This window comes from Myotis yumanensis, unplaced genomic scaffold, assembly GCF_028538775.1.
Source record: "Myotis yumanensis isolate MYYU_CA2020_CCGP unplaced genomic scaffold, mMyoYum1.0.hap1 SCAF_3, whole genome shotgun sequence".
NCBI lineage: Eukaryota > Metazoa > Chordata > Mammalia > Chiroptera > Vespertilionidae > Myotis > Myotis yumanensis.
In genome coordinates this window covers 192,706,186-192,768,340 of record NW_027223754.1, presented here as the reverse complement: position 1 = coordinate 192,768,340, position 62,155 = coordinate 192,706,186, and the positions used below count along the sequence as shown (strand labels likewise).

The 62,155-nt window shown below is 38.5% G+C and overlaps 1 protein-coding gene across 1 annotated transcript; it reads right to left on the bottom strand.

Annotated features, from left to right (window-relative positions):
• Nucleotides 1-2,470: 2,470 nt before the first annotated feature.
• Nucleotides 2,471-28,274, bottom strand: CD163 (CD163 molecule). Its single transcript, XM_070410735.1, has 17 exons — nt 28,128-28,274; nt 26,909-26,995; nt 25,420-25,740; nt 22,059-22,379; nt 15,658-15,978; nt 14,596-14,916; nt 12,309-12,623; nt 11,897-12,211; nt 11,435-11,527; nt 11,038-11,352; nt 9,312-9,632; nt 8,309-8,617; nt 7,702-7,734; nt 7,400-7,507; nt 6,106-6,198; nt 5,142-5,194; nt 2,471-2,676 (listed from the first exon to the last, which is right to left on the bottom strand). The coding sequence occupies exons 1-16, from the start codon at nt 28,171-28,173 to the stop codon at nt 5,172-5,174; spliced, it is 3,342 nt and encodes a 1,113-aa protein (XP_070266836.1). The 5' UTR covers nt 28,174-28,274; the 3' UTR covers nt 2,471-2,676; nt 5,142-5,171.
• Between the last annotated feature and the right edge of the window lie 33,881 nt (nt 28,275-62,155).

Below are 62,155 nucleotides of genomic sequence, written 5' to 3'. Positions count from 1 at the left end.
TACAGGTTGCTCTTATGCACCTTGAAAACCATTCACTTCTTGGCTACTACCAGAGAAATTTTCCATCTCACCCCCCTTTTCCCACTGTCCATGTGGCTCTCCCCAGCTTTCTGTTTTCAAGGTCGAAATCATTGCCTTTAGGCTGTCTTTAATGAATAGAGTTGTTCAACTGGTTATCTTAGCTTTGTTTAAAATCTTGGGAGTGATCATAGTAGGTATAGTATCTAGATTTGGGGTTTAACAGTATAAGGTGAATGAGGCAGGAATTTAAATTCCCAAAGTTGGGCTTCCTGTTTGTATGTTGAAAACTGCACCTCCTCCCCCGCAACCTCCACTTCCTCAGGGAACTCGGGTAGTCAGACCCTTGGTCTGAGGATTGCAGACTCAGGTTCATAGAGGACAGAAGGCCCAGGCCCTGTCAAAGTATGTATCAGAGGCAGGGCTAAAGGACCCTATGAATCCATCTCAGCCCCTGCCATCAGGCTTTGGAATTGCTGGGTTTGGTACTGGATGTGACCTACACTGACTTCCTGCAGAGGACTCAGGGCAGTTAAGCCTTGATCTGAGGAGTCTGGCCTTGGGTCAACAGAGGGAGCATCAGTGGGAAAGCCAGGGAGGGTTGGGGGACAGGAGGGAGGGGAGTAAGAGATCAACTGAAGGACTTGTATGCACTCATATAACCATAACTAATGGACATAAGACACTGGGGGGTAAGGGAGGGCAGGGGCTTGTCAAGGGCGGGGGGGAAAAAAGGACACTTATGTAATACCCTTTGTAATACTTTAAGCGAAAAAAAAAACAAAAACAAAAACAAAACAGAGGGAGCATCCCAGGACCTGCCAGGGCTCAAGGTGAGGAACATGAGGGTGGAGGAAGGGACCCTGGACTCTAGAACAGAATCATCCCACCCAGGGCAGGATGAAGACAATAGGCGATTTCTGCATCCCGGTCTCAGAGACTCAGGGGCTTTGGTATAGGGAGCAGGACCTCAGATACACAGAGGACCATCCCAAGTCCTGCCGGAGTCAACATTAGGATGTAGTGACCCTGGATCACATAAAAGAGGGGACCCCACAGAAGCCCACCCTTGCTGTCAGCCCTAGGAGTCCCCAGGGCCGGATGACCACATGCAGTGTTTCCTGACTTCCACAAACGGGTCTGAGAGATCCTGGGGACATGGTATCAGGAAAAGGGCCTCTGGTCGACAGAGGGGAGGGCCCAGGTCCTGCTGGGAGTCATCCATGGAGGCAGCGGCGAGGTCGTTAAGCCTCTGTCCAGCCCGGGCTGGAGGCTAACGACCTCACCGCCCCTGTCACCCCCCCCCCCACTCCCCCCCCCCCCCCCCCCCCCACACATTCGGTCGTCCCTCTGGTCATTTTGGACATGAGGGACCCTGGCTCATATATATATTTGCACACATATGTATATAGTTCCCAACATTGGGCACATAGTACCTGGCATATAATTGAGTATTTAATGTACATACAATACTTGACAAATAGTAAGTGCTCAATAGATTTTGTGGAATTGACAAGAGGTATTAAAGAAATGGAAAGTCAGACAGATATGTTTCTACAAAATAGTTGCTTTGAAGCCCAAAATGCCAGGAAAGGCTGTATGCAATATCTGAATACCAAGAAAGAATTAAAAATCAATTTGCATCTAACACTGATGCAAATTGAACAAGTTAATAGACTCTAAGCTTAGTGTTGAATTACTATAAGTCTTATTACTATAACTCTTATTTGAGTTACTATAACTCTTACTTAGGTTTATATGAAATGTGGATAAGTGATTTTTAGTAAAATATAAACTTTCATTATAATCTATATATATAAAGCTTAAGTGACTGAACGACTGAATGACTGGTTGCTATGATGTGCACTGATCACCAGGGGGCAGACGCTCAATGCAAGAGCTGCCCCTTGGTGGTCAGTGCGCTCCCACAGCCAACCTCCGCTGGCCGGTCAACCTCTCATGGTACCTCCTCCCGGCCAGCCCGAGGGACCCCACCCATGCACGAATTCGTGCACTGGGCCTCTAGTAGTTATATAGAAAAGACATAATTTATGCATTTATTTCAGCTTCTGTTTTACCATCCAAAGGAATTGAGTAAGTGAGCTATTGAATCTTTTTTTTCCTTACCAGTTGTTGCTGTGCATTTTTTGTCCATGACCAGAATTACAGTGACAAAAAGCAATTTAAGAACCAATGAGAATCATGCCTTGCAGAGGTAACCATATATTATTAACAAACCCTTCAATAATCACTAACTTTCCCTTTCTAAAAATTTTTTGTTTTGATTTAATAATAATAAGAAAGTTATTATTTAACCCAAACTATAAAAATATGTATTATATAAAAATAAAAACATTATCAAATAAAAAGACATCACATTATATTTATGAAACTCTAAAAAAGTCAGAAAGCCCACTAAGAAATACAGTCAAGAACAAGAAGTTAAGAGAAGTTTAAATCAGCAATATTCATTTTTTATTTACCCCCCCTGAGAGTCTTATATACAACTTTTAGTAGTCACATTCATCAATTTAATTTTTATAAATTCAGCAGCAGTCTTTGGAATAGTAGGAGAAAAAGGACTATATTGTGATCTTCAGTGAACCAGGTGAATTCTTGCTCCATTCAATAGTCCAAGTCTTCAGATATCTTAAAAGTCTGAATTAAAACCATACATAGAAAAATTGTTATATTCCTCTTTACACACACATGCTTATAAGAATTACATTATAATATACTGTAATGTATTACATTACCACACACTCTCACTCGCTCCTTTGGATTACAAAACACAATACTTTCCTGGATAGAAAACTTAAATGCAACAATTTTCAAACTTCAGTGTGCATAAATATTTCTATTCCAAAGAACTACAGTGATGTCCAGAAATGCTATTTTTAAAAGCACTCCTACATGATTCTGAAGCAGTTATTCATCAGTGATTACTCTTTAAGGAATAAGTAGTTTTAAACATTATTTATTATAATATTCATGCATTTGATATTATAAATCAAAAGTCATTCGAAGTCCTCAGTTTATAATAGTGTTAGAATGTTTACATGTTTCTTTATACGTATACACACATGATTTTATAGGTGGATTTAATTATAGTCAATAACGTGAGCACATATATGGAATAATATTATTGCATTCTCATGAATGGGTTTTCCTTTTTAGTTTTTCCATATCAGCCACTTCCTGACTGATTGCCATTTACTTTGTTTCCAACGTTGGCTACTACTAACAACACTGTAAAAAATAAACCTTTATATATGTTCTTATATACTAGTGTCTTTATCTGTATGGAAAAAATTCTCAGTGGTAGAATTGTTGGGTCAAAGGATCTGTGAAGCATTTTAAGTTTTTTAAAATAGAAGTTTCCATTTCCAAAGACTATCACACTTCTTATTTCCAAAAGCAATGTTTAAAATTACAGTTTTCTTTTTATTCCTACTAGCAATAAACATTGGTGCTTTTAAATTTTTGTTGGTCTGATTTACATAAAATGGCATCTCATCATTAGTCATAATTTGAATTACTAGTGAATTTAAGCATTTAAAAATGTCTATCATTTGAAATTCATTTTTAAAAAATATGTTTTTTATTGATTTTTTACAGAGAGGAAGGGAGATGAATAGTGAGTTAGAAATATCGATGAGAGAGAAACATCAATCAGCTGCCTCCTGCACACTCCCTACTGGGTATGTGCCCGCAACCAAGGACATGCCCTTGACCGGAATCAAACCTGGGACCCTTGAGTCCGCAGGCCAACGCTCTATCCACTGAGCCAAACCGGTTAGGGCTGAAATTCATTTTTTATGAGTTATCTTTTCATAGCTTTCCCAATTATCCATTAGATATTGTCTCTATCATAACAATTGATGAGATATATATGTGTGTGTAAAGTTTACATACATGAGTTTACCCTTTTCATGCAATATACAAGTTATAGGTGCTCTATGTGTCTACATATGATATTAACACTTTATATTTATATACTTTTAAGAGTTCCAACTTTTATCCTTTGACTCAATCTGTATTTCTTATATGTCATAATATTTCTAAAAAAAACCCCTTACTTTTGAAAGAATAGAAAATATACCCACTAATTCATTTCACCATTTTTCTTTTTGATGTATAACTTAGCAAATTTTTTGCCTTGTTCATTTTTTTCTTGTTATACTTTCCTCAAGAAAGCAAATTATAAAATGCAAATCTGTTTCTTGGCCAGCTTAATCTTCCATAGCCACCACTTCCCCAAGAATTGCTAAAATGAAATATAAATATGAAATGTAGCAGATAAGACCATTCATTATAGGGCTCTATGCAGCCTTTTCATCTTAGGTTCATCACTTTGCTTCTCTTCACAGAACCTCTCCATACCCCTACCTATTTCATTAAACAATCTTGTCTTTGTCAATAGTGTCTTTAATTTTTGTATTTTCAGCACCCAGGATATCACTTATCACCATAAATATGTTCAATATATATTTTTGAATGAAAAACTTGTTTCCCAAAGGTGTGCTTCTCTTTTATGCCTCCATATTTTGTACTTGCTATGTCCTTTCCCTAAAATGGTCTTTCAGTCATCTCCTATTTAACTATTTATACATCTTCTTCATAATTTTTCCAAACTTTCTATACTCCTATAGTATTGAATACTTACCGTAACATGCATTATGCAACCATAAATATGTCTTATTTCTTTCCTGAAATTACCCCATACATCTTTAAAAGATTTATTCATATTTATTTACCCAGTTTTTCCTTAGCTCCATTACATACCATTGTTATGGCTTAGAATATATAGGGTGTCCCAAAACACTATACACACTTAACAGCTGATAGTTCAATTGATGTTTCTTTTCAGATTTAACCCACTGGAATGAATAATTATTCAAAGTGTGCATACATTTTTCGGAAAACCCTTATTTGTAACTGAAAGGTGAAGTCGTAGTAATAAAAATCTATTATATATTCTCTATTTGGATATACATACATAAACATATATACATGTATATAAAATATGTGTCTATACATTCTTTCTAGTACCAGAGGAGCTCTCAATTTTCCAGAGGAATGTACTTGTTTAGAATGATGATGAATAAATTTTCCTCACTCACCTCACTGGGTTATAATTCTCATTTTCCTTTTCAGTGTATTTCAGAATGGTCCCCTAGGAAGAGATTTGGACATGGAAATTAGTTGAGCAGCATTAAAACCGCCTGGCTCATTGAGATTTTCCGAATGGAAGAAAATAATTATTGGGAAATAAATCAGACCTCCCCTCAGATGTCTTAGAAGCTCTTTGAACATTTAAAAACACCATCTGTAATTAGGAAAGGAAACCAGTGTGATGTAGGGGGCACAGAAAGTCCTTTCCATGCCTTAAACATTATGTTCCTGACATAGTTGCAGCAAACATCAAATCCCTTGTACGGAAGAAGTGAGGCAGGCCATTGTCAGAAGGTAAGAACTATCGAGAAGGCATTGAACCTTCATGAAGTAAGAAGGAATTGGGATATTTTTTCCCCAAACCAGCAGAGTTATGCTTCCCAGAGGCAGAATTAGTGCAGTGGTGCTAAATAGAAGTCAGTGGACAAAGAAAGAAGTATCATGTGATGGGAAATAAGGCTAGTGGCCTCTGATAGGATAAGATATAAAAAGTCCAAGCTTTTATGATTTTAGGAAAAATATGATAGATATAAAGTTAGAGAAAGGAAAGTAGCAGGAGTTTTAATGGAAGAAACTACAAAAGAGATATATGAAAAGTTAAGCTATTTTTTAGAAGATTAATTTCTGTTTTAATAAAATGAGGTCCAAATCATAATATTCTGCTTCATGGTTCTTTGTACCTCTGTCAGAAATATAGACCTCTTAGCCAGAGGTGTCCCCATGATTGCAATTTTCATGTTCTCTAAGAATAATTTTCAGTTCATTCCTGTCTTCTTCCTTACATGCATCATAAGTTTCCTATTAATACGTGTTTGTGATTTCTTTCCACTGTTATGCAAAGTAGAATGCCTCAGCCTCAATTGCAGCTACTGAATGAAGCCCCGGGCTATTGACCCTTAAAGAACCACACACCTGAGGAGTTCAGCATGTCCAGATCATCTGCTTTCAGGCAAGAATTCATCTCCCGGTATTGAATTTGGTGGACAAAATTCTCTCTCGAAGAAACTGACAACAGACGTCTTAAGTTATAAATCAGCAGAAAATAATCAAACTTTCCCTCCCTCTGTGTGCTTTTTCCTAGCAGTGCCAACATACCCAATCTTCATTCATACCCTTGTCTGGTTTCCATCCCATTCTACTACCAAGCTAAAGCTATTGCCATTGTAGAACCACCTAGTTTCTTCCCCCCAAGGCAGCCAGAAGCTTTTCCGAATCCATTGGAGTGTTTCCTAAAATCTCGCTAAAATCTATCTTCCCTTCATTCTCACTATACAGACTTTTTCATCTTTCATCTCAACTATTTAAAACTGCTATCCTGGTCAGGAATGTGGTCCTTCAATTCTTCATACATCCTGTTGCCTGGAACTTTCTTAAAAGGCTGCCTCACTATTTCACTCTTCTACATAATACTCTTTAGTACTATTCTTCTTCTTGCCATGGAATACAGAACTTCATGATTTCCCCCCTCTTCTCCAGCCTTATCAGTAGCTTCTCTCCTTGAGCTCAACTTTTATTCCCCCCTCCCAAACAACAAATGTTGCATCCTTTAAGCTTCTCTACACTTGTACATACTTTTCTCTTCCCCTATAAATGCACTTTACTCAGTTATTTGAACTCTTATCTTCAAAATTTATCTTGAATGCCTCCTAGAATGGGCCTCTGATACTCCCTTTTCCCTTACAGTTAATTATTCTCTCCTCTGTGCCACTGTCCCCTTATTCATATGAATATATAACACTACCCTGCAAGTTATTTGTTTACATATATATCTCTTCCATTAGATTTGAAATTCCATGAAGACAGAAAACACTTGGTTATCTATGTCCATATCATAAGATCGTAGGCACATTGCTTGACAGAATGGCACAATCAGTAATAAGTATATAGCAAAAGCAAATGAATCTTCGGGCAAAAAAAAAAAAAAGGATTCATGTTTAACTATATAAGCATATTTATTCTAAACTAGCAATTCTATCATGTCCCAGTTAAATATATAGATGAAGTATAGGACTCACCAAAACAACCTAAGCCCCTTTTCTTTTCTACAATCTTATTCCCTCTTTTTGAGAAACTGCTTAAGCCTCTTGTAGGCTCCATCTTTCTGGCCATTTGATTCTTGGATCTAATATTTTTATGTGTTTTTTTTTTAATCCCAAGAATGTTCTTATCCCATAAAACATTGGAAAGACCATAATTTAGCTCAGACCTGCAAGTTGTTGTAGCTGTCTTCCCTTCTGAGACCGCAAGAAGAACACGATGAGACCAATCAACACAATGACCCCAAGGACTCCAAATACAACCGGGAGTGCATTACCTAAGTGCAAGTAAACATCACAAGAGATGAGAATGTCTTAGCTAAAAGAAGTGGGTCCCTTTCTTAGGTCAGATACAGGATCCTTGAAGTAAGTGTCATATCCTCAGAACTTCTAACCTAAAGTCTCTTAACAAAAGGAATTCTAAATAATGCAGACAGTTGGTCCTATGCTCAGAAACCTCAAGATTATATACCTTTGGCACTTGATGATTCTTTGACTGCATTGCCTGTAGGAGAAAAAGAGAAGGAGACTCAATTCTAAGAGTAATATATAGAACAACTATTTCTATTTCTGTATACTTAAAACTTATATAATGTCATTAACCAATGTTACCACAATAAATTTAGTCTTAGAAAAAAAAAATAGGACCTGGTGACTGACTGGGGGAGGTGATAGATCAAAGGGAGAGGAAGAAATTCAAACGAGAGATTTGGATGGGTTGGTGGTACCACTTCCTGGGTTAAGGAATATCGACTTTTATTGAAAACAATTAATTTTTTATTTTCTGTGTGAGCCTTGACTGCCCTCAGTCAAGCAAACTACTGTTTCCGACCTAAAATGATGTTGTTCTTCTCTTTCTTCCCTCTGCACAGGAACACAGATAAGTAATATGCTTTACCTTGGTGAAGGCCAATGTATAACAACAAATATTTTCATCATTTCTTCAGACTGAAACATTATGATTCTTTCCCCACTAGACCCCTATGTTGGCATATCCAGTCTTTACACAATGCACTCGATGACTCACCCCTTCTTAGCTACCAGAGGTTGCAAGCTTAATCCCGTATCCTGGCACTCACCTGAGCATATCACAGCAGCATCTTCCTTGTGCCCACAGTCACTGTGCCCCCAGGATTTGGCAGGACAATCCCACAAGGAAGACTCATTCCCTTTGCACTTCACTTCATTGAGCCATATGGGCCCAGTCCCCTGACCAAATGCCGCCTCTTTGAGTGCCTTCAAAGCTGAGCCACAGCCCAGCTGTCGACACACCACCTGAGCATTGTCGAGGTTCCAGGAGTCGTCACACACTGTCCCCCAGGAACCGTCGTGCCAGACCTCCACACGTCCAGAACAAGTAGTGTTTCCTTCTTGAAGTCTTATCTTGTCTGAAAAATCAGAGACCCAAGGTCATTTTTGAGAAGATTAAAAACTCGTAAGAGGTCGCAGGGGAAAAGAGATATTTGAAACTCTTTTTAAGACTATTTTACAACGTTGCTTATTTAATGCACATTTAAAAAATAAATTTTAACAAAATGTATCTTTTATGAAAATACATGTCCTTTCAGCAAAATATTTCATATTGGACATAAGAACAGTAGCGTGACTCACAAAATGTCAAATAAATAATGTGAACATTGCATAATGTTAAATTTTCTCAAATATAAAAGAGCTTGAGAGATTGCCGGGTACATAGAAAATTTCTTACAGTTTAATAAGATGGAGAATGGGGAAATACTTTAGGATTGGTCTAAATGATATTGAAAGGAAAATTGGAAAGGTAAAGTAGACCATTCAATAGTTAAATACTGAATCACATATTCTCTGCTCCTCATTTGTTCACAGAGAAAGCAACTGAATAGGACTTTCAGGAAGACCATGGGATGTATAAATATTCTATGGAAAAATGATCTCTGGTCTTGAAAATCTATAGATCAAATGAAATAAAACCAATTTTACGATCCAGGTAGAATAGGTATTAACTAGAGTTTACCCATTCCTACTTAATGAGATCAGAAGATCATAGTGGAGTCACAGAATGGAATTTTCATATAGGCCAGAATGGAATTTTCAAATACTCACGGGCACATGTGATCCAGGTCTCCTCTGAGGGGCTTGCCAGTCTCTGCTTCCATGGAGATGATGGACACGCCCATAATGTGTCAGGCCCTTTCGGACACTGAACATTGTCCACCCACATGTACCTGGACATTGTCGTGGCTGCAGATGCAGGGCTGATGTTCCCTTTGTCTGCACAGCCCAGCTGCCTGCATACCACCTCCACAGTGGAAGGAGACATGTTACTCTTGCCAATGGTGCCCCATGTTCCATTATAAAAAAGTTCCAGACGTCCTGCACAGGTCTCTCTGCCGGTTTCACTGGTCAGTTTCAGAGACAAGAACTCTGGAGTGAAATACAGAGTGAGTAGTTTCACATCTTCTCTGAAAATTCACAAGGCTCCTTCCCTTTATTCTGATGTGAGAATGACTTCAAAAATGAGTACACTAGCTCTAGCTGGTCTGGCTCAGTGGGTAGAACATTGGCCTGCCGACCAAAGGGTCCCGGTTCAATTACCATTAAGGGCACGTACCTTGGTTGCAGGCTCCTCTCTGGCCCAGGCCCTGGTTGGGGCTCATGCAGGAGGCAACCAGTCGATGTGTTTCTCTCACATCGAGTTTTTCTCTATCTTTCCCTCTCTCTTCCACTCTCCCCAAAAAAATCAATGGAAAAATATCCTTGGGGAGGATTAACAATCACAAAAATAAGTACACTATATCAATTAGTAGTAATTTTTTTTAATAACTATGGGGTGATTTAGTAAAATATAGTATTTTCCTATATCTTCTGCTTTTACAGTCTTGGGTTTTGTACTCAGGGACCTCTTTAGAAGGCCACCAATGATTTTAAGTTGACTCCTAGGTCTCAATAAAAGGCTCAAATCTTTTATTAATTACATAGTTTGAACTTTCTACCTAAGTTACTGTATTTTATCCTCAAGAATTTTATTCCATTAATTTTTTTTGCAACTGTCCTTAACAGTTAAAATTTACTGAGATATTCAGATACTAAACCCAAGATTTTGTGTGCATTACCTTAAAATGGAATAGCCCCCTTTCTGACACATCACAGTTTTGTTGCATGTGTTCTCTACCAAATGTGTGTCATTAAATGTGGTTGATGTCCACATCACTTCTGGCATATAGAATTTTTCACTTCCCTAAGTTACTGATCATAGTACTTTTTTTCCCCAACATATTACAACTGAGTACATTTTTCTACCTCACCATAGTTTCTGAAGCTTGCCATGTATACAAAATAAGATCAGTGGGTTCTTCTGATAATTTTTGCTCCTATGACAAATAAGTCTTATTTGTCTGTCATGAAAAATCACTTGGGCATGATAGCTATCTTTTTCTCTGTAGAATGTAGTACTAATGTATTTCTTCTTGTCTCTTAAACCTACTTTTTTTTTTTATTAATACAGTGATTATCAAGAGGTGCACTGAATCTTTACTCAATATTCAGCTCTACGTATATTTGTAAAAGAACTTCTCATTACTAGTTTTGTTGTCATTTTTGTGATATGCAAGCTCATTTCTGAAACTTTCTCCTTCGAATTTTATACTACCTTGCACAGGAGGTAGCACTAATTCATCAAATCTATACTTCTGGGATCCTGACTCTCGCAATAGTTTCCCCTCTACTTGTTTTTCAGGCAATTCTTTCAGATTAATACCCCCCACTATCCTTTGCCCTACCTCAGTCTTTTCCTATGTAATTGTGACCAGAGATTATGTGCAGAACTTACCTGAGCAGATAGCTCCTGCATCCTCCTTATGCCTGCAATTGTGCCGCCCCCAGCCATGTGAAGGGCACTGCCAAATACGAGCTTCTTTTCCATTACAGTTTATCTCATCCAGCAAGACGGGCCCTGTTCCCTCCCCAAAATAAGCAGAACCAGTGGCATTAATGGCGACCCCACAGCCCAGCTGTCTGCACACCACATGGGCATCGTTCAGGTCCCAGCTGTCATCACAGATGGTGCCCCAGGAGCCCTCATGATAGACCTCTACTCTCCCAGCACAGCGACCACCTCCATTTACCAGGCGAAGTTGACCACTCTCTGGAAAGAGAAAGTAAAATATTACTAAAAATGCATTCCTAAGGATTGAGATAGTTTTTACAGATTGATCACTGATTCTCACCTATGCAAGCAACAGCTCTTTCTTCCGAAATGGTAGAGCTTGTTGGGTTCAAAGATGTTGAATTGCACGGGGATAGTGTCTGACTCTGGTTTCCTGCAAATACCAAACTGCTCAGTCAAACAAGATTCAAAAGGTAGAGTGAGGAAGGGAGGCCAGACAAATGAAGTATTAGATGAGCTGGGAACAAACATAGCTTTAGAGAGAAAGAAATGGGACGGGTCAACCAGGCAAGGAATTTACCAGGTGCTTTAAGAAGCACTAGATAACTATTAGACCAATGAACATCAAGTTCACACTTTCTCTAAAAAGGTAAGTGAGGTTAATATTCCAGTACGTTTCTCATGACCCCTCACAATGGATCTTTCCCTTTCACGTTTGTTTTTCACCCCTATAGGTGCACCTGCTCTTAAGGCCCAGCACCCATGGGAGAAGCTCGTCACTGGCTGCCCTTGGTCTTCTTACCTGAGCAGATTACAGAGGCCACTTGCTCTGCAGAACATAGTGATGCACCCAGAGCAGTTACAGGACAATCTCCAATGTGTTGCTCAGTTCCAGTGCAGTAAAACATGTGCCTCCAGATCTGACCGTTTCCTTTCCCAAAATGTGCTCTTCCTGGGATAGAAAGGGCAATTCCACATTTAAGCTGCTGGCACAAAACGTGGGCATCTTCCATGTCCCAGTGAGAGTTGCAGAGGGATCCCCAGGTCCCTAGAACCTTGAGCTCCACTCTTCCTTCACATGAGGTCTTGCCATTCACCAAGCGCATTTCTGTGTATCCTGGAAGGAAACAGGGCTTTAAAAAGATGTCTGTGATGACCTAGCCCTGCTGTCTCCCAAGCAAGGGAACAGACTGAACATGAACCCCGAGTCTTACTTGAGCAGACGACGCCAATGTCTCTGCTGTGACTGCAAGTCCCATCTGGGCGGGGTGCTACTGGGCAGAGTGAAAGATGGGACTCATGCCCCTCACACTGGAATTCTTCAGCCCAAATCCGTCCGCTTCCTTCCCCAAAGTAAGCTCCCCCCAGGATAGAAATAACGGTGCCACACTGTAATTCCCTGCACAGCACAGTGGCAGATTCCAGAGAGAAGTCAGAGTCACAAACAGAGCCCCATGTGTCGCCATATTTAACTTCAACACGACCAGAACAGGGAATGTCTCCTCCAACCAGTCTGGGCTCCCTGTGGGCTGAAAAATAATATTTCAGTGAGAGAGAACATAATTCCAAGAATTTTTTTTTCTATGATGGAAGTAAGGAAGGAAGTGAAAGTGAGGAAGGGAATCCAGGGTGATTAGTCATTTTCCATACTCGTTCTTCTTGGCTTCTTTGCCTAGAATTGGGCATAGCAAATTCTAGAACTCCCCATTCCTCATTAGACCAATTCATTTGAGAGAATTCTGAAACTTTGCCTCCTGAAGCCAGCCTTTCTGTATTTTCCTTACATTGTTCATAATAATGGAGACCACAGATAATGTGTAGTCACTCTATCTTTTAACCCTGTACTTAATCCTCCACCTACTGCTATCTGGGGTCTGCCCCAAACTTTTCAAATGGTTTTGGAAAGTTTTTCAATATGCTTCCTGTTTTCAAATGATCAGACCCCCCCTTTTCCCTTTGATATATTGCACTTGATACATGAGATACTTCTTTCTCCTGTTTTCTCCTCCTTTCTGCCTGACAGAATCTTTCATGAATTCCTTGACTGAAGGTTCTAGCCTCAACTTTCCCATCTTATCAATGGACATTTTCTCTTAACTGCCAATAAATGTTTTCATTTATACTTTTCTCTTAGAATTTATATTCATAAATGTATCTACTTGGACATCTGTAACTTTATGTGTTCAAAATGGAATGAATTATCTACAGACAAGCCCATTGTGTTCTTTCCCCAATTAATGATATCTAGACCAAATTAGAATGACCTGAAATTGAACCACTTCTTTATCCACCATAAGCGCAACAATAATGATATTAGTGAATACTAAGTGAGCGCCTATTATATATGGTATTTTACTAAGTATGTAACAAACACTGTTTCATCCTTATAACTGTCTTAGGGCGAAATCATTAATATCATTCCAATTTTACAGATAAGAAAAATGAAACATAGAGAGTTGTAGTAATTTGCTAAGTTCATACAGTGAGTTAGTGAAGACTGGGATTTGAAGTTACGCAGTATATTCCAAAGCCTAGAATCTTGACCTTCACACTACACTGCACGTGTGGAAAGTCACCAATCTCTGTCAGTTTTCCAGCATATTTCTTCTGCATAATTTTTGCTATTGCTTTAATTAACACGTCTACCTATATCAGATAGTTCTTTGAAATAGCTTTCTAAGTCCTCTTTCTGAAAAGCCTATGACACAATCACAAATATATTAATTGCATTTCAAATATTTTCACTTTTTTATCTTTAAGATAATTCAATATTTCTTTACTACTTACACAATAATTTATCATTTCAGTAAATACTATTAAGCACCTGCAATGTTTTTAGGCATTTGGGTGGGTTTGAAATCACAGAGTGCAGTCTATCAGTGAAGACAGATAATACTAACACTACGAATAATTATCATAACCATTTATCCATCACTTGATGTGTAATTCCTGCGAAATGGGTGTTTTGTTGCCACCATTTTTTCTTTTGAGGAAATTGCAGCACAGGGAGCGTTGGTAGACTCCCCAACATCACCCATCTATTAAAATTAAGGAGAAATGATAAACACTAATAAGTTAGCATACTTTAAAATACTGTATGATGTTACCTTAAAAGCTTTAATATCTATTTCTCTATCAATCATACCCAATGCCCCACCCTAAAGATGCTTGGGCATAGCATGGTTTTTCATGCTTTTGTTCCTCTGCATAAAGTTTTCTCTCTACTTAAATTTTTCCTACCTCAAATCAAACTTCTTAAAAAATTGATTGAAAGTCTTATCTGAGGATCTCTGGCCAGTGTTCTCAGTGGTTAGAACATCGGCCTATAAACCAAAGGGTCTTGGATTTGATTTCCTGGCCCCAGTCAGGATGTTTGTAGGAGGCAACCAATCAATGTGTCTCATATCAATGTTTCTTTCTCTCTCCTCCTCCCTCCTTCCCACTCTCTTTCAATGGGAAACATATCCTTGGGGTGAGGATTAAAAAAAAAAAAAGTCTTACCTGAGCAGGTAACTTTAGCTTCTTCATAGTGATCACAGGTAAGTCCACCCCACTGCCAATTCTTGCAGTCCCAAATAGAAGTTTCATTTCCTATGCAGTTGATTAAAAACAGCCACATGTTTGTTGGCTTAATTTTGGAATAACTTTGATAGGATATTTGGAGTGCAGATCCACATCCCAGCTGTTTGCAAACCACATTAGCTTCTTTCATCCCCCAGTTTCTGTCACACACTTTCCCTACTAGTTTCTGAATTTCCACCTCCACTGTCCCAGCACAGCGGCTGCCTCCTCCTATAAGTCTCAGTTCCAGATCTGATCCATCTGCAAAAGAAACATAAATTTAGGTTATAGGTACACGTGCAGATTAACTCCTAAAGGATTTAAAAAAAAAATCTTGCTCCTTTCCAGATACGGAGGCACTGGAAATGAAGGCTTACCCATCTTATGGCTTTTATCACAGCCAGCATAGATCATACATTTGGTTAGAAATAGGATGATAGTTTCAAGGGTTCATTAAAAACTGTCAATGGCAGAAAAATATGAACAAGACAGCTATTTTTAAAATATTTAAAATTTACATTATTTTCTGTCCCAGAACTCCAGGTAGATTTAGAATCCAATAGCAGTCCGAATAATTACTACAAAAAATTGCACCAGACAACCCTCAAAACTAGTAAAAAAAAAAAAAAAGAAAAGAAAACGTTAAAAATTCATCACGCCCTGACTGGTTTGGCTCAGTGGATAGAGCATCGGTCTGTGGACTGAAGGGTCCCAGGTTCGATTCTGGTCAAGGGCATGTACCTTGGTTGCGGGCAGAACCCCAGTAGGGGGTGTGCAGGAGGCAGCTGATCGATGTTTCTCTCTCATCGATGTTTCTAACTCTCTATCCCTCTCCCTTCCTCTCTGTAAAAAATCAATAAAATATATTTTTTAAAAAATTCATCACACCTGTAAAAGAATTCCCAACAAAGAAATTATTAGATATTTCTATCTCTCAGACATATTCTTACTCCTAAAGAATACAGGTCTTTCCTTCTCTGTTTTTGTTTTGTTTTAACTTACCAGAACATACAACACCAGCATCTTCATGATGATTGCAATAATGCTTTCCCCATTCATGGTGTCTGCACTGCCAAATAGCAGGTTCATGTCCTTGGCAGGAAACGTTGTCAAGCCAAATGTGTCCAGTTCCCTCACTGGCGTTAACACGACCAATGCCAGTGATGGCAGTTGGGCATTCAAGTTGCTTACATGCCACAGCGGCATCATTACTATCCCAGCCATCATCACACACTGTCCCCCATTCTCCTTGGAATTTCACTTCTAATCTTCCTGAACATTTAGTGACTCCATCAACCACTCTCAGGCTCAGATCTGTTCCATCTGTAAGGAGGACACAAAACAAGTCAGTGATAAACAGTAAGAGACTTCCGGTCTCCATGGTGGAGCAGGTAAACTCTGTGCTCACTTCCTCCCACGACCACATCACAATTACAACTAAATTAGAGAACAACCATCATTGAGAAATACCTGAAGACTAGCTGAACAGATCCTATAACTAAGGATACAAAGAAGAAGCCACGTGAAGACTGGTAGGAGGAGTGGAGACGTGGGATAGGCAGGTCCTATATTCACAATATGGCAAGTAAGAATCCAGGGGGATATTTTGGCTGCAGAGGAACCCTGAGGAACAAAGGGTCCCAACCCCGTCTGTGCTCCCCAATCCAGGGCATCAATGCTGGGAGGAGGAGTCCCCCTAACATCTGGCTGTGAAAACAAGTGGGTATTGTGTCCAAGAAAGATAATGAGCTGCTAGAGACAGAGGACTGCAGGTCATAAAGGGCCTGTGCACAGACTCACTTGTTCACAATCTCAGTCACTCACAGTCTCACTCACTCCAAGCTCCAGGACATGGGATGCACCTTGGAAAGTTCCAGGGACCTATGGGGAGAAACTAAATCGACTAACTTTAGGGTGAGAGCTGGAGTGACAGGGTTTGGGGTCAACTCTGTCTGGGAATGGACATTCCTTTGTTGAACTCTCTTCCCACCCTGCCAGCCAGATGTAGGCGGGCACCAAATCTGTGCTCTTCATTAATCTGGCTAACACCATTCTGCATTCTGGTGATTCCCTGAGACCCTGCCCGACTCAACTAGCTCCTCCGGCCTGAGCCTCTTTTAGTGGCTCCTCCATACAAGTGGCCTGCTTTGGCTCCCACTGCAGACTTTCCCCCAATCTCTAAAACCCCGAACAAGCAACAGCCTGCCTCAGTTTGCTAAGTGGCCCCAAGCCCAGCATAAGTGGTGACTGATCTCAACTTGCATTGCAACTCCCATCAGGCGGCCCCAAGCCTAGCATAAGTGGTGACCAGTCTGGGCCTATAAGGTAGCCTCAACTAAGGGGACACACGCTTGGCACAAGTGACAGATGGTTTCAGTTTGCCGCATAGATTCTTCTAAGCACCTCTGAGCCCAGCACAACAGGTAACCAAGGAACAGATCACTTTGTAGGTTCCACCAAGAGGTCCAAGAGAGGCACAGGTGGAAGATGATGACCTTGGCATACATAGGAGTCTCAACCAAAAGGCTCTAGAAGTAACACACCCATTGTTTTTACAATAATAAAAACAAAGAGGGTGACACTCAAACACACACACATTAAAGGAGTAAAAAATAATGACAAACACAAAAACGTGGAGGGGTGAATAAAAATGGTAGTGATTTTAGACTGTGTTTGAACTTAAGTAGCCATTAACTTAAAATAGACTGCTATAAACATTGCTTAATATATGTGAAGCAAATGACAAATCAAAACCCCCAAATCCATGAAAAATGTACAAAAAATAAAGATAAAGGAATCCAAACATAACACTATAGGAAGTCATCAACATAAAAGAGAGGTGAACAAGAGAATAAGAAACTGAGAACTATAAAAAAAATCAGAAAACCATTAATAAAATGTCAATAATTACATACTTATATATAACTATTTTAAATGTGTATGGACTAAAAGACATAGGGTGGGTGAGTGAGTAAGAAAACAAGACCCATACATATGCTGTCTACAAGAGACCAACTTTAGATTGAAAGACATACACACAGACTGAAAGTAAAGGGATGGAAAAAGATATTTCATGCAATGGAAATGAATAAAAACAAAACAAAACACTGGGATAGCGATACATATATCAGACCAAATAGACTTTAAAACAAAGGCTATGAGAACAAAGAAGGGCATTTCATAATGATAAAGGAATCAATCCAACAAGAGGATAATATCTCTTGTAAATATCTCTGCATCCAATGTAGGAGCACCTAAATGCACAAAGCAAATATTGACAGACAGAAAGGGAGGGATCTACACTAATGCAATATTAGTAGAGGATTTAACACCACTCTGACATCAATAGATAGATCTTACAGACAGCAAATCAACAAGAAACAAAGGCCTTATAAGACACATTAGACCAGATGGACTTAATTGACATTTTTAGTACATTTCCTCCCAAAGCAGCAGAATATACATTCTTTTCAAGTGCACACAGAACATTATCCAGAATTGACCATGTTAGGTTACAAAACAAGTCTCATAAATTTAAGAATATTGAAGTCATATCAAGCATCTTCTCCAACCACAAGTGTATGAAACGAGAAATCAATTACAAGAAGAAAACTGGAAGCACATACAAACATGTGAAGCTAAAAAAAGGCATCCAAATTGAAAAGATGCTCAATATCATTAATCTTTAAGGAAATGTAAATCAAAACCATGATGGATATCACCTCATACCTGTCAGAGGGACTAATACACAAATCAGTGTTGGAGAGGATGTGGGGAGAAGGGAACCCCTGTGCATTGTTGGTGGGATTGTACAACCACTAAAAATTAACTACCATATGACCCAGCAATTTCACTTCTGGCTATTTACCCAAAGAAATCCAAAACACTAATTTAAAAAGATATATGCACCCCCTATGTTCACTGCAACATTATTTATAGTAGCCAAGGTGTGGAAGAAACTTTGGTATCCACTGAGTAGATGAATACATAAAGAAGATGTTGTACATATGTACAGTGGAGTATTACTCAGCAATAAAAAAGAATGAAATCTTACCATTTGCAACAACATGGGTGGTCTTAGAAGTATATTTAAATTAAATAAGTCAGACACAGAAAGACAAATATATTATTTCACTTATATGTGGAATCTAAAAACAAACAACAAAACAGAAACAAACTCATAGATAGAACAAATTGATAATTGTTAGGAAGAGTTTGGGGGCTAGTTGAAGAAGCTAAAAAAGATTAAGAAGTACACATTGGAAGCTATAAAAACAGTCACAGGAATGTATAATACAACCTAAGGAATACAGTCAATAATATTATAATAACTGTAGGGTGCGGCTATAGGGTTAAGCCTCAGACTGAACTGTTGGCACAGCCACAAACAAGTCCCAGCTTAGAGGGCACAGTCTGCTTAGCATAATTAGGCTTGACCTTACTATGCTCCCTAGATCTTATCCTGGTAGCTAATGGGCTGTGGGAGGTGCAGCAAGTGCTGCCAAAACAAGTGAAACTCACAAGAACATTGTAACTATGGTGACCACTACCTTGTTTACCTCTGGCTATAAAATAAAGGCTCAGCTTGCCTCTGGATCTCTCTCTGTGGTCTCAGCCAGGCACAGGAAGATCCCAGCTTATTCTTTGTCTGTCATTTCTTCATCCTTCACCGCCCTCACTCAGGCTTTCGAACCCTTGGCTTGAGCTGGCTTGGCACAATAACTATGTAGGGTGGCAGATGGGTACCAGCCTGATCACGATGATTACTTCATATGTTGCTTAAATGTCTAACCTCTGCAATGTACACCTGAAACTAACATATTATTGTGTGTCTGTAATTGAAAAATAAGTTAAAAAAAGAAACAAAATATAAGGGGACTGTAAATAGCTGTATCTGAAATGAGTTCAGGAAAAGGGAAGATATAAATAGAGATAAAGAAAACAATGGTATACTTTGATTGAACATTCCTAAAGATGACCTGAAACTAATAAAAAATAATATTGAATATAAATTGTATTTTAAAAATAAAATAAAATAACACATGAATGCACATAAAATAAGTGTTAAGAAAAACAAAACAAGAAATTATTAAAGACGGATGGAGTGGATTGGGTAAGAGACAGGACTTTCCACTATAGAGAGCATGCACTGTAACTCCATAACAGGAGTTCCAGGAGCTGAATTTTATCTAGCGATGTGCTTTTTGATCACCAAAGTTTTTGTTGAAAGTGTTTGGTTGTTTTGTTATTGTTGCTATTGTTAAATGTGTATTTGCATGTGTTTAGATCAATGGTTCTCAGTGTGGGGCACACGCCCCACAGGGGAGCAATTTGATTTTTAAGGGGGGCAATTGGAGTTATTAACAGTGAATTTTTTGTGTTTCTTATGGTTCTAGAGGCCTCATATACAGTATATAAGTTTATATTGTGACATATTTATGCATTTCAGTTCTCTTATATGTTTTGAAACTTTATTTGCTATTTTTTTCTTATCACTTCATGTTGTTATTTTTTTTAAACAATTTCTTTTTCAGTACTTCAACTGTCCTTTCGTTCTTTTACTTTTCTCTTTCATGAATGCCATGTTCTTTGGAACTTGTTTAGACAAGTTAATGTCTTTTTAGGCTTCCTCCATGTGAATAGGAGCTCACTTTTTGAATAATAAGAATTATATATAATGGGGTGGCGGGGGGGAGGGGGGAGAAGAGGCATCAGGATTTTAGAGATGCTTAGGTGGGGCATGGCCCAAAAAGGCTGGGAATCACTGGTTTAGATGTTACTCACACACTCGAGTTTGCCTCAATACTCAACACTCACTTTTGCCTCTGGTTGCATTACCTATCGACACTACCTAGTTAATATCTGCCTGGCCCTTTTGTGACCAGTTCCTTAGTTTAAAAGTAAAGCAAAGCAAAGAGAAAAGGGACTTAACCTTCTCGCAATCAATATTCCTCAAAGAACAGAACTGGATTCTGAGTATATCCTATAATAAATAATTTGGGGTTTTCCTCTGGCAGTTTTAGTTTTTGTTGCCACAACACTGTTTATTATGATTCCTCAGCATATATAAAACATTGAGAAAAAATGTGCTGATTGGGGACATTTTGATAGGTAAAAGAAAATGGAAGGTAAAGATGGTGTTTTTTCCTACCCCCCATCCCTTTCATTTTCTTCAGCTAACAAAATCCATATTTTATGTATGAATCCCATTCTTTGTGGTTCAGACTATAGATGGTCCGTTGTTCAACAAGAAAAAAAAACCAATTCAAGAAAGAAAAAGAGTCAGAACCCTGATCGCATTGCTTAAGTGCTTGAATTCAGTCATGTACTTCCTGAAATTTCCAGTTTTCAGAGTCAGTGTTTTCTTATTTAAAAATGAGTTTGTGCCAAAACCGGTTTGGCTCAGTGGATAGAGCGTCGGCCTGCGGACTGAGGGGTCCCGGGTTCGATTCCGGTCAAGGGCATGTACCTGGCTTGCGGGCACATCTCCAGTGGGAGATGTGCAGGAGGCAGCTGGTCGGTGTTTCTCTCTCATCGATGTTTCTAACTCTCTATCTCTCTCCCTTCCTCTCTGTAAAAAATCAATAAACTATATATTTTAAAAAAAAAATAAAAAAATAAAAAAAATAAAAAATAAAAATGAGTTTGAATTGAGTTTCCTTCATCCTCTACCCAACCCCACCCCCAAATAGCTGGTAAATACAGAGATATTTTTACTCTATGTTTTCCTAAATGTTCCTTAGGGTTCACGACATACTAGATCTTCTTCAAACTAAGAACTCAAGCGAAAAAGGGAGAATGTCATCCCTGCATATCCAAATCCATTGCCCCCTCCCCTGGTCAAGTATGGAACATGAAAGTCTGTAGACAAACACAGTACCTGCTCATCCTATTCATACCAGAGTAGTAGCATAAATGAGATTTGAATAGGAAATGAGCAATTTTGTTTAATCACTTGATAATGTAAATTTAAAATGATAGTTCGGGAAGGGGTGGGTTAGTGTGGCTAAAGAGAGGGCGTTTGTAGTTAGAGAATGATAAGAAGGATGGGGGTGGTGATTTGATTTTAAACTCATACAGAAAGCAAAACTCGCTAGTTAAGCCATTTCTTCTTTTCCTTTCTTGCTTTTTTTTTGAATTGAACTATTGCTTAAACGACTCTTTCAATCCTCATTACTTGAATCTCAATTTCACTATTTATCCTCCCTCCTAATCTATCTTAATTTCAGTTACCGTAAAAACTCCACAAGTATTAGAACTGGAATCTGAAATTAGGTAAAAATAAAGCGACATGTAGTACGGGTTCAGACTTTTAAGATTCTTACCCATGCCCTCCTTTCCTCCTCCCTTTTTTCTTTTCTTGTCCTCTCTTGAGAACAGAACAAACCCAGATCAGTCCTTACCCAAGCAAATCACTCCAGCATCCTCAGCATGATCACAATTATGCTTTCCCCATCCTTGGTGCTTGCAGTGCCAGAGAGCTGACTCATTTCCATGGCATACGAGATCATCAAACCAGATTGGTCCAGAACCTTCTCCAAAATTAGCTGAACCAGAGAAACTGACAGCACTTCCACATTCAAGTTGTTTACAAACCACAGACGCCTGATCCATGTTGAAGTTGTCATCACACACTGTTCCCCACTGTCCTTGGAATTTGACCTCTATTCTTCCTGAGCACCTGTTTCCTCCATTCATCAGCCTCATCTCCAAATTGGACCCATCTAGAATGGAGAAAAGACCGGAGTTCAAAGTGATATTCACTCAGAAGTAATTTTAGAAAATAAGATTCCTCAGGACACTTAGGAATTCATGCTTTCTTTAAAATAGTGCCTCATTTTGAATGCTGCCCATCTTCACATCTTGGAATATTTAATCTTTGAAAAACAAACTAAAAATGAGGACTTTTATCTGTATCTACTTACCAAGGAAAATGTTTTACAGATTACATTTATTTTCTGTTTTACTTTGTTTGCTTCTTTTACGAGAATAGAATACATACTCTTTTATGTAGAAATAGATAAAATTGAGTCTTAAAGTATTTATTTTTTAAAAAACTAGAAAAAAATAGAATTGGTCATACAACAAAATAGTTAAAATGACTAACTGGTAATTTGTTGAACATTTAAAATCTTTATTTTAATATTTCCTTATCATAAACAGTTCAGAGCATGAATAATGAGCTTTAGTTGAACTTGAAATTAGAAAACAGGAAAAAACAAAAAAATAAAATGCATAAGCATGCATAATAGTTTTCAAGAACACACTGTTGTATGCCAAATTATTAAATACTAGAGGTGCACAAAATTCGTGCACAAGTAGGGTCCCTAGTGGCTGCCAGCTGCTGGCTGGGGCCTCCCTTCCCGAGGTTGGCCAGCCAGCCCCGCCCCCTGGTCAAAATCCCGGTCAAGGAGACAATTTGCATATTAGACTTTTATTATATAGGATTGAGGGAAAAATCAATTAAAATAATTCATTTCTTACCAATTTCCTGTTTAAACCAGAAGTGTATTTTTGTTTGTTGGGTTTTTTTCCATCCCTAAAGCATCTGATACCACTTTTAGCCAAAAAAAAAGTTCTTTTATTAAGAAAATTTTCTCTATTAAGAAAAATCTACTTTCCATTAGATTGTCTATGAGGACAAAATACCAGAGAAAAGGAAATTTGAGATGAAATTTTGGGAAACATGAAGGACAAAAACTATTTGTTTTTGAACAAATTGTTTAGGAACCACTTTTGAAAAAAGCAATTCAATTTTAAAAGCTCTAAACTCCAGGCAAAGACTTACACTTAACAAGATTTTAAAATTATGAACAATTAATAATAATAGCTCACAATCAAAATATGCATATGCGGTTTCCAGTGTATCAGCTATGTTCTCTTCTTTAGTCTTCACAACTTTAATCATCATGTGCTAATACCACTATCCCTACTTTACAGATAAGCAAACTGAGGTTTAATAATTGGCACAGGGTGAAACACCTAGGATGTGGGAGGGAAAAAGCAGTGTGGCACCAGAGTCCATTCTCCCTATGTTATGCTATATTTACTCTGTGCATGTGATGACAATAAAATCTCCCAAGAGGCAGAGGCTCTGAGGATAGAGCATTAATCAGGGTGGAGAATCTCAGAAATGCAGACTCTGAAACTAGTAAATTGAGTGGCTATGCATTCCTATTGGAGCATTAGATGTGTAAAGTTGTAAAAGCAAGTTTAAATAATTCCATAAAAAAAAAAAGAAAGAAAAAGAAAACAAGAGTTAAAAGTACTACCTGCTGTTTCTTAGCTTAAAAAGTCAACTTTAGAGACAGAATAATTATGATGAGAGCCTGGCAGGATTTATTATGACTTTCAACTTTGCTGTAGATGTTTGATGTACATGATACTATTGCTTTTCGCTGAATAATGCTTAACAAAAAAGACAAGAAGGAGGAGGAAGAGGAGAGGAGGGAAGAGGAAGTGATGGAAGAGGAATGGGGAGAATGGGAGGAGGAAGAAAGAAAAGAGAACTGAGTTATCAAGGTAATGAGGAGCAGTGAGCCATGAAGAAACGAACTTAATTATTTTTAATTTAAAAAATATTTTTATTAATTTTAGAGAGAGAGGAAGGGAGAGGGAATAGAGAGATAGAAACATCAATGAGCTGCCTCCCACATGGCCCCTACGGGGGATCAAACCCGGGCATGTGCCCTGACTAGGAATTGAACCAGTGACTTTTTGGTTGATGGGTTGACCCTCTACCACTGAGCCACATTGGCCGGGCACTAACTTTTAGTTTTTAACACCTATTACGTACATACTGCATCAATAACTTTTTAATGTATTCTACCATTGAGTCTTCAGGAACTGAAGTTTAGAAAGATTTAATAACTTGCTCAAAATAATAGTATTAATGAGGGGCGGAGTTGGAATTTAGTCCAGCTTTTTTCTAGATACTAGCCTGTGTTGCTCCCATTACCCCACATTGCCTGGGTGAAGGGAAATTAGTTCTTTCTAAAATCAGTCCTATGGAGAAGATGGTCTCTAAGAAAGAGGCTGGGTGCTGAGAAGGCTGCATAAGGGTCAGTGAAGTAAGTGAGCAAGGAGAAACGAGAAGCCCAGGAATCTGAAATTGGGTCGTAAACTTGACTTTAGGACTTGTCAGCAGGAAGGTCTGACACATGATTTTCTGAGTTATTGTAAAGTCAACTGAGATAAAACTTATTAAATGTTTTACAAATTACATAAATAAAATGAATAACATTGTATACTGGGAAAAACAGTTATACTTTGTGATAAATTCTTCCTCCATAAAGAAGGATTAGTACTAAGAATATTTGTTTATTGACTCAGTAAGTTGATTACCAGTTAGTGGACAAAAAAGGTAAAATTTCTGGGTCAATGCGTGAAAGCAGCATGTCACTGGGAAAGGGGACAAGGAATTACCTTAGATATGATGTTTTTAAAATGTAGAAATAAAAAAAATGTAGAAATAGAAGATTATAGTAGGAATATGAATATAAAATTGAAGCCAGTCACTTCCTCATTGATAGAAGTAGTCAGATCTCTTTTGATTTATTTTTTAATATGGGCATTGCCATGTGTTTTTCTGGTCTTTTAGCAATGGATTTGGTAATTTTATGCATGGGCTTGATTATGTACAAAAAACGAGCTCCTTTTTGTTTTTAAACCATCTACCTATTCCCTCCCCGCCCCCCCCCCCCCCCCCCCGCCAGCCCCCCACCAAGCATTTCATGTCCAGAGTTTGACTTATGCAGGTCTTACCTGAGCAGGTTACACCAGCATCCTGTTGGTGAGTGCAGTTACTATGTTTTCCCCACCCATCATGTTTGCAGTTCCAGATAGCTGATTCGTTGCCTCGACAAGAAACATGATCCATCCAAATGCGTCCAGAGCCCTCACTGGAATTAGTCCATCCAGTGGCTTGGATGAAGGTTGGACATCCTAGCTGTCTACAAATCACAGAGACCTCGTCCATGCCCCAGCCATTATTGCACACAGTCCCCCACTCCTCCTGGACCTTCACCTCCACTCTCCCAGAGCACTTGTTTTCACCAGCCGCTAGTCTCAGCTCCTTATCGGCTCCTGTAACAGAAGATAAAGGCAGCAATTGGTCAAGATCCAAAGAGCAAGTAGAAAATTATTATTCTTTAGATTACTCTCTAGCTTTCCTTAGTCTCTGTGGATCTTCCTGTGCCTGGTTGAGGCCACAGAGAAAGATCCACGGAGACTAAGGAAAGCTAGAGAGTTCTGAACGCTGTCTCCGTGTAAAACATTCTTCGCCGACTCCGTCCACACCTTTGGGAACCCCTGGACCGCTGGGGCTGGACCCCAGCAGATTACCTACTTATTTTCCAAATCCAGGTTTGAGAAACATTCCTGGACCTACTCATGGTACAATAGGAAAATGCAATTTCATAGGAATTCAAATACAAATATTGGTATCACAGGCTTCAAATTGAACAATGGCATACATCAGTAGAGCTAACCAACACAGCTGTGTAATATCTTTCCTTTATGGGTGATAGTCTTTATAATGTCAATTTATATAATCTTCGTGGAGCGTTTACTGTTCAAATAAGATAGTACAAAATTTTAAAGGGATGAGCTACATAAGTTTCTCCAACATCCCAAGATCAAGAGAAGGAAGGCTGATGGTAAGGATGAAAAGACAAGTTACAAGGAATTTTATACCTATTTCATATATGAAATCTGACAGAACTGTATTTATTTAAATGGAAGTTGGGATGGAGATACTTTTCTATTATCTTCTATTATAAAATTAATCCCCTCTCCCTTACACTCCTTCCAAGTGTTGCAGCTACCACCTCATGATTATTTTAGCGAACACAGAAACCTGTGGTGCATACATTTTGCCTCCATCAACACAGTTTCAAATAAGTTTTGGCATTTGAATTGATTAAAGTGTTCCAACATATTTTTATTCCAATAAATCTGAGCTGTCTCCTCTGTATTGTTCCCTATTTTTTAGCTAGACATTATTTCAAATCTTTAAGTAAAGTGTATTTCTTTTTCCTGTGAGAGTTTATTTTTTTTGGAGGGGGGAGGGAAACTGTTATTATTTTGTTGATTTTTTTTTGTTAGGTTCTTATTTTGTGCATTTAATATCTGAGCCTTTGAAACCATGAAGTATGTTTTCAGATGTTATTTGGTCTTCAGGAGAATTTTTTGCTTTTCAATGATTTTTGTCAGAGTGGGCTAAGGCTGCAAGTAGATTTGACAAAGTACTCACCAAGAGAACCAGTGATCAAACAGGCACTAAGAACGGAAACCACAGCAATAATGAAGGGACTCAAGTGGACAAAACATCTTCTAGAGTCTGAGAAAAAAAAGAAAGAGGGCAAAAGTATAGTCTTCCCTCAAAGAGACTTTGGAGAAGGCAGATGGCTTCAGGGGTTTGAGATTAACAAAGAAGGTCACACTGAGACAGATAACCTTTCATTCATTCTAAATGGCAAGACAGACAGAAAAAAAAAAATACCCAGGATCATATAGTCTCAGTGAAATTGCTTTGAAAATGTTCATGTTTATAGGCAACCTAGGGGAAAACTTGGGGTGGAAACATAATAGCAAGAGCAGCCTTAAAACCTGGAAAATTGAAAAAGCATTAATGGAACTTAGAAGTGGGCCATTCTCCCTGAGGGCACAGAGCACTATTCAACTAATGCTTCTCTCTCCAAGCCTACCTGATCCACATTGTTAGACGGTAAATTCCATGAGGACATAGATTATTTCTATCAGGTTCACCATAATTTCACTGGTACCCCGGCACGGTGCCTGCTAAATAGTAGCCGAACAATACATTGATGGAATAAAGTAACGATGTTTATATTGGGAAAACCAAAATACTGGGTCTTATCTCCAGATGTAGCATAAAATGCTCTTTAAAGCTGTTAGCACTTTTTCATTTCTTCTTTCTACATTAACCTAAAACTAATTTAAAGGTAAAAATGCTGTCCTAACCATACAGGAGCACTTAGTGATAAGTCACTGATCTTTGCACTGATGATTTGTGCTTCCATGTGACATGTTGTGCTTCAACAAAAAATTTAAAAAGTAAAAATTCTAAGTGTGTTTAACATCCATTTAAATCATAAACTAGATGTCAATCCTAAGGGTGTTATTCTAAATTTCTTCTAGGTAATCAACTTTCAATTAATATTTCTATATGTTCTATCTTCTCTAACAATTATTGTCTTTATACTTAATGCAGTTCAGTTAATTTCAATTCTTAATTTCGCCTCAGCAATTTTTCAAAACTGATGGCAAATCGAAATCCTTTTTGCATGTCTTAAATTTAGGATCCATGGCAAACAAGTGGTGTCTTATGAACTTAATGCCCTTTTCCCATTCCTTATGCCAATCACTATTAAATCAGACCCATTGAATATTAGGATAATGTCATACTCCATTAAAGAAAAAAAAAAAAAGAATAAATAAGAAGCTTTTACCAGGAGATGCAGAGTTTTCGTGTGGCACCATTCTGAGTTTGTCCATTCCAGTCTTATGATTTCTAAATCTTCTTGTATTATTCCCTAGAAATGTTCTCCTAAAGAGGAAGGCCACTAAGAATTCTAAAATTCATCTCGCCTCCACAAAAAAACAGAAGGCTGCACAACGGAGGTGGAGTCAACCCCCAAAGGGAAATCATTAAAAGGGTGAGGGGTGGAGTTAACCACTGAAAGCTGTTAGCAGGAAAGAAGAAGTCAAAGGGGGGTGGGGATGGCACATCTGTATTACTTTCAGCAATAAAGATACATTTTAAAAAGTGAAAAATCGCCAGCACCGGTTTGGCTCAGTGGATAGAGCGTCAGCCTGCGGACTCAAGGGTCCCGGGTTCGATTCCAGTCAAGGGCATGTACCTTGGTTGCGGGCACATCCCCAGTGGGGGGTGTGCAGGGGGCAGCTGATCGATGTTTTTCTCTCATCGATGTTTCTAACTTTCTATTCCTCTCCCTTCCTCTCTGTAAAAAATCAATAAAATATATATTAAAAAAAAAAAAGTAAAAAATAAAATAAAATAATTGGGCATACCGTGCCTCCCCCCCCCCCCCCCAAAAAAGGAAAGAAAAGAAAAGTCCTTTTATACTCATATTTTCTTTAATACGGGGCATAAAACAACCAAAGGAAATTGAGAAATGTTCACTATACATTTAAAAAAATTGAAAGGAAAATATTACCTCATATATTGTTATTGAATCAAATATTTCAAATTTCTGCACTTTATTTTAGACCAGCAATTTTCAACCTTTTTTTTATCTCATAGCACACATAAACTAATTATTAAAATTCTGCACCACACCAAAAACAATATTGTATTCCTCCCTTTTGATAAAAAAAAGTATAATTTTGATTCATTCACACCAGATGGCTGTTATTGAATTGGCTGTTGTAATTTTCTTACTTGACAATCTAAGGGAAAAGAGATCAGTGCCCCTGACCTTGTAGGCTTGGGGATAGCACCTTCAGAAAGGAGAAGAGAGACAAAGTCTCAAGGGAGAAAAAGAGAACCAGGCTGCCTTCTTCCAAGTGTGTTGCAACATGGGAGAAAAGCTGTGAACACCCATGAGTCCCCGGTCTCATTGTAGACCCTTTTTTTTTTCTTTATTGATTAAAGTATTACATATGTGTCCTTATCCCTGCATTGCTCCCTTACTTCCCCACTCATGCTCTCACCCCCCTGGTGTCTGTGTCCATTGGTTAGGCTTATTTGTATGCATACAAGTCTTTTAGTTGATTTCTCCCTTACCCCCACCCTCCCCTACCTTCCCTCTGAGGTTTGACAGTCTGATTGATGCTTCTCTGTCTCTGGATCTGTTTTTGTTTATCAATTTATGTTGTTCATTATATTCCACAAATGAGTGAGATCATGTGATGTTTATCTTTCTTTGACTGGCTTATTTTGCTTAGCATAATGCTCTCCAGTTCCATCCATGCTGTTGCAAATGGTAAGAATTCCTTCTTTTTTACTGCAGCCTAGTATTCCATTGTGTAGATGTACCACCGGTTTTTAATCCTCTCATCTGCTGATGGGAACTTAGGCTGTTTCCAAATCTTAGCTATGATAAATTGTGCTGCTATGAAATGGTGTTGGGAAAATTGGACAGATATATTGAAAATGAAACTAGACCACCAACTTACACCATACACAAAAATAAACTCAAAATGGGAGAAAACCAAGATGGTGGCATAGGTAAACACCGGAAATTGCTGCCTCCCACAACAAATTCAAAAATACAACTAAAAGACAAAATGGACATCATCCAGAACCACAGGAAGGCTGGCTGAGTGGAAATTCTACAACTAGAAGGAAAGAGAAAAGCACACTGAGACTCAGGAGGTGCGGAAGTAAAGTGTAGAGATACGGAGGCGCGCGAGGCAAGGGCTGGCAACTGAGGACGTGGCTGTCTTTTTAATCGGGAGGGAGTCACAAGCCCCCGACTGCTCTGAACTCCAGTTCCGGGTGAGTCTCTGGGGACCCAGACTCATACAGGGAGATACTGGACTGTCTGGCAGTGGGCAGAACTCAGAACTCGGCGGCTTTCTCTCGGGGGTGCTTGCAGTGATTACCAGGACACTGTGACGCGGGGCCCCTTAGGGCAGGGCTGAGGATCAGCCATAGCTACTTGCTCCGCCCTGTTGATTCCCTGAGACCCCACCCCACCCAAGCTGTGGCAGAGGCTTTTGCATATGAATGCCTTAGCCCTTTGCAATCTGAAAATTACCTAACAAACTGCAGCTGGGCCAGACAGACCCAGAACTTCCAAGAGAAGGCCCAAGGCCCCACCACAGCTTGCATTGCTTCACAGCTGGGCCTCATTTGGGCACCTCCAAACCGCAAACAAGGAAGGGGACTCTGCAGATCTCTTCATAGCTCCTGCTGGGTAGCCTCAGGCAGAGGCTAAATTAGCACCTCCTTAGATCCAAGAGCCAGTGTACTCAGTGGTCAGAGTGGGACCATCCAATTACAACTCCTCAGATCCATAAGGGACACACTCAAGGGGCAGACTCAGTGAGCACCAAAGCCCCACTGAAGCAAGTCTTGCCTCATAAGGGTGTCTTCAGCACAGAAGTTCTCCCACCGTAGACACAGCTGACTCTCACAGCCAATTAGCCTGGAGGTCAATTCCTCCCAGTGATACCTACAACAATCAAGGCTTAACTACAACAAGACTGTGCACAAAGCCCACAAAGGGGTGCACCAAGAGTGTCCACCTCAGGTAATTGGGGAGGCTGAGCCACTGGGCCCTATAGGACACCTAGCACAGAAAGCCACTCTATCAACACAGGGAAACAGCCAAAATGCGGAGACAAAGAAACAGGTCACAAATGACAGAAATGGAGGAAAGCAAACGACTGGATATAGAGTTCAAAACCACACTTTTAAGGTTTTCCAAGAACTTTCTAGAAACTGCCGATAAATGTAGTGAGACCCTCAAGAAATCTAGTGAGACCCTCAAGGTTATGATAAAGGACCAACTAGAAATTAAGCATACACTGACTGAAATAAAGGATATTATGCAGAGTTCCAAAAGCAGACTAGAGGATCGCAAGAATCAAGTCAAAGATTTGAAATACGAAGAAGCAAAAAACACCCAACTGGAAAAGAAAAATGAAAAAAGAATCCAAAAATATGAAGATAGTGTAAGGAGCCTCTGGGACAGCTTCAAGCATACCAACATCCGAATTATAGGGGTGCCAGGAGAAGAGAGAGAGCAAGATATTGAAAACCTATTTGAAGAAATAATGACAGAAAACTTCCCCTACCTGGTGAAAGAAATAGACCTACAAGTCCAGGAAGCGCAGAGAACCCCAAATAAAAGGAATCCAAAGACAACCACACCAAGACACATCATAATTAAAATGCCAAGAGCAAAAGACAAAGAGAGAATCTTAAAAGCAGCAAGAGAAAGACAGTTAGTTACCTACAAGGGCGTACCCATACGACTGTCAGCTGATTTCTCAACAGAAACTTTGCAGGCCAGAAGGGAGTGGCAAGAAATATTCAAAGTGATGAATGCCAAGAACCTACAACCAAGATTACTTTATCCAGCAAAGCTATCATTCAGAATTGAAGGTCAGATAAAGAGCTTCACAGATAAGAAAAAGCTAAAGGAGTTCATCACCACCAAACCAGTATTATATGAAATGCTGAAAGGTATCCTTTAAGAAGAGGAGGAAGAAGAAAAAGGTAAAGATACAAATTATGAACAACAAATACACATCTATCAACAAGTGAATCTAAAAATCAAGTGACTAAATAATCTGATGAACAGAATAAACTGGTGATTATAATAGAATCAGGGGCATTGAAAGGGAGTGGACTGACTATTCTTGGAGGGGGAAAGGGGTGTGGGGGATGCGGGAAGAGACTGAACAAAAATCGTGCACCTATGGATGAGGACAGTGGTGGGGGGGTGAGGGTGGAGGGGGGGTTGGACCTGGGTGGTGGGGAGCTTTGGGGGGAAAGAAGAGGAACAACTGTAATAATCTGAACAATAAAGATTTAATTTTAAAAAAACCTCAAAATGAATAAAGGACTTAAACATAAGACAGGAAACCATAAAACTATTAGAGGAATCCACACGCAGCAAAATCTCAGGCATATGCCGAAGCAATATCTTCACTGATACAGCTCTCAAGGCAATGGAAACTAAAGAGAAAATAAACAAATGGGACTACATCAAAATAAAAAGCTGCTGTGAACTACTTTTAATTCTACTAGTATGGAGGTGTTAGGCATAAACTTGAAGTTTACTAGGGTCATTTTAGTCTCAGAGAGGAGGAACAGCTGACAACATACAAAGCAAGTAAAAAAAGAAAAAAGAAAAAAAAAGAGGTCAGTGCCCCTGACTAAATAGTCAGTTATTGGCATGTTTTAAAAAATTCTTGCAGCACACCAGTTAAAAATCACTGTTTGGGATTTATATATTAGAAACAAAAATAGTGGTGGATGTGAAAACTGCAGATACAAAACTGCTGGTAGAAAGGGCAGACTGTATTGACTGAAAAAAAATATGCATATAACAGGATCTGCACAATTCAAATCTGTGTTCTTCAAAGATCAACTGTATCCTGTCCAAGACCTCAGAGATTGAATCGTTTCTGTTACTACACTTGAAGTTCACGGAATATTTCCTCTGTCATCTCCAATTTGCAAGTGAACCCAACTGGGGTGAATGCTGCCTGCTTACTAAGGGGAAAACGTGCTGATCACTGGTCTTATCAGACATTGCTGGGTTCCTGGAGAAGTCAGAGAAATCATCTTTCCTGGCAAAGGTTGAAAAGAGGGAACATGCCCATTTCTCAAGGGTTTTGCAAGGTCAGCCCAGCTTGGAGGCAAGGGCCAGTGACCTGGGCTTATTGTAGTTCAATCTCAAGTGGATACTTAAGAGGGGCTCATGAGGACATGGCACACCTGAATGCATGGACCTGCCACACAGACCCAGTGAGCTTGATCCGGCTCCTCCAGACAACTGGCCCCACTGCCTTGACATGGCATGCCCAGCTTCATAGCTGTGATCTGATGCCCTGGATGCACAAACCTGCCACTGCCACCCAGCGTGCCTGATCTGGCACTCCCTGGCAGTTGATCCCATTGCTGGGACCATGCAGGCCACCACCACCACTGAGACCTGGCACATCTGGACCTGCCCTGGGGAGCAGGCAGACCTGACCTGGAGCCCATGGAAGATCAGACCTTGGCAAGACCTGACACTCTCTGGACTCACTGACCTGTTGCCAAGACCAGGCACACCTAAACCTGCACTCGGGAAGACCAGACCTGCTAAAATGGGGTGACAAAGAAACAACTCCCCAATTAAAGAAAAGGAGGAATTGCCAGAAAAGAAACTAAGTGAAATGGAGGGAGGCAATGTTTCAGATATAGAGTTCAAAATAATGGTTATAAGGATGCTCAAACAGCTTAGTGAAAACTATAAGCAACTTATATAACTATAAGGAACTTAGCGGGAACTTCATAAGCATGAAAAAAAGAAGAAATCATGAATAAGAATTAACCAGAAGTGAAGAATGACATCAATGAAATAAAGAATACCCTGGAAGAAATTAACAGCAGAATAGAAGAAGTGGAGGACCGAATCAGCAATTTAGAAGACAAGGTAGAAAAAAACCAACACACCCAATAAGAGCAGCAATTAGAAAATAAATTAAAAAGCAGGAAGATAGTTTAAGGGAGCTTTGGGGCAACATGAAACATTCAAATCATATGGGTACCATAAGGAGAAGGATCAAAGCAAAGAGCAGAGAACCTGTTTGAAGAAATAATGGCAGAAAACTTCCCTAACCTGGTAAAGGAAAAAGTTACTCAAGTTCCGGAAACACAGACTCCCAATCAAGATGAGCCCCAAAAGGCTTCAGACCCTAGACATATTATAATAAAAATGGCAAATATTGAAGACATAAAGAATTTTAAAGGCAGCAAGAGAGAAACAGAGAGTTATCTATAGGGAGCTCCCATTAAACTGTCAGCTGATTTTTCAATAGAAATGCTGAGGTGCAAAGGGAGTGGCATGAAGTATACAAAGTAATGAAAAGCAAGGTATGGAACCCAAGACTACTCTATCCAGCAAGGCTATCATTCAAAATTAAAGGTAAAATTAGGAGCTTCACAGACAAAAAAACACACAACTAAAGTTTATTACCACCAAATCAGCACTACAAGAAATGCTAAAGGGATTGGTATAAGAAGAAGAAATAGAAAGAGAAGATATCAATAATAACCTTAAATGTAAATGGATTAAATGCTCCAATCAAAAGTCATAGGGTAGCTGAATGGATAAGAAAACACGACCCATATAGATACTATCTACAAGAGACCCACCTCAGAATGAAAGACTCACACAGGATGAAAGTGAAGGGATGGAAAAATATTTTCCATGCAAATGGGAATAAGAAAAAAAAGAGCTGTAGTAGCAATACTCATATCTGACAAAATAGACTTCAAAATGAAGGCAATCATAAGAGACAATGAAGGTCACTACATAATACTAAAGGGATAAATACAACCAGAGAATATAACCTGGTAAACTTATATGCACCCAATATAGGAGTTTATATATATAAACTTCTGGAGGAGTTTAAGGGAGAGATTGACAACAATACAATCACAGTAGGGTGATTGTATTAACACCCTACTGACACCACTGGATAGCTCTAGACAAATCAACAAAGGAAATTGCAATTCTAAACGATAATTAGGAGACAGGAATGGATAGCTAGAAAATTATTTTCAAGATGTTTAAATAGCATTCTAAAATATGAAAGGTACTTCTCCAAAAGGAAAAAAGAGGGATTTAAGACAAAATAAATAGCACATACAAAATATAAAAACATGGAAACCTGCTAGCTCATTATGGCATAAATGTCAGGTGTTAGTAGTGGCCAGCACTGGACAATTAAAGAAGCATTTCCAGTCTAACAAGGGGACATTGATTATAATCCAGTCAATAAGGGTTTCTTTCCATTTCTTGGGCATGCCAAATCTCGTATGCACATTCTTCCTTCTGTATGTACTGAATCCCCACCACTATTTTTCACTGACCGAACACACACACACACACACACACACACACACACACACACACAATGTCTCAGTTAAACATCACTTCACTAGAAAAAATTAACTCTAACCTTTAATTATTTCAGAAAATACGCACTATTCCAACCCGTACTTTGAAGACGGTAACTCATACTTCTTATGATTATGTATTGTTCATCTTACTTGCTAGTCTTAATACACCAAGGATAGGAACTGTGTCTTCTTTTTCAAGAAACCTCTAGTCCCTGCCAAGTGGCAGACTCGGTATTTTTGTTGTTGTATTTTATCATCATTGGAGTAAATGTCATTGATAATATTGTTATTGTTTCAGAAGTAAACAAAGGCTAAATGAAGAAGGGCATTACACTTCATGCTAAAGAATTTTAAGTTTATATCATAGACAAATAATGAGATTAAGTGTTTTTTTTTTAAAATATATTTTATTGATTTTTTTCAGAGAGGAAGGGAGAGGAATAGAGAGTTAGAAACATCGATGAGAGAGAAACATTGATCAGCTGCCTCCTGCACACCCTCCTACTGGGAATGTGCCCGCAACCAAGGTACATGCCCTTAACTGGAATCGAACCTGGGACCTTTCAGTCTGCAGGCCGATGCTCTATCCCCTGAGCCAAACCAGTCAGGGCACATTAAGTGGTTTTAAAAATAAGAGTATCAAGATGTTTTGTGTTTTATCTATCTTACCTTGGTGGCAATATTGAGGATGATTATTGGCAAGGGTGGAAATAAAAATAAAAGCAAGAGTAAATAAAATGAAAGTAGAATACTGTTTCAAAAACCTATTAAAAGCATAAGAAGAACCTAATAAAAAATAGTAGGGGGTGCAAAGATAAAAATTTTGGTGAGCAAAAATTTCTGCTTCCACTAAAGATGAGGAAAAAAGAAGTGCATTTACTCTTCCACATGTAACAACTGAAAAACAGACAAAATATGTGAAATAATGATTTCAAGACACTGCATATTGGGCAACAAAGAATAGTGACCTATGAAAGATGAGAAACTAACAAGGTGAGTCTCATGACTGCTTTAGTTTACTGCCTTGAGAGGACATGAAGTAGGGAACCTAGATAGTAATCAGAAGAAACCGTGAGTGGGAAAAAAAGCTAGGAATTTAGATGAAAATGGCAATAGAGCCCCCAGGAATGAGTCTCATGAGGGAAGAGGAAAGAAGGTGGAGGGAAGATCGAGGAAGGAAAGGGGCACACTGGAACTCTGAAGATGGTCCCTTTGAGTATTCAGTTGAATACCAAGGTAAGGGAAAATATGATGAAAATACTAGAGTTAACCATGCCCAGCACTCAAGCAGGGCTGGCCCTGGCAAGGCCAGGAAAAGCAACTGTTCCCTTCATCCAACATGGGAAACTCACAATTCATGGGGCATTGGGTAGAGGACACAAAATAGTCTTGCCGTAGGGGTGGAGAATAATTAGTCCTAGATTAAATGCTGTTTTGATCCCACTTAGCAAATCTTCAAGGCAAGACCCAAAGTATCAAATTGTTACCACAGTATCCTAGTCTAAAGCTTAAGAAGGAAATTTTAAAAATTAAAACCCAGAAAGGCTTCATTCAGAATGTCTGGAATTAAAATATTACCTAGTATGGAAAGAAAGCAGGAAAATACAACCATAATGAGGAGATAAACTAAATTGAAGCCAAACCAGAACCAATAAAGCTGTTAGAATTTGCAGACAAGGACAATAAAACAGTGGTGATAAATATTTTCTATAAATTCAAAAATCATGTAGAAATAAATATAAAAGATCAAAATTGGACTTCTAGAGATGAAAACTACATGAAGTAATATCTTTAAAATACTCTGAATGTGATTAGTGTCCATTTAAACATTGCAGAAAAAAGATTAGTGAATTTGAAGACATTGCAATAGAAATTACCCCAAATAAAACAGAGACACAGAGATCACTTACCACAGGAACATGGGTAATGACGAACATCTAAGAAACTCTAACATGGAATGGTTAGAGAGAGGGAAAAAGTTTTCAAAAGAAACCAAGAGGGGACTTCGAGCCACACAAAGGAAATAATAGAAATCAACACAGATGTTGACATATCAAATTAGATGAAGCCTGAAAATAGTTATTTTTTGGATTGTTATAATGAATTTGGTGAAAAGAGTTTCAGTGAGGTGAATTTTCCCCCCTGTGAAGTATGAATAAGCGACATAGCAATAATTGTGGTAAGTGAGCTGCATGACAGAACAGGGGGTCTGGGTGAGGACTGAGACAATTGTTTAAAATGGTCCATGACTACTCAGCGGTGTTACTTTTTCACCAGCAGTGATTCCAGCCATAGGAGATGAGAAATAGGAGCAAAGCAAAATCTAGCCACACTATCTCCTTGAGTCACTCGCACAGAACTTCCTCATCAATTGTAAAAATTCATCATTTTTACTAATTCCAGAAACAATTGCACTGCAAACCTATCAAGGAAGGACTAGTTCCCGTATTTTCTATGCCACTTTTTTTTTAAACCACACCACTGTGGAAATGACTTATAGCCCCTGTGAACACATTCTAACGAAATGCTAGAGATGGCAAGTTCTCCTCTTACTCTTAAATGGCCACTGCAATTTCCAGGAACAGACACAGTAAAAGTCTGGCTGAAAGGAGGGAGAATCAAGAGTTAGTGGTTTCAGAGGGGATTGTCAAGGGTGGGAAAAAAAAAGGACACATATGTAATACCCTTTGTAATATTTTAAGCAATAAAAAATAATAATAAAAAATAAAATAAAAAAGGAATATTAACAAGTCCAACTTGCAACACCATAGAAATTAAAAAAGAGGAAGGTAATTTTAAACTTAATTAATCATCAAACAAGTGAAGAGAGAAATACAGCAACACAGAGCAGAGGAAAACTTCTGCATAGTTGTGTTGATTTCAGTTTTATATCACCATAGCTTATGGGTATATAGCTCTAATGGCACCATCTAGAAACAATAAAGAATTTATGGCTTTAACCAATACATTTTTATGAGAAGTGGAGTCATCATGAACATAAGTTTGAATTTTGGACCAGCTAGGCCAAACCGATAAAAAGAGGAGCCTTCCTTTTCTGCTTTAGTACTTGAAAGATCAATTTACTTGCATCCTACACACACACACACACACACACACACACACATTCTAAATCTACATGTATATTTGAGATTCATAGTCATCTCTACATCACTCTAAATCTTAATTCTCAGTATGTGAGAACATTATATTTTAGAATCTCTTGCCTGTTTACTTTTATTTATTTCTATTTTTAAAAATATATTTTATTGATTTTTTTACAGAGAGGAAGGGAGAGGGATAGAGAGTTAGAAACATCGATGAGAGAGAAACATTGATCAGCTGCCTCCTGCACACACCCTACTGGTGATGTGCCCGCAACCAAGATACATGCCCTTGACCGGACTCGAACCTGGGACCCTTGAGTCCGCAGGCTGACATTCTATCCACTGAGCCAAACCAGTTAGGGCTACTTTTATTTTTAATATAGAAAAATAATTCCACAAATATTTGTTTTTTCTCTTATGTAATCCCCTTTCAAAAGTTGTCAAATGAAATGTGACTTTCACCTTTAATCACTTTTTACTAAAGCATTTCCTACAACTTATTTTTTTGTTGTTTATGTAAAAACAAATTTCAACAGTTTTTACTAGAATTACTTTCAGATATTGAAAACTTTACCTGTGATAAGAAGATATTTATAAAATTTAACCATCTGGATTAAATGATTTTTGAAATATGTTTCATATTTTACCTTTTCAAATGTAAGAGTACAATATATGTATGTGTGCAGAAAGCAACTTGACCTTGGGAAAAACTTTATCTAAAATAGGAAATATTGTAGGAAAAAAACTGGAGCTAATTTAGAGATTAAAATGCAAATATTATATCACAAAATAATAACATATAAGCTCATTAGTACTTGTAAATAATCAAACAGAATTTCTTTCTTAAGTAAATTGTTAATAGCATATGAAATTCTCAGAGAAGGTTAAGAAAAGCATAATTCAAGATTTTGGAATAACATACTAAAGAGGAATGTAGAACTGTGTCATTAAGATCCATAAGGAAAATTGCAAGGAATAGAAAATAACAGTAGGCATGCAGAATTTGAACCCTAAAATAAAATGATGAAAAACAAAATTTAGTTTTACAAAACAATTCACATAATAAGGCTAAAAAATAGTCCACACGTCAGTAATTTTATTGACCCTGGCACATAATTTTAAGTACTAAGTGAAACGATGTTTCCCAAATAAATGGATAAAATAAGATATTTTAGTTTTAAAGTATTTTGTTTAAAAAAATTTAAAGTATAATCTCTTATTTAAATCTTGATCTAAAATACTATTTGAGAGCCATCGAGAAAATTTTTATTGAATGAATTATTAGTTCATTCATTATATAACTTGGTTGATGGAACTTAGCGTATGTCAGAAACCGTGATAAGTGCAAGGAAGAAAATAAGTGTAATCCCTGTCCTCAAAGAATTTTCTATCTAATTTAGAGCTTAAGTAATTACAAACAATGTCATGAAATTCATATCCAAAGTCAGATGAGAGCATTAAAAATAGGAGAACCTATTAACGTAGGTCTTGGTACTCTACTTGGGGGTTCAAAATAAATTCCAGTTCAATAATGTTAGATAATCTTATTTCCAATAATCCTATATAATAAGAGCCTAGGTGGCATCAGGCCCTCGCATGATGCCCTCGAGGAATGTCGCCACAAGATGGCCACCACAAGATGGCCTCGTGCACAGCAGAGGCAGGGCCCAGTGACTGCTCCATGCTTGAGGCCTGGGGGTCCCGTGGCTTTGTGCGGCATGAAGGAGGCCAGTCCCAGTGTCTCTGCCAACTTGCACAGAGGAAGCGAGTTGTGGCAGGGGAGGGCAGTTGGGGGCGATCAGGCCAGCAGGGGAGGGCAGTTGGGGGTGATCAAGCTGGCAGGCAGAAGTGGTTAGGGACAATCAGGCAGGCAGGCAGGCAGGCAAGCGGTTAGGTGCCAGCGGTCCTGGATTGTGAGAGGGATGTCTGACTATGGGATCAGGCCTAAACCGGCAGTCAGACATCCCCCGAGGGGTCCCAGATTGGAGAGGCTGCAGGCTGGGCTGAGGGACCCCCTTGTGCACAAATTTCGTGCACTGGCCCTCTAGTTACATTAATAAATAAGTAATAAAATGAAAAAAATTTTAAGCTGAATATCTTATTATAAGTTACTCCTAGAGACCCTCCCCAACTGTGGTTACATTGCAGTTCCAAAATGTCTTTTGAGTTGGATGCTTTAGTTTTTTGCAGCTGGATTATTTCATGGCCAAGTTACAAACAAGTTCAATTTTCAATCCACTTTGAATCCAGGCATATATGATTTCAAGTTAAAAAATTAAACAAAAAGAAGAATACAAAAGTAAGTCATTTTAAAATTAGGTAAGTAAATAATGAAGGAATAAGAATGACTAGAATGGGAGAAAAATAGCAGGCTGACCAAATAAGAAAGACCACTTAGGGCATAGAGCAGAGCAGGTGTTCCCTTGAGAATTAAAAACAGAAACGTAGGATGTGAGGCGGGGGTGGAGCACAGTTGTAATGGTCAGACAAGGATGCAGGAGAGAGGGCACTTCCCTTGGTTTATCAAAATATGCTGGCGTTCTACATGAGCAAGAAAGCAAGATCGGCAGTGTGAGTGGGTTATAGAGTAGGATATCCAGAAGAGAAAGCGAACATTACAGAAGTCGTTTTACTTCCTGCAAAATCATAAGGTCTGGAGAATTGGTATCAAAATAAAAAAGAATACACCTTTTTATTTTTATTATGTTTTTTTAAAGAATAGACCTTTTTAAAAGATTTAAGAAAAAGACACTTAAAAATCAAATACTGAACATGAGGAAGTAAAACATATTCCAGGGACTAAGAGGAAAAGGAAATACTGACTTCTGACATGTACAGAAGAAAGAGAAAGAAACTAAGGCTTTTGTGAAAGTGAAGACAATCTTGTCCACTAACTCTTGCAGATGACCCTTTTTTAACTCTGGTAATGTGCTGTACATTTCCAGGCATGCTGCCTCATTTAATCTTGCCAGCTACCTTGTGAAATAGTTAACAATTTCTTCATTTTACAGATACAATTGCTGAAGCTTACATAAATTAAATGGCGTACCCAACATTGTTCATTATGTAGAAAAACAAGGGTCAAAACAGTGATGTTTTGCTTCCATAATCCATTTTCCTTTCCATTTAAATATATGCTACTCCAGAGTTAAAAAAAAAAACACACCCTCTTTGAATTCTTTTTAAAAAGATCCTAGAAATCCTTAAAGTAAGGAAGCAAATCACACAGTGACTTTGCATCATGAAGAACACAATACCAGAGACCAGAAACTTTCGTTTAGGCTGCGGAAGTTGAATAGAAGGGACTATCTGAACTCCAAGCAAGACTTAAATTCTTAGAAAAGTGTTTACAAATGGGCAAATATAGTTTGGTGGGTTTATGAAACATGTATGTCTTTTCTTCTTTTCAGTGCTCCTGGTTTAAGGATGTTGTCACTTATTTATGGTAAAGGAATCTTTCCTTAGTCTCCTAGAAAGAAAAAGTCATGTTAGGTAACAACCAAACTTATTTTTCTATTGGATTCTAAAAGTGACACGTGAGCTCTATGCTCATCCTTGTAAAATTGGCTTATATGTCTTTTGTCAGCATAAAGATAAATATTTTCATACATGGATTATTTTAGGAGTGCAATGTCCTTCCCTTTTTGAAAGCAGCTGTTTGTGAAAACCAGGAACATCACTCTCAGTTACTTGCTGAGAACCTCAGCCTATTATATCCATAACTAGAGGCCTGGTGCAAGAACTCATGCACGAGTGGGGGTCCCTCGGCGGAGCCTGCGGGGATTGGGCCCAAACCAGCAGTCCAACACCACCTGCCGCTCCTGCCTGCTGCTCCTGCCCATCCCGGCCCCACTGTGTCTGCTGCGGGCTCACACGCAGTCAGTCCTGATAGGGAGAGGCTCATGCTGTTGCAGTGGTGTTCGCCAACCATGAGCTCTGCATCTGATGCCCATCGTGAGGGGTGTGGAGCGGGGCTGGGATGTGATTGGCCCTCTAAGCAGATGGTGGGACACCCTTGCTGGCCAGGGATCTGTATCTGTCCTTCTGACATCCATGCCGGTTGTCAGGAGCCACTGGCAGCCGCTTTTATATCATTTCTTCCTGGCGGAGCGTCTAGGGCAGTGGTCGGCAAACTCATTAGTCAACAGAGCCAAATATCAACAGTACAACGATTGAAATTTCTTTTGAGAGCCAAATTTTTTAAACTGTATAGGTAGGTACATTGTTATTAACTTAGAGTACTCCTAAGGCTTATGAAGAGCCACACTCAAGGGGCCAAAGATCCGCATGTGGCTCGCGAGCCACAGTTTGCCGACCATGGCTCTAGACTCTTCTAGATGCTGTGACTTGGACAAATGGCTAAATGTGCCAAGCCTGTTTCCTTATTTACAAAATGAAGAACCAGATGAAATTTTGTATAACCTTTGAAAATTATAATGTACTATATTCAATTATCTAAAACAGTGGTTGGCAAACTCATCAGTCAACAGAACCAAATATCAACAGTATAACGATTGAAATTTCTTTTGAGAGCCAAATTTTTAAACTTAAACTATATAGGTAGGTACATTGTTATTAACTTAATTAGGGTACTCCTAAACTGGCCTTTGCTAAAAACGTCCTCAATCTGAGGGGTCGACCTCAGTGAACTTACCCCCACTCTTTCTAACGCCACTTCTTCAAAATAGACTCACCCAGGCCAAAAACCGACTTCTGCGCATGGGCCATGAAGTTTCGATTGCACTGTACGTGGTATTTTGTAGAAGAGCCACACTCAAGGGGCCAAAGAGCCGCATGTGGCTTGCGAGCCGCGATTTGCCGACCACTGGTCTAGGGAGGTGAAGCAGCCATGGTGCTTGAGGCTGACCTCCAGGAGGCCAGCAGCACTGTGTGGATCATGCAGGTGGCACCAGTCCCTCAGTGCCTGGATGTTCTCCGGAAATTGGACCTGCAGGACTATTGAGGGAGTGAGTGGCTGCCGCCAGGCTGGTGGGCCACTGGGACGGGTCTGTCAGCTGATCGGCGCTCCCACTGTGGGAGCGCACTGACCACCAGGGGGCAGCTCCTGCGTTTGCCCCCTGGTGGTCAGTGTACATCATAGCAACCAGTCAACCCGTCGTGGGGTCGTTTGGTAGCTTAGGCTTTTATATACAGAGATAAGAATTGAGTACAAAATGTACACAGTACAGACTTTTCCCCATGTGCTTACAATTAAATCATTCAGCCCAAAGCACTTAGGAATTAACATATGCATAAATCCTAAGAAATAAGTGAACAAGTATGCAAATATAAATATGCAGTTATTTAGAATAGTGAAAAATTTGAAACAAGCATGTTTCAATAAGAGAAGAAAGTTGTCAATAAAATTTAGAACATCTGTTTAGTGGAATACTATACAGCTGTTAAAAATAATGTTACGTTCTCTGTACTGACTTGGAAAATCCATGCTATCTTATAAGTGAGAAAAGCAGGATACAGAATATTATAATATTCATTTTATAAATATCTGCAAATATTTACATTTGTACATACATCTATGTACATACTAAAAGTTCTGAAGTGATCAAACAAAAATTGAATTGTACTTGATTTATAACTGATTTATACTATATATTTAATTTTTATATTAAAAGTGAAAGAGTGGCTGAAACCGGTTTGGCTCAGTGGATAGAGCGTCGGCCTGCAGACTGAAGGGTTCCAGGTTTGATTCCGGTCAAGGGCATGTACCTGGGTTGCGGGCACATCGCCAGTAGGAGATGTGCAGGAGGCGGCTGGTCGATGTTTCTCTCTCATCGATGTTTCTAACTCTCTATCTCTCTCCCTTCCTCTCTGTAAAAAAATCAATAAAAAAAAAAGTGAAAGAGTATCTTTTGAAATATATTCTGGATCTCTGACTACTCTAATTTATTTATCTATTCAAATATTTACTGAACACCCAGTAGACGCTAGTCTCTTGGCTAGGTGGTATCAGTTCATAGGTGAACAAGACACCATAAAGAAGAAAACAACTACAGCATATCCTAATTAAACATAAAAGAGGTCAAGAAAGCTCCGTTCTGGGCTAAATCTGAAACTTATCAATAATAGTAATGCAGATAAGGGGCAAATATTTCAGTCCTAGATATAACGAGTGCAAAGGCTTTGAGGCATGTGAAAATATAACACACTTGGAAATTTGGAAGTAGTATGGATAAAATAGAAGTTATTTAAAGATGTGGAAGAATTTATATTTGGAAGTTATAAAAGGAAGCAAGGAATCTTGACTTTGTATGGAAGATAATGTGAATTTAATGAAAGAGTTTAGACAGAAAAATCTATACTGATAAAAGCCTAGGTGGCCCTTGTGCCCTCACATCATTACAAGATGGCCATCACAAGATGGCCGGCAGGGGAAGGCAGTTGGGGGCAACCAGGCTGGCAGGGGAGGGAAGTTGAGGTGATCAGGCCAGCAGGGGAGCAGTTAGGGGGCAATCAGGCTGGCAGGCAGAAGCGGTTAGGGGCAATCAGGCAGGTGAGTGGTTAGGAGCCAGCAGTCCCGGATTGTGAGAGGGATGTCTGACTGCTGGTTAGGCTTGATCCCTGCTGTGCCTAAACCTACAGTTGGACATCCCCCAAAGGGTCCTAGATTGGAGCGGGTGCAGGCTGGGCTGAGGGACACCCCCTCATGCACAAATTTTGTGCACCGGGCCTCTAGTATGATTATATTTGAAAGATAGAAAACACAGAAAGAGAATGAAGAACAATATAGAAAGTAGGCTATGCATCCCAACTGGGCATAAAATTTCTACACAGCTAAACTCAACACTTGTTTTTAAACTCAAAAATATTTAATTGAGCCTTTATCTGCAGTCTTGCAAGTATTTCAGTCCCTTTGCCTAAAATTTCTGAAACTCTCCAGTGGTTGTTTACATGTCTTGATTACTTCTCAAACTACCTTGCCTAACTTCTTTATGATCACCACTGTTCTCTTGTCCATGCTTCTTCCTAATATTACTACAAATAGTTCTTAATAAAAACCTAAATAAATCATTAGGGAAACAAAACAGAAAAATTTAAATTTCATATCAGCTGGTGCTTGTCCTTGTTCCCATTAACCCTGCCCTGTCACAAGGGTTTCCCCAACTTTCTGCTATGTTTCTGGAACTTGTTTCTACTCAAATCAGAGGCCTCTCTCTGACATTACTTCTCTACTAGGTCCCAGGGTTCCTAAGAGTAAAAAAAATAAAGTAATAATCCATCATGATTTGGTCAAATAATAATCTTGACACCTATAGTAGAAGAGAATGTTTTTGCTTTATTTGAAGAGCTTTTCCTACTAGTTTTAGTTAAGTGTCTTTAGCTTTTACAATCAAAGAGTAAGTAATGTTTTTCCCCCCAAACAAATGAGCCCCTAAACATGACTTGCTAGAATGTTGAAGTAACTATAGCTTTTATATCAGCAATTTTTGTTGTATTAACTATACAAATAATTCAAGATAGTGAGGTTAAGAGTAAGTTAAAGCAGTGGTGGTGCACACTGAGAGGAGATTATAGTTAAAATACATAAGAATAAAGAAGAAAATAGACTTGGTTAATGGATGAGGATGCTAATTGAGTGGTATGGATGACTTCCAGGTTTTCTGTTGAGTAACTGGATTAGAGGGGAAGAGGTTTGAGGGATCTTCAAAATTATTGCACTTGCTGACACATGAGTTTCATTATAGGTTTTTAAAGCTCTTTGTGAAAGATTATTCTGGGAAAGTTAGTTGCCAGGGATCTGATATTATAGAGAAAAAGGAAGTGAAAATCTTCAAGTATTGATAAAAAGAATACTTATTCCTATAGTTCAGGACCTGTCAATTGATTCAATTTACAAATACACAGAGAAAAAATACCTAAAAAGTAACCACCAAAGGTCAGCTGATATTTTTATCAGCATATATGTGATGGGTAGGTTAAAGAAACTTTTTATTAAACAAGAGTAAATTATTATAATAATTATTATTTTATTTATTTATTTTTAAATTTTGTTTTATTGCTTAAAGTATTACAAAGAGTAGTACATATTGTAATTATTTTTGACAGCTTTTATGATCAAGACAAGTGACTTATTTTATGTAGACCATCAAATCAAGGACTTGATTTAGATGTTAGAAAAAGTTGTTAGAGAACCAGTTTGAGCAGCCGTCTAGGAAATAGGACAAGATGGACTGCTGTTTAAGCCTGAATGAAGTATTTCTGGGGACTGATTCTAACTCAAATTTGAACTCAGCTGTAATTCTTTGTGTACAACCCACAGCACAAAATATTTTTGAAAAGGCAATCTGAAACAGGCATTAAAATCTTTCAGTGAAATGCTCTTTACCTATGTTTTTTAGACATTTCAGGATGTAAAAGGAAAATCCATAGATTAACAATATAGATTATAGGGAAAACCCATAGATTACCAATATAGATTCTAGGTTTGCACTGTCATGTGAAAGGAATGTTGATGACAATACCACCAATTTCTAGTTCTTTTGACCAAAATTTTTGGAATCATCATTATTTCCTCTCTTTCTCCCACATCGCATACCCAATTCTTTGGCAAATCCTATTTGTATCACTTTGGAAGTATATTTATTTTTATTATAATCACCCTGGTAAGAGTCACCATCATCTCATGTGTAGAATACTGCTTCAGCTTCTTAACTCCCCTTAGCATTCCCAACAAGCATTCTATTCTCAACAAGATAACTAGGGTAAATCTCTTAAAATTTAAGTCAGACTTTGTCATAACTAGGGCAAATCTCTTAAAATTTAAGTCAGATTAAGTTCCCTAAAGGATCCCTATCTCACTCAGAGGACTAGTAAAGGGGGAATTACTGATGAGGGGCTATAGGGGACTAACCAGAGCCCACCTCTACCACCCTCCTTACATTTCTAAATCTACTGTGACTCTTTCCCTGCTGATTAACCTCCACCCACAATGGCTATCTTGCTGTTTCTCAAGCACACCACACATAGTCCTGCCTTGGGACCACTGTATTAACTGTTCCCTTTGTCTAGAACATTCATTCTATTATCCTATTCCAATCTCAACTCAGCTTCACAGTGAATCTTTCCCATAACTATTTTTTAAAAAGTATTTGTCATCTTTATATCTCGACTGTTGTGTTAATTTTCTTTTTTGCCTGCAGAATTTTCACCTTCTGACATACAATATAATTCACTTATTTATTTGGCTTGTTTTTATGGATGTCTGTCTCTCCCTTTCCCTACTTGCTGCATCTGCTTCCCTATATGCATCATAATGAGGAGGTAATTTGTTCTTTGATGTATTCCAAGCACTTAGAAAACTACTTGACACTTTTTTTTGAGTAGACTATTGGGTCAGTTATGACTTTATCTTAATCAGTTAGTGCGAGATATCCTAAAAGTATAGTTCATAACAGTCTGTCTATTACATTGAACAACTGATGCTGTTTATTGGTATTAGCACTTGGTTGGGGGTGATGGGAAGAGCCATGTAGCATGGTACTTTTGAAACATCTTAATTTAATTTTGAAATTACTGTCATTAGTCATATTTCTTGGGACCTCCTTTCAAAACTATTTATCTTGAGAAGGCATCATTGGTTGAGATATTTTAGGCCCTGCACCCTATAAGAATTGTCCTCTGCATAGTTAAATATTTCCACTAATGGACAAAATATGAATTAAATGAAGAATTATTCCTATAAAGATAGAGCAACTTGAAAAAGTGAGTCAATAAAAAGAAGTTTTTGGATTGAAATGTGAATAAGAATAAAAAAAAGATGAGCAAAAAAACCCTCAAAATCTAGACAGAGACAACATACAGATTGCTTGAAAAATGTCTTTACCTCTGATTTTATTTAAAAGAATCTAAAACTGGTAATCTTATAAAATTCTTTATAGATATAATATTATTCAAGAATAAGGAGGTAGAACTACAGTCAGTGAAACAAATCAAAAGGAATAGCTTTGGTCCTATATCAAAATATTAGAGAATTAATGTATATTTATATGTTTTCAAACACATATTTTTGTTTCTCAGTTATCTGAGAGTTGAATTGAAGACATGAAGTTTTCACAGCCAGATGTTATGTGGGCATCTTTCTCAGTTCTGATGCTCTCTGCTGGGGAGAGGACCCAGCTTGGGGTTTAGGCCCCAGAATTCTCAGTGGCACCCCCTTTCCCACAGCTGAGATATCTCTGGGGAACTTCACTGCTGTCTGTGGGAGCCCAGCCAGTCCTTTCATGCTTCTACCCTTCCTACCAGTCTCTAAGTGGTCTTCCCTTTCCATCCTTGGTTATCAGGATTCTCTCCAGCTAGTCTTCAGTTGATTATTCAGGATGGGTGCTTGTTTTTTGTGTTTTGTGTTTTTTTGTGTATTTTAGTTGTAATTCCAGTTTGGTCCTGGGAGCCTATCTGTGTAGCATCCACTTACTCCCAACTAGTCCCTTAAAACTGGCAAATATTTATTATTTGTAATTTCTAAAATACTGACATTCTCTTTTGTAGCTATAGTACAACTAGAGGCCTGGTGCACCTAGTTGTGCACGAAATTTGTGCACTCGGTGGGGGTGTATGGAGGGTTCCCTCAGCCCAGCCTGCATCTTCTCACAGTCTGGGAGCCCTAGGGAACAGGCCTAAGCTGTCACTTGGACATCCTTAGCACTGCTGCGGAGGCGGGAGGGGCTCCTGCCACCCCTGCTGTGCTTGCCAGCCATGATCCCAGCTTCTGGCTGAGCAGTGCTCTCCCTAGGGGGAAGCTCCTGGTGGTCAGTGCATGCCATAGCGACCCGTCATTCCACCGTCGGGCCGAAACTGGCTCTCCGACATCCCCTGAGGGGTCCCAGATTATGAGAGGGTGCAGGCAAGGCCCAGGGAATCCACTGGTGTATGATTGGGGCTGCGGAGGGATGCAGAAGGTTGGCCAGCCAGGGAAGGACTGCGGGAGGGTTCCAGGGCATGTCTGGCCTCTCTCACTCAGTCCTGATTGGCCAGATCTCAGCAGCAAGCAAACCTACCAGTTGAAGCATCTGCCCCCTGGTGGCCCTTGCATGTCATAGAGACTGGTCGACCAGTTGACCGTCTGCCCCCTGATGGTCAGTGGATGTCATAGAGAGTGGTTGAGTGGCCTTAGCATATCATTAGCTGTCAGGCTGCTGGGATCACCAGCTCATCCCGGGTTGCTTGGGGGCTCAAGCCTGTGGGAAAACAGGTGCCAGCAACTTCACCTCCATAAGCATGCACCGGGCCAGCCGCTGATGGAACGCGCTGCCTGCTCGGGACCACTCACACGAGGCAGGTAGGTCGCGGGCACGCCCTGCAATTTCCGTCAGCACCTCAAGCCCCAGCAGTAGCGGCAGCAGCAGCAGTGGCAGAGGCCGCCTGAGCGGCCACGAGCGGGCAGCATGTTCCCCAGCACACGTGCATGGAGGTGAAGTCACCGTGCCTGCTTTCCCGCAGGCCTGAGCCCCCGAGCAGCCAGGGATGAGCTGGTGATCCCAACAGCCTGGCAGCCTGGTGGCGGAGGCAGCATTTGGCCTGGGGACTGGGGAACGGGCAGAAGATGGCCCTGATCGCAGGAGGCTAGGCCCTAGAGACACTACCCGCATGACTGTGCGCTGGGCCTCTAGTAGAATTATAAAAATCAGAAGAAATTTACAAAATCAGGAGATTAACGTGAGTGCAATACTTTTATTTAATCTACAAACTTTAACATGTTTTGCTAATTTCCTCAACAATATCCTCTTTAGCAAAAGAAAATCCCAGATCAGGTGTTGCTTTGCTCACTTGGTTAATGTCTACCATGTTTCTCATATTGTATCTATATGAGATGATGAATGCTAACTAAACTTACTATGGTAATCACTTAACAATATATGTCATTCAAATCATTACTCTGTACACCTTAAATTTATATAGTGAAGTATGCCAATTATGTCCAAATAAAACTGGAAAATAAAAACTACAGTAAAAATATTTCTTGGATTATATTAGAGGGAAAATATTGATCTGTGAATAAAGATTTTGTTATTTTGTGAAATCTATCACTGGACATTAATAACATTAACAAACTTGTTTTGATTATTGTAAAATATATATTTTGTTAAGTGAATAAGAAATGTGTATTTTCATTCAGAGAATATAATCTTTCTCAGAATTTATTTAAAAGGAGATAGAGATATATGGTAATAATGGTTGTGAATTAAAGTGAAATCACATTGTCTAGTCTTCTGTTGCAGTTCATGGAGAATGGCCAGGGAGACCTAATCATCCTTTGTGATAGAGTGCTAGTACTCTCTTGGTTTCAAATTCTTTAACTATTCTTTTTCAGCCTTTCTGGAAAGTTGTTCAATCTTTGTATCTGATATTTTTTCCCTTCAAAACCTCATAGTGCAATGTCTTCTGGTTATTATAAGCTTTTGGCCTTTATTAACTAATATTATCCCTTTTCTCAGATTATTTTTCCTTAATATTCTAGCACACCAAGTTTAGGTTTGAACTACCCATTTGCAAACTCATTTGTACTGAACATATCAAGGGTGGATGTTGGCATTATTGGCACATAATGGTTGTGTACAAATAGCTCATTGCAAGCTGCTTATTGACTAACAGTTGGCTTTGATTACATCATTCTCTCATTTTTTTTCTCTCAATTCTAGTAAATGGACTTCTGCTTTGTTCATGCGTTGTGACAGACAACATTTAACATGTACCCTTTCCAGTAATTTGTTTCATATGATCTATTTATGCTTCACTTACTATCTTGATGCTCTCTCTGAATTAACAAGTGCTTTAAGACTTGGGGTCCTGGCTTTCAACAGATATTTTGAGACAGAAGTAAGACATTGTCTTCAGACTGTTTTACCACCAGCCAGAGACTGGGTATCTTTCCCTTTACTTGAACAATTACTACTCCATATTTTATATTTTTGCATTTAATTAACAATGATTTACCTGATTATGTCTGGAAAGAACTAGAAAAACATGTATATACATATAATACATCCTTGGTCTCAAGATATTAAGACTGCTCATATTTATCTAGTGATTTTAAGTACACTTCCATTTCCACAAGTTATTAAGAGATTATTAGAATAAAGTAAGAGTTTTGAACACTATGTCAAAGATCAAATATCTTAATTGGTGTAAAGGTGAAATAATCAGCCTTCTCCCTTTTCTTCTAATAATGTTTCTGTTATTTGTCCTGGCTCAGCATTAAAATAAACTGGGAATCAGGAGAGAATTTTTTTAAAATGTGCATACTGGACAAAGGAATATGAAGATCTGTCAGGATCCACTGCTCAGACTTGAACTTTAGCTGAAATTATGTTAGTTGCCATCATGAATAGTTATCTTTAAGACTTGATGCTTAGACCAACTGAGCAGAAATAGAAAATGAATTGGGATGTGGCCACAACCCTATGATATGGGGATGAGTTATACTTTTAAAAGTATTCCGTAAGTTGAATATGTTAAAAACCAGATAGTATATGTAGGATGGCATTCTACTTAAATTGACCTATCTATATATATAAAAGGCTAGTATGCTAAGTGTCCGACCATTCGACCATTTGACTGTTCAACTGTTCTACCGTTCAACTGGTAGCTATGATGTGCATTGACCATCAGGGGGCAGATGCTCAACGCACAGGCATGGAAACATGGAACAGACTGTAGAATCTCAGAGGAAAGTGGGGAGGGGAGAGGGTGGGAAGAGATTAACCAAAGATCTTTTTTTTAATTTAAAAATTTATTTTGATTTTTTTATTGTTTAAAGTATTAAAAATAGTAGAACATATGTCTTCTTTTACCCCTATTGATCTCTCCCCAGCTTCCCCAACCCCCCTGGCACATGCCCTCAACCCTCTAGTGTCTGTGTCCATTGGTTATGTTATATGAATGCATACAAGTCAACCAAACCAAAGATCTGATATGCATACTAGAGGCCTGGTGCATGAATTCGTGCACCGGTGGGGTCCCTTGGCCTGGCCTGTGGGGATTAGGCTGAAATCGACAGTCTGACATTCCCCAAGGGGTCCCAGATTGCAAGAGGGTGCAGGCTAGGTCGAGGGACCCCACCAGTGTACAAATTCATGCACTAGGCTTCTAGTGTTAAAGTAAAGGAGTATCTTCCAGTAATTTGGATTTCACCAGAAGCAGAATTCAAACTTTTCTCCAACTGTAGATATGAGAAAGTAAACATGAGTGAGGTATAGATCCTGAATAGAAAAAAAAAATCAGCATTACATTTGTGAAGAATTACTGGGTAAGGCATAAAAAATCTTGATTTAATGTTTTAAACATTAGAGCATTGGAAGGAAAAGCAACTTCTGAGAAGGGGAAGCGGGCAAAAGAAAATTTAGATGTCTTATCATTCTCAGTAGGTTTCCGGATGTTGTAGTCTTTATGAGACATGAACAAAGAGACGTGGGAAAAGAGAAAGATGACATTAAATTATAATAGAAGAGTTGAAATGAGGGCTTGATTAGCAAGGTGTATAGAATGTTAACAATGTAATAGTGTGATCAAATTTTATATTATAGGAAGTAAGGAAGATAATTGAAAATACAGAAAAATAAATTTATGAGAGTAAGCTTAATCTGAAAAACTCTACTACTGCAAAGGACAAGAATGATCAATAGGGGATGAAGCTTAGGAATGCAATTTAAGAAACAGAGATCTTCCCTAAGTATAAATCACAATAGATGGGGTAAGAGAAATAATCAAATGTGTAATTAGAATAATTAAAATTTTCTAAAGAAAGATAATTAAATACATGGATTAAAATGGATCATTATATTTTGGGAAAGAAATGATAATGAGATTCACAGATATTGTTTGACAACAAAGTTAAATTCTGAGGGGAAACACCATAAATTTTAGTAAAATTAAAAAATTTTACTTATTGATTTTTTTTTTTGAGAGAGAGATTAGTTGTTCCACTTATTTTGTGCATTCATTGGTTCCTTATTGTATGTGCCCTGACCAGAGATCAAACCCACAAACTTGGTATATAGAGAGGACGCTTCAATGTTGGTTGAGCTACCTGGCCAGTGCAAAAAAAAAAAAGCAAACAAACAACAAACAACCCCCCCCCCCCCCAATTTTAAAAATAAATAGCCTATAATCTAAAGGAATGAAAGAACACTGGCCTCAGATTTATTTTCTGCAACAGGTACCAAAAGATATAGAGTAATACATTGTTGAAAGAAAATGTTTATGACCCAATAACTCTACTCAATCAACTTGTCTGTCATGTGCAAGGACAGCAGAATGTTTTAGTTATGTAATGTTTTAGAAAATGCACAGTCACACGCGATGCCCAAAATTACTTAAAAAATAAGAAACATACGTGACTAATTAACAACTATATGGGAAAGCAGAACAGGGCGGAAAGCAAGAGGAGACAGAAGAAAATGTGTATCAGCAGGAAGTTTCTTTAGAATCAGCAAAAGTAGGCATGAGAGGACATGCTGAGTTTATTATTTAGAAGAAATTGTGGTTGAATTTTTCACCTCTTGCCATACTTTCCTTCCTGCCCCAGTCCTTCCTTGGCTACTGTCTCTAAGGATAGTGAGGAAAGGAGAAAGTAAGCATGAAGAGGAAGTAAATTTGGAAGAAGAAAAATATGTAGTAAATATGAGGGCTATGACCTCCTCCTAAACAGGGTAAGGAAGTAAACGTGTAATTCTGAACTACAGCACTTAACATGAGGAGAAAAAGAACACACTTATAATCTGTTCAGAAGGCTCATATGATTCTGAAGGCTATGACTTTGGGGTAAAGAGTTAGTAATTTAAAAAAAATTCTTTATTGTTGAAAGTATTACAAATCTTCTTCCCCTTCCTCACTTCCCCACCCCATTGACCTCTCCCAACCAGCCCTCGCCTCCCAGCACAGGCCCTCACCCCCTTATTGTCTGTGTCCATTGGTTATGTGTATATATATGCATACAAGTCCTTTGGTTGATCTCTTACCCACCTCCCCTACCCTCCCTTCTCTCTGAGGTTGGACAGTCTGTTTAGTGTTTCTTTGTCTCTGGATCTATTTATGTTGTTCATTATATCACATGAGATCATGTGATATTTATTTTTCTCTGACTAGCTTATTTTGCTTAGCATAATGCTCTCCAGGTCCATCCATGCTGTTGCAAATGGTAAGAATTCCTTCTTTTTTATAGCAGCATAGTATTCAATTGTGTAGATGTACCATAGCTTTTTAATCCACTCATCTGCTAATGGGCACTTAGGCTGTTTCCAAATCTTAGCTATTGTAAATTGTGCTGCTATAAACAAAGGGGCGCATATATTCTTTCTGACTGGTGTTTCTTATTTCTTGGGATGTATTCCTAGAAGTGGGATTACTGGGTCAAATGGGAGTTCCATTTTTAATTTTTGAGGAAACTCCATACTGTTTTCTACAGTGGCTGCACCAGTCTGCATTCCCAGCAGCAGTGTATGAAGATTTTTTTTCTGCATCCTTGCCAGCACTTGTGGTTTGTTGATTTGTTGATGATAGCCATTATGACAGGTGTGAGATGGTACCACATTGTTGTTTTGATTTGCATCTCTCAGATGATTAGTAACTTTGAGCATTTTTTCATATGTCTTTTGGCCTTCCTATGTCTTCTTTCGAAAAGTGTCTGTTAAAGTCCTTTGCCCATTTTTTTTTATTGGATTGTTTACTGTCCTTTTGTAAAGTTGTATGAGTTCCCTATAAATTTTGGAGAGTAAACCCTTATTGGATGTCACATTGGCAAATATGTTCTCCCATGCAGTGGGCTTTTTTGTTGTTTTGTTGATGGTTTCTTTTGTTCTGCAGAAGCTCTTTATTTTGATGTAGTCCCATTTGTTTATTTTCTCTTTAGTTTCCATTGCCCTAGGAGCTGTATCAGTGAAGATATTGCTTTGGCATATGTCTGAGATTTTGCTGCCTGTAGATTCCTCTAATATTTTTATGGTTTCCCATCTTATGTTTAAGTCCTTTATCCATTATGAGTTTATTTTTGAGTATGGTGTGAGTTGGTGGTCTAGTTTCATTTTTTTGCATGTATCTGTCTAATTTTCCCAACACCATTTATTAAACAGACTGCCTTTTTAAAAAAATACATTTTATTGATTTTTTACAAAGAGGAAGGGAGAGGGATAGAGAGTTAGAAACATCGATGACAGAGAAACGTTGATCACAAGGTACATGCCCTTGACTAGAATTGAACCTGGCACCTTTCAGTCCGCAGGCCAATGCTCTATCCACTGAGCCAAACCAGTTAGGGCTGAAGAGACTGTCTTGATTCCATTGTATGCTCTTGCCTCCTTTGTCAAATATTAATTGAGCAGAGTGGTTTGGGTCAATTTCTGGGTTCTCTATTCTATTCCAATGATCTATATGTCTGTTCTTGTGCCAATATCAGGAAGTTTTGAGAACAGTGGCTTTGTAATACAGTGGAGCCTTGACTTACGAGTGTCTTGACTAACAAGTTTTTCGAGATACGAGCAGTCTCTTGGCCGATTTTTTGCTTTGAGTTGCGAGCTAAAATTCGGGTTATGAGCCAGCTTCAGATACCCCACTGCTAGTTGGCCCAGCGAATGTCACAGTGTACGCCACAACATCAGCCCAGCATCACGTGTCTCACTCCTTCACTTTTTGATTTGACATACGAGTAATTTGAGTTACGAGCTCTGTCAATGAACGAATTAAACTCGTAAGTCAAGGCCCCACTGTACAGCTTGATATCTGGTATTGAGATCCCTCCTACTTTGTTCTTCTTTCTCAGGATTTCTACAGCTATTCAGGGGCTTTCTTTATTCTTGGTGAATTTTTGGAGAGTTTATTCTAGGTCTGTGAAATATGCCGTTGGTATTTTAGTGGGAAGTGCCTTGAATCTATAGATTGCTTTGGGTATTATGGACATTATAATGGTGTTGATTCTACCAATCCGTGAACATGGTATGTTCTTCTATCTGTTTATATCTTCCTTCTATCTCTTTTTTCAGTGTCCTGTAGTTTTCCGAGTACAGGTCTTTTACCTCCTTAGTTAAGTTTATTCCTAGGTATCTTAATTTTTTTTGTGCAATGGTTAATGGGATTGTTTTTTTAAAATATGTCTTTCTGTGAGTTCATTATTGGTGTATAGAAATGTCATAGATTTCTTTCTGTTAATTTTGTATCCTGCTACATTGCTGAATTCATTTATTAAGTCTAATCATTTTTTCATGGATTAGGGTTTTCTATGTACAGTATCATGTCATCTGCGAGTAATGACAGTTTTACGTCTTCTTTTCCAATTTGGATGCCTTTTATTTCTTCTTCTTGTCTAATTGCTATGGCTAGCACTTCCAGAACTATGTCAAACAGGAGTGGTGAAAGTGGACATCCTTGTCTCATTCCTGTTCTTAGGTGAAATAGTTTTAGTTTTTGCCCATTGAGTATGATGTTGGCTGTAGGTTTGTCATATAAGGCTTTTATTATATTGAGGTATGATCCCTCTATTCCCATTCTGCTGAGGGTTTTTATCAAGAAAGAGTGTAGGATTTTGTCAAATGCTTTTTCTGCATCAATTGATATGACTATGTGATTTTTATCTCTCAATTTGTTTATGTTATGTATCACGTTTATTGATTTGTGGATATTGTACCATCCTTGCATCCCCAGGATAAATCCTACTTGGTCATGGTGTATGATCTTTCTGATGTAATGCTGTATTCGATTTGCTAGAATTTTGTTGAGGGTTTTGGCATATGTTCATGAGGGATATTGGCCTGTAATTCTCTTTCATTGTGTTGTGTTTATCTGGTTTTGGTATTAGGTTGATGCTGGCTTCATAGAATGAGCGTGGAAGTGTTCTTCCCTCTTGGATTTTTTGGAATAGTCTGAGGATAGGTTTTAGTTCTTCCTTGAATGTTTGGTAAAACTCCCCTGTGAAGCCGTCTGGCCCTGGGCTTTTGTTTGCTGGAAGCTTTTTGATGACTGCTTCAATTTCTTCCATAGTTATCAGCCTATTGAGATTTTTAGAATCTTCCTGATTGAGTTTTGGAAGGTTTTTTCTTCTTCTTTTTGAATATGTCCATTTCCTCCAGGTTGTCTAGTTTGTTGGAATAGAGTTGTTCAAAGTATTTTTTTTAAAAAAAACATTTTTCTTTTTTTGTATTTCTGTGGGGTCTGTTGTTATTTCTCCTCTTTCATTTCTGATTTTGTTTATTGGGTCCTCTCTCTTTGCTTATTTGTGAGCTTGGCTAGAGGTTCATCAATCTTGTTTATCCTTTCATAGAACCAGCTCTTTGTTTCATTGATCTTTTGTATTGTTTTTCTGGTCTCTATGTTATTTATTTCTGCTCTGATCTTTATTATTTCCTTCCTTCTGCTTACTCTGGGCATTTCTTTTTGCTCTCCTTCTAATTCTTTAAGTTGTAGAGTTAGATTATTTACTACCATTTTCTTGTTTTTTGAGGTTAGCCTGTAGAGCTATAAACTTTCCTCTCAGGACTGCTTTCATTGTGTCCCATAGATTTTGGATTGTTGTGTTTTCATTGTCATTTGTTTCCAGGATGTTTTTTTATTTCTTCTTTGATCTCTTTGGTAACACAATCATTGTTTAATAGCATACTATTCAGCTTCCAAGTGTTTGAATTTTTTGATTGCTTTTATTGTAGTTTATTTCTAATATTATGCCATTGTGGTCTGAGAAGATGCTTGATATGATTTCAATTTTCTTGAATTTGGAGAGATTTTGCCTTTGACCCAATATGTGATCTATCTTTTAAAATGTCCCATGTGCACTTGAGAAGAATGTATATTCTGTGGCTTTGGGGTGAAATGTTCTTTTTTTTTCCTCTAATCTTTATTATCTCCTTCCTTCTGCTCACTCTGGGCTTTTCTTGTTGCTCTATTTCTAATTCTTTGAGTTGTAAAGTTAGATGATTTACTATCATTTTTTCTTGTTTTTTGAGATAGGCCTGTAGAGCTATCTTTGCTTTCTTTGTGTCCCATAGGTTTTGGATTGTTGTGTTTTCATTGTCATTAGTTTCCAGGATGTTTTTAATTTCTTCTTTGATCTCATTGGTAACCCAATCAATATTTAATAACATGCTATTCAGCTTCCAAATGTTTGAGTATTTTGGGCTGTTTTTATTGTAGTTTATTTCTAATATTATGCCTTAGTGGTCTGAGAAGATGCTTGGTATGATTTCAATCTTCTTGAATTTGGGGATACTTTGTTTGTGACCCAATATGTGGTCTATTTTTGAATATGTCCCATGACCCCTTGAGAAGAATGTATATTCCATGGCTTTGGGGTGAAGTGTTCTGAAGATGTCAATTAAGTCCATCTGATCTAGTGAGTCATTTAGGATTGCTGTTTCTTTGCTGATTGTTTGTCTAGAGGATTTATCCAGTGATGTCAGTGGTGTATTAAAGTCCCCTACTATGATTGTATTGTTGTCGATCTCTCCTTTGATATCTTCTAGGAGTTTTTTTTTATTTGGGTGCTCCTGCATTGGGTGCATATATGTCTATCAGGGTTATATCTTCTTGTTGTATTGATCCCTTTAGTATTATGAAGTGGCCTTTCTTATCTCTTGTTATGGCCTTCACTTTGAGGTCTATTTTGTCTGATAAAAGTACTCTAGCTTTTTGAAATTTCCATTTTCCTGAAAAATGTTTTTCCATCCCTTCACTTTCAGTCTGTGTGAGTCCCTTGTTCTGAGGTGGGTCTTCTGTAGACAGCATATATATGGGTCATGTGTTTCTTTTTTTTTTTTTTTATCCATTCAGCCTTTGAATGTAACTTTCCGTCTCTCTTTTGCAGCCTTTAAGATTCTCTCTTTGTCCTGAACATTTGCCATGGTAATTATGATGTGTCTTGGTGTGGGTCTTTTCGGATTCACTTTGTTTGGGACTCTCTGTGCTTGTGTGTTTTTTTTCTTCCCCACCTCTGGAAAGTTTTCTGATATTATTTCTTCAAATAGGTTTTCTAAGTCTTGTTCCTCTTTCTGTTGTTCTGGCACCCCTATTATTCATATGTTGTTTCGTTTCATGTTGTCCCATAGCTCCCTTAGGCTCTCCTCCTGTCTTTTAATTTTTTTCTCCAATTGCTGTTCAGTTTGGGTGTGTTCTGCTTCCCTGTCTTCTTTTTTATTTATTTATTTATTTTTATTTATTTATTTTTTTTCAATGTTTACATACTTATTTGCAAATTATTTTTTTTTTAATTTTTCGCTAAAAGTATTACAAAGCGTATTACATAAGTGTCCTTTTTTCCCCCCCGACCCTTGACAAGCCCCTGCCCTCCCTTACCCCCCAGTGTCTTATGTCCATTAGTTATGGTTATATGGATGCATACAAGTCCTTCGGTTGATCTCTTACTCCCCTCCCTCCTGTCCCCCAACCCTCCCTGGCCTTCCCACTGCAGTCCGACAATCGGTTTGAGGCAGCTCTGCCACTGTATTTATTATTGTTCAAAAGTTTGTAATGGTCTTAATTATCCATGAAAGAGTGAGATCATGTGGTATTTTTCCTTCATTGACTGGCTTGTTTCACTTAGCATAATGCTCTCCAGTTCCATCCATGCTGTTGCAAATGGTAAGAGTTCCTGCTTTTTAACAGCAGCATAGTATTCCATCGTGTAGATGTAGCACAGTTTTCTAATCCATTCATCTACTGATGGGCACTTAGGCTGTTTCCAGATCTTAGCTATGGTGAATTGTGCTGCTATGAACATCTGGGTGCATATATCCTTTCTGATTGGTGTTTCTGGTTTCTTGGGATATATTCCTAGTAGTGGGATCACAGGGTCAAATGGGAGTTCCATTTCCAATTTTTTGAGGAACCTCCATACTGCCTTCCATAGTGGCTGCACCAGTCTGCATTCCCACCAGCAGTGCACAAGTGTTCCTTTTTCTCCACATCCTCTCCAGCACTTGTCGTTTGTTGATTTGTTGATGATGGCCATTCTGACAGGTGTGAGATGGTACCTCATTGTTGTTTTGATTTGCATCTCTCGGATGATTAGTGACTTTGAGCATGTTTTCATATGTCTCTTGGCTTTCTGAATGTCCTCTTTTGAAAGGTGTCTATTTAGATCCTTTGCCCATTTTTTGATTGGATTGTTTATCTTCTTTTTGTTAAGTTGTATGAGTTCCCTATAAATTTTGGAGATTAAGCCCTTATCAGATATGACGTTGGCAAATATGTTTTCCCACGAGGTGGGTTTTCTTGTTGTTTTGTTGATGGTTTCTTTTGCTGTGCAGAAGCTTTTTATTTTGATGTAGTCTCATTTGTTCATTTTCTCTTTAGTTTCAACTGCCCTAGGAGCTGTATCAGTGAAGAAATTGTTTTGGCATATGTCTGAGATTTTGTTGCCTTTGTATTCTTCTAGAATTTTTATGGTTTCCTGTCGTACATTTAAGTCCTTTATCCATTTTGAGTTTATTCTTGTGTATGGTGTAAGTTGGTGGTCTAGTTTCATTTTCTTGCATATATCTGTCCAATTTTCCCAACACCATTTATTGAAGAGACTATCTTGGCTCCATTGTATGTTCATGCCTCCTTTGTCAAAAATTAATTGAGCATATTGGTTCGGGCTAATTTCTGGACTCTCTATTCTATTCCACTGATCTATATGTCTGTTCTTGTGCCAGTACCAGGCAGTTTTGAGAACAGTGGCTTTGTAATACAGCTTGATATCTGGCATTGAGATCCCACCTACTTTGTTCTTTCTCAGGATTGCTGCAGCTATTCGGGGTCTTTTTTTATTCCAGATGAATTTTTGGAGAGTTCGTTCTAGATCTTTGAAGAAGGCCATTGGTATTTTAATGGGAAGTGCGTTGAATGTATAGATTGCTTTGGGTAGTATGGACATTTTAATGATGTTGATTCTACCAATCCAAGAACATGGTATGTTCTTCCATCTCTTTATGTCTTCCTCTATCTCTTTTTTCAACGTCCTGTAGTTTTCTGAGTAGAGGTCTTTAACCTCTTTAGTTAAGTTTATTCCTAGGTATCTTAATTTTTTTGGTGCGATGGTAAATGGGATTGTTTTTCTAATCTCTCTTTCTGAAAGTTCACTATTGGTGTATAGAAATGCCTCAGATTTCTTGGGGTTAATTTTGTATCCTGCTACATTGCCAAATTCATGTATTAAGTCTAGTAGCTTTTTGATGGAGTCTCTAGGGTTTTGTATGTATAATATCATGTCATCTGCAAATAAGGACAGTTTTACTTCCTCTTTTCCAATTTGGATGCCTTTTATTTCTTCTTCTTGCCTAATTGCAATGGCTAATACTTCCAGTACTATGTTGAACAGGAGTGGTGAGAGTGGGCATCCCTGTCTTGTTCCTGTTCTTAGGGGAAATGGTGTTAGTTTTTGTCCATTGAGTATGATGTTGGCTGTGGGCCTGTCATATATGGCTTTTATTATGTTGAGGTATGATCCTTCTATTCCCACCTTTCTGAGAGTTTTTATCAAAAATGGGTGTTGGATTTTGTCGAATGCTTTTTCTGCATCAATTGATATGACCATGTGGTTTTTTTCTTTCAATTTGTTTATGTGATGTATCACATTTATTGATTTACGGATGTTGTACCATCCTTGCATCTCTGGGATAAATCCTACTTGGTCATGGTGTATGATCCTTCTGATGTACTGCTGGATCCGATTTGCTAAGATTTTGTTGAGGATTTTGGCATCTATGTTCATGAGGGATATTGGCCTGTAATTCTCTTTCATTGTGATGTCTTTACCTGGTTTTGGTATTAGGGTGATGCTGGCTTCATAGAATGAGCTTGGAAGTGT

Bases quoted from the DNA above. Each gene is read 5' to 3' on its own strand.
- CD163 (XM_070410735.1), bottom strand. From the start codon at position 28,173: ATGGACAAACTCAGAATGGTGCCACACGAAAACTCTGCATCTCCTG. The intron at 12,212-12,308 runs GTAAGACTCGGG...GTTTCCTTCCAG, and splicing joins CATTGGCGTCGTCTGCTCAA to GATACACAGAAATGCGCTTG. The intron at 6,199-7,399 runs GTCTGAGCTAAA...GTCTGTTGTCAG, and splicing joins ACAGCTACAACAACTTGCAG to TTTCTTCGAGAGAGAATTTT.